We start from the raw sequence: 72,089 nt of genomic DNA, 5'->3' as shown, positions 1-72,089 counted from the left end.
CTTTATTTCCTGGCTCCATGTTCATCTTATATTTTCCCTGCTCCAGCTCTAAAATCAATCATTTCTGCAAGCAGCGCTGGTTCCTTTTTTTTGGAGGATCATTTTTAGAAACCAAGATCTGGGCCATGAGTGTGATCCTTGCTACTGGGGTGTGACTGCTGTGGAAATAAGTAATGACCAACCAAATGAAAAAAAGCAAAGGCTATTTATTCAAAGCTTCCTACAACAAAGAGTTCACCACCACCACTTGTGTTTTGGCAGAATCTGAAAGGCAGGCAGAGGAGAGGGAAAGATCTATAGTGGAAGAATGGAAGGCTTCAGATACTCCCTGTTTGGAGACTATTGGCATGGGAAGCTGTGTGTAGGCTGAATAGAAGCAGGTTACCCTGTGTGATTGGTTAGGGGTGAATATTTGGCTTTGTCTGATGGGTCTTAAGTTTGATTGGAAGTGGGTGCATAAATTAAGAAAGCTGCAAGTTATTAATCAAGTCTTGGCCCTTTGGGGCTGAATGTCATAGGCTTTACTGCTCATCTTCCTGGACCATTTGGCAAAGATAACAGTTTGATTTTATATAAATCTGAGTTGTAGGTAGGTTAACTTCCTGAGGTAGTTACTGCAGATAATGGATTGGTTTCCTTAGCTAGTTGCTGCAGATTGTGTGTCCGTTTTATTTTATAGGCATAATCTGGCCACTGCCAGTCGGATATTCAACTGCTCACTGCTTCTAAGCTCCCTATGATAATAGGTAGGAAATGTATGTATATATGCTAACCCATGTATATACGTATTTACATTTATTTCTGTATCTATCTATCTGTATATAAAATAAATATGAGTCTACACTGATACCTTCAACTCTGATCAAGTCCCAAAGAGCTTATTCTAGTACCTTCTTTGCTTACTTGTAACTACATTCTCCAGCTGTGAGGTAGTTCCATTGACCCTAGCATACATGTAAAACTGTTTCACAACTCCTCATCCACATCCTTGGAAGAAACAAATTTACCAACCAAAGTACAGTGTTTAGGAACAGTTCGTTTCGTTTTGTATTCAACTGTAAAGTATCTAGTCATAACACTGCTTTCAACAGTTACTTAAATCTGCTCCCTTCTTCCCCACCCCCTGCAGTGTTCTAATACGGATAGATTGATTGGTCATAGTTCGCATTACATCCTGGGTTCCTCAGGTGTCTGGCCAATTCTTTTTTGTTAAGGTTAAAAGAGTAAAATTCACTCTTTGTGGTTTATGGTTCTGTAGGTTTAAAAATGGCATTGTGGTACCACAGTAGCACATAAACAATTCTATCACCCCCAACATTCTGTCACACTGTCCCTTTGTAGCCAACCTCTCCCTAAATTTGAACTCCTAAAAGTTAAATCTTTGCTGTATTAATTAATTACGAGTTTAGTGATTTCAGGATATTTTTGCGGGTTTTAGGAGAAACTAATATTCTGTATTATTAGATCAGTCTTGTAGATGTGACTTTGTTTTCATTCTCCTTAATGAGTTTAGTGATCATTACCCTTAGGAGAAGAAGAAAGATCCTCTCTTCTGAGAATTCTTACGTGTGATTTATTCCTTTAGTGACCCTCTTCTCTAACGTCGCTGTAAATTTGAGTTGGCGGGGTTAGAGTGTTCTTTTCCTTATGAATCAAGATGTGGTTGCAGGACCTGCGTTAAAATTTCTAGGCTTTCTTTTTTTGTTTGTTTGTTTAAGGATTAAATATACAACAACTTGACTGTTATTCTAGGCCCATTTACTTTGGTTTGATTAATAGAAATTTCTATTAACTTATTTTTCAAATTAATTGTCTTTGAGTCTTACAGATATAATCTCAGAAACTAAAATATAAATTTAACTTTACCAGGATATATTTCATCAGTTTCCCACAAGTTTATTATAATTTTCAGTTGTGCCCACAAATGAAAGTCTATGTGATTTCATATGGCATGTGCTACCTGTTGCTACCAAATTTAGTTTGGTTTTGATACTGAAAGAGATTTCACTCTTTTAAAGTACTGTCTTCCTATCTAGAACACTCAGTTTTCGGGACCAGAATACAAAGTAAATTTCCAATAATATTTGAGGAAAATATAAAAACTTGGTAGAAGAAGAGTTAAACATTTAACACGAATGTAATTCTGAGATTAGCTGTTTTAATTATTTATTTGTATCTTACATTTCATATCATTATTAATTGAATGTCAATTATACTGATAAATCAAAATCAAGATAAAATACATAAACAAAAATTTGGTCAGTTTTTTAAAAAAATGATTAATGGCCCATTATGGATAATAAATATTTTAACTTAAGCAAGGCTTAAACAGGGATTTTTTTAAAAGTTTCATTTCCTAAAATAATGCTTACTTGGTGCATAGTAGGTATTTAACACATGTGACTAAATTGACGTGTCAAAGAATTTATAATCTTTGTTGTTTCAGCTAAATTATGTGCATAGTAAATAAAAATATTCATTAATAAATTTAAAAAGGAATATTCACAAATTATTTCTCAAAATTATTGTTAGTTTGCTGCACTATTGTAAACAAATGAGTTAAACATTCATCAGTTGAAGTATCAAGGGAAAGACTATTTTAAAAATCCAGAAGCAAATGAGATTACTAAATTTTTTTTCTATTTGCACGTTATTCTTTAGCAGGTTTATATAAAAATGTGGTATCAGTTTACATCATGAATTTATTACTTTAGTCATAATAAAATAAGGTTTAATATATTTAGAGAAATTATTTTAATTAAAACTATTTAAACAGATTTGTTGGGAAATTAGCATTCTTTCCCAAAGTAATTATAAGAATATGATGCTCATGATGTTACACCATTCTTTCTTTACCCCTCCCACACCCTAACCACCCATTTGAATAATTTCAAATCCCATGTGATTCGATGGTAGGATTTTATCACCCTAATACTTGTAGGCAGATGTTAGTTATTTTTTTGATTGTTTAAATGACAAAGCCACTTGAGAAAAACTTGAATCTTTATTCAGTAATAGGTGGGTGGGTCTCCTGTTCAAATTTTTAATCCAGTTCTTTCTGGCTACGTTCCCTTGACTGGGTTACTTAACATCTCTGATTCTTTATTTAACTTGTTTCTATAAAGGAGACTCATAATGTTTACCTTACAAGTCTGTTGTGAGAGTATAATTATCATAATCATAGCATTTTCAAAATCTTGTGGCTATCACAAACATCATAATAGTAACTGATTAAGAAAAGACGTCTTAAGTGTTATGATTCTGTCAGATGAGTTAATGATTTATTTATGATGATGGTGCAGAACTTAAATTTAAAATCAGGATTAAGTGAGGTTCATTTGGATAATCTATCAGAGTTGTTCAAGTAACAGATGGCTTCTCTGAAGGTTTATTGAAATACAGTAAATCGTGGTGGCTATTAACAGTTTTTTATAAAGATCATGAAAGGATTATGTGATTTCCTAGTTCTGAGGCTATATTTTCATTTATTAAAATATCAATGTGTCTTGTTCATATTATGAGTAACTTAATTACCAGTAAGAATACTAATAAAATCATATTGAAAGATTACTGTACATTTTATCATATGGGAGGCAGCTTATTATAATGGAAAATATGTAGGTTTTGAAATTAGAAAGAAATATATTCAAATCCAAACCTCCACTTATTAATAGCTACTTGTCTGATTCTTAGTTTTTTCATCATTGATATGGGATTAACAAAATTACTCTTGCAGGTTTGTTTGGGCAATAACAGATAATATACATGTATAGTTCAGTGTGGCATCTGGTACCTAATACTCCCTCAGTACACATCTATGGTGACTGGGATGAAAACACCTTCTTTATTTGCAAGCATCCCTATCAAAAGTGTAGGCAGAGACTTTGCCATCCATCTATCACTCATTCGTTAAATTTATTCACTCATTTATTTATTCATTCATTCATCATAATATGCTAGGCAGGGAGGACAATTAAATGAGAGAAATTAACACAAATAACTACAGGGCAAAGCAAGAGAGCAGTTCCTGAAGCAGGATGTGAGAGAAGGAAATTGCATTAGCAAAAGTATCACACAGGAGCTGAAATTTAAAATTGATCACGGAAGACAAATTGATCATGGTTCCAAAAATTTGAGAAGATTGTGGAGATGGTTTAAGACTTTCAAAACAACAGGAGTGAGTTCAAGAAGGCATGGGCAGCCTGAATAAATTTCTGAACCTCATGTGACCCAGTCTTCAAGCAAACAGACTCCAGCAACAATAAGAAAGTAATGCCAATTTTTAATTGTGTCTCTCAAAGAACATCAAAGGTACACAGTTTAAAACTATTCCTTTCATTCTGTACTTTTTACCCCCTCCTGCTTTCCCTGAAGCATCTCTTCATGTTTCTTCTTCTCTATACTGCATCAAAATACACTTCATCCCAAGGGGTCTTTCCTTTTCCATTTCTTTTACTGTATTTCTTTTTGCTTTTATCCCTTGTAGGAGTTACTCTTGGCACAATTCAAATTCCCTATTCTGATTTTTCCTCTACTGATTAGCATGATCTGCATAACAAGGCCCAAGAACTAGGGCAGGGATTCTTACCCAAGGGGTTTAAGGATAGGACTGTATTTCAACAGAATTGTTTTCTCTTATAATCCTATGCATTTTATTTCATGCATTTAGAAACACTGTTCTGAGAAGTGATCAATAAGTTTCTCTAGATTGCCAAAAAGGCCCATGGCATAAAACACAATTAAGAACACTTGAAACTAGGGAGAAAGAGGGGTAATTGAAAATGGCAGCCAATATTTATTCATTCAATTTTTTTGTCCCTGGTTCACTTGAAAGTACTTGCAGATGTGTGGGGAGTAGAGAGCAGCCTGTGTGGTCAAAACTTAGCTTGCGGACAAGAAGTGGTGGGAAATGAGACATTGATTTCTATGCAAACAGAAACGAAAATGACACACAGAACAGCCACTATCCTGTGCACACATAGAAACATCCTCTTCATAAAAACATAAAGGGCTCATTGTATTTTTCTTTCTATACTCTCTTGGGTTATTTTGCTACTCTTTTCATTAGTTTTCCAAAAATTATCTATAGCCCAAACCTAGTGAAGAAATATTCAAACTTACTAAAACTTCTGATTTCAAAGCAGATTAGTTCCTACCCCAAATTAAATGGAAATCAGCTGTCATGGTTCAAATATTTCACAGCTGTTACCAAGCCATCTAATTCCCTTCCTGTCACCCCTTGTCCTCTCCCACCTCTTCTAATACGTTCACCAGAAATCTTCAAGGGAGTAGATTTCTGAAAGACATTCCTGCCAGGTTTTAGTATTGCTGAAAATCAACCCACCTGCCACCAGCTGTGTGACAGCTTATATAGTGTTGCCAAGCCCGTAAAGTTTCAGAGTATTTGCGATTATATTATTTTTGACAGATTCCTCTCCCAATTAAGGACCATACAAAACTCTCCATTCACAGTCAAAATTCCCAGCAGTGTTATCCCATGAGTAGCTAAGGAGTTTTACAGGTAGGAAAAAGAAAAGTCTGTAGGTTTGAGAGGAATCTGGGAAGGGACTCAAATCAGCCTGCAGCTCGTTCTTTCACATTAGTGGGTCAGTCTTCAGGGGCAGCACCGACTGCCAATTTGCTGCGTGTTGTCACCTTCTGCCATCCGCTCCCTGACAATGACAAAACTATCCCACAACACCCAAGCTTTCTCTTTTTGTTAAAGCAACAGAAACCCAATTATTTTCATAAATCTAAGACTCAGAAGAGACCACACCACATTTTAACTGTTCACTTGAGGACAGATTGTATATGACAGACGCTTTAAAGTCATGACCATTTATAAGAGCAGGCTATTCGTGAAAATATTGGGATAGCATAAATAAATTTAAATAGATTCTCATGCTATACAGTCACTGGTCAATGAGGACTGATTATCTTTTGTAATTTAACTCCCCTGACAACTTCAAAATTTACGAAGAATAGTACTGACTAGTGATTCTAGTAGCTGATGTATATTCTATTATCAGTAATAATAAAATTCAAAACAGTTATTGAGTGCTTAGTATGTACCAAATACTTCATACATATTAATCCATCAAATTTTTTCCAAAACCCTTTGAGTTGGATACTAAGGTTATTGCCATTTTAAAGAAGTGAAAGCTTTGAAGGTCAAGTTACTTGTTGAAAGTAGTAGGAGGGAGAGCCTGGATTTGAGTCCAAGAGCCTGAATCCAGAGCCCACTCCCAATTTGTGCTCTTGTGTAGGGTCCCACATATAAAATGGTGCTACACTTAGGTAATGCTCCTGCCACGGTCTTGAAGTTATTAATGTTTTTTGGGCAAGGGGCCCTGCATTTCCGTTTTGCACCTGCCTCCATAAATGATGTAGCCAGTCCTGACCCCACACTTAAGCTTCATGCTACGTTGGCCATATTTTCCATCAGCAAGCCCCACTCTCTCCTTAACCACTTACAAATTGTTACTTGGCCCTGCCTTAAGTGAAATCTGGCCCTCACTAGAAGACACCCCTGCTCTGCAGCTCTGTCTAGTGACAGTGTCTTTCTGTCTGTTACCATCACAGACCTCAGGGTTCAAAGGGCTATTGGTGTGCTCCATGCTTCTCATTGCCACTTCCAGACCATTTCTTTTCCCCTCTTGTAAAATAATTCCTGCTTCCTTGAATATCAAACCTTTTGACTAGGCTGCTCCACCGCCCCAACCCCATCCTAATTGCTGTCCTTGTTAATCCTCCTGTTCATTCTCCTTTCATTTACCTGAATCTTTGGAACCATCAGTACCTTAGTGCTTTCAAAGTTCACACAGACAACCCGTCAAGTTACCACCCCATCTCTCAGTTCCTTGACCTCTAAGCCTGGGTATTGTTATAGCCACACACTGCAAATGCTACACTGGGACCTTGTCATTACCAGAAACTGAGCCACCTCCTAAATCATAAATTCACACGTGTTACATTTTTTGCTACTGCCCTCACTCCTTCCAGTTGAATTGTTGATTTACTCTTCCTACCTCAATCCTTGACTCTGTTGGAGCCTCCCATCCTTTCACCCTCTGATTTCTCCTTCTGTCTCAGCCCTTTTCTTTCTCGACACCTTTCCTTACTTATTTAAGATACCATGGGCCACTGTTCCAATATCTATGTCAATACCCACACTCCATTTTACTTCTTTCTTTTCTCATGCCCCTCTAGCAATATTTCACCCTAAATTAATCCTAATCCATGCCTTCTCTGAGCCCACATTTTAAAAGCCTAACAATACTGGACAAGACCCACCTAAACAGCTTTTAATCACTGGAGACTTACGATCTCCAGTATCCAATAGGCTATTAATCCTGCTGGGCAATTCACCAAGATTTTTCCAGTATATTTGTTTTCTGGTGGGGTTCACCAGCAACACTGCCAGAGACAAGGATTCTGAGCAAGTGGTTTATAAGGGAGTAATGGGAGGAAGACAGGAGAGGGGAAGAAGTGAAGCAAATGTCTAGGGTCCATTGAGCTACAAACTCAATCCCACTTCACAAGGGTCCGAAACATAAATGGCACTGCAGAGTTGGGCCACTTGCGGAAAGGGCAAGGACTCTCTTCTTCTCCTCTTCCATCAGCTCTCTGTCCCCTGGGAGTGGGGAGGCAGGAACCTCCTGGGCATTTCTGGAAAAGATGGCTGCATTCAGCCAAGGGCAATACTTAGAGGAGTGTGGCTGTGAGTTGTTCACAACCAACCCTCCCAGCAGCTCGGATATGGGTCCACTGCCCAGTAAGTGGGATCTAAGTGGGGTACCACATCCTCTACTACATTCATCTTCTTGGTCTCTGCTGTGATTACTTTAAAACTTTTCCAATTTCCTCCCATCTACTAACCTGCCACCTCCACACTCAAGCCCTGCTACTATCTAAGTCATTTTTCTTTCTTACGTGCTCTCCTGGAATGGTGTTACATAACCTCAGAGGTATTTTTCATTTTAAGTGTATATGTAGAACATCTGTCTCCTCAACCAAGCTGCATGCTTCTTGAGAACAAAGACAAAATCTTTTTAACCATCAATATTATACCTCTTGAGCTTATTAACAGTAGCACTATAAGTCACTTTAAGAATGAATGTTGTTTTTTTTTCCTCCCTGGGTCCCCGAAAATTGACTGCCATCATGAATGACACAGTAACTATCCAGAGCAGGAAGTTTATGACCAACCAGCTACTTCAGAGAAAACAAATGGTCATGGATGTCCCTGGAAAGGTAACATTACCTAAGACAGAATTTTGGGAAAAGCTAGCTATCATGTAGAAGACCACACCAGTTGTCATCTTTGTATTTGGATTCACAGGCCATTTTGGTGGAAGCAAGACAACTGGTTTGACATGATTTTATGATGCCTTGGATTATGCAAAGAGAAATGAACCCAAACATAGACTTGGATTCCATGAAAGACATGGACTGTACAGGAAGAAAAAGAGCTGAAGAAAATAGCAAAAGGAAAGCAAAAACAGCATAAAGAAAGAGAACTGTAAAGACTATTGGTGCCAGCAAAAAAGCAGGAGTAAAGATTCTGCAATGACTCTATCTGTGGTGATTGTCCAGATTTTTCATGAGAGGATTCATATACTGTAAAAACACCACCAAAAAAAGAGCAAAACAAAAACAAACAAAAAAGGAATGGATGAATTAAAACAGCTCTCACTTCTGTAGAACCTACTGTGTGCCAGGCACTGTTCCAAATGATTTCTGTATATTAAATCTTTAATCTTCATAGCAGTGAGCTAGGTATTATTATTATCCCTATACCACAAATGAGAAGTTAAGAAAGTTACCCTAGTTCATATAGCTAAGAAGGGAACCTGTGATACCAATCTAAGTAGTCTGACTTTACAGTCCCTGCTCTTCTCTAGTGCACTATACTACACTGTACCGCCTCTGAAATGAATGATGGAGTGAGTGAAGGACAGAGAGAGGAAAGGAGGGGAATAGAGGATGTAGAAAGAAAGACAGAATACAGGCAGACTTGCAGACACACATGCTATGTGTGTTGTAGTCAGCAGCTTTTGAGTATCTTGCAGGAAATGTCCCTTTGTTAAACCATTTTCCTTAATCAGACATCAGCTATCACTCAGATTATAGCCACACTTTCCAGCTTCTAATTTGTTGTAAAGACCAAATATATGGAATCGCCATTCTCAGATATTGAGAACTGAGACACTCAGAAAATTCCACCGTGCCTCTGAAATGAATGATGGAGTGAGTGAAGGACAGAGAGAGGAAAGGAGGGGAATAGAGGATGTAGAAAGAAAGACAGAATACAGGCAGACTTGCAGACACACATGCTATGTGTGTTGTAGTCAGCAGCTTTTGAGTATCTTGCAGGAAATGTCCCTTTGTTAAACCATTTTCCTTAATCAGACATCAGCTATCACTCAGATTATAGCCACACTTTCCAGCTTCTAATTTGTTGTAAAGACCAAATATATGGAATCGCCATTCTCAGATATTGAGAACTGAGACACTCAGAAAATTCCCCCGTGCTAGCCCCATCACAAGTCATCCCCCCTTTATCTATGCTTTTTTTTTTTTTTTAGCAGTTGCAATTATGTTGTTGGACCCTCCAACAGGCCAGCTGTGTATACAGCAATAGCAAGGCACTAACTGAAAGGTAGCAGTTTCATGCAGTGAATGCATCAGTATAAACATAACTGAAAGCACAGTGCATCTCAAGGATGGAAGAATAGGATACTAATTGTGTGAAACAATTTGGTCTCCTAGGAATCCAGATGGGAAATTCATAGTCACTGAGATTTGGAAAGGAACTTAAAGGTCATTCTGTTCAAACCTCTCAGTGACATCTGGACCATTCAATAGACTTTATTATTTAAATTTTTCCCTCATAAAGACTCCCATTAATGAATTTATTGCTATTATTTTGAAGGTTAAGACTACAAATCGATAGCAAATGTATTTAATATGTTCTTTCCACTTTAAAGCTAAGCTGGATTAAAGGTTTGTTTCATCAGATATCCTCTTTGACAAATGATCCAAGATGTCTAGTCATCATCAGAATGTGGGTGGAACCTCCATGTGTGTGAGAACATTTCTCTCAATTTATTATAATTTCTGTGATTTATGCACAACAGTGATGGAAACAGCCTGGTGTAGATTTCCAAGACGCAGTGTGGGAGGCACTGTGTGTGCACAAATCCCGTTATTTGTTAATAGGATTTGTCCACATACCTTCTGCCCAATCTGCTCAAAGCTTTGAAATATTGCAGCTGCTTTTCATTTCCTGTTAAATCCTATTGGCAGCAATGTCAACACCACAGTTCAACCCACAAACAGAAGCACAACTCAAAGCAAGAATGCACAGGTGGCAAAAACAGTCATTAATGCCACCACGAAGCAAAAATGTTCACTCAGGATGCCATCTGGGGAATTTAGTTGCCATGCTAGGCCAACTTCTAAAGTAAGATGTTTCATCTTGAACTAAATATTGCTTTATAATATCGGTGACTCTGCATAGTTGTTCTTAATGGGGGGCAATTTTTCTTCCCACAGGACATTTGGCAATGTCTGGAGACATTTTTGATTATGATGGCTGAGGGGTGCTAGCCCTCTGTGGAGGCCAGGGATATTGCTAAACATTCTACAATGCACCAAAAAACTGCCAGAGCAGAATTATCCTGTACAAAATTCCAGTAGTGCTGAGGTTGAAAGCCCTGCTCCAAGGCATTCCAAACCAATCTAACACAGCCATAAATGACAGTAGTCCTTTATCACCAATTAAGATGCAGACTACAATGCCTGTTGGGGAAACAAGTAATTTAAATGCATGGAAACTAATTTGGTACCATATTTCTGTACTGGTGACATTTATGAATACGTGTCTTGCTACGTATTTTGACCAAGATAAAAGGAAGTAGCACCAATAGGAAGAACAATTGTAGGTTGCTCGTAATGTTACTGCTGGAAGGGCCTTTCCTAGCCCAGTGTTTCCAAACTCTATTCCCTGAGGACAGATGGGTATCCCAACACTACAGGATTCCAGGTTAAATGACCTGGTGAAATATTGGCTTAAACTGACAGAAATATGTCTGGATCCTGCAGGGGCATTCTCAGAGACTTGAAATGCTCACAGGCACCATGGCTCTCCCAGAGGTGACTATAGTAAAACAAAGAAAAAATGTTCAAACTCCAGGGACCATGAAATCTTGAACTTCTGTAACATCTATTAATATTGCCTAATGATCTGGTCCAGCCAATATGCTCATAAGGAAAGAAGTATGGGGGGAAGCTGGAGTTATTTGCCCAGGATTGCTCACCAAGTCAGACAAAGCAAGGACCACCTTACTCAGTCTGTTCTTCTACCAAGCAATGTTTCTGGTCACAGCTATACTTTAAAAATGATGAGTTAATTACATTATTGCACCATTGTATACAGTGCTTGAAATAAAACATTACTTCTGACAGTCCATTTTCAAATCCAGTATTATGTTTAACCCTCACAACTCATATGCAGCTAATTTTTCTCCAGTTCCCTTTTCCTCTGCCTCCTCATCATCATGACTTCCCTTTTTATCATTGCTACCACCACATCTTGAACATAAACTCATCCACTAGAATTTACCATGAGGCTAAGGCCTCTGTTACCCCAAAGTTGAAAACAAGCTGTGGCACATTGGAGACACTCAATGTGCATTGAATTAATGAATGCTCCATTTATTAATAAAGAAAGGATATGAGGATAAAGGATACAAAGATAGAGGATACGAAGCATAGAAAGGCTAATTTGAAGGTAGTACACATTTTTTTCAAACACCTACTATGCAACAGGCACTATGCTAGTTATTTTTCATATATTATTTCATTGAATTAATGAGAAGTAGTAGCAACATCAAACGATAAAGCAAAACTTGCAAAGGAAAAAAATAATACATTCTTCAGAAAAGTATCTAACAGAAACTCCAGAATAAGTGAAGGAAAATTGCACTTTTTTTTTTTTAATTCTTGCTTTCTGCACTCTGAGGCAAGCAGTATGCAGAGGCAGGCTGGATGTACTTTACACTTCAGTGTATTGACTCATATCTATTTGGTTTTATGCAAAAGACCAGTAATTTTGCTGGGTAAAATTTCTCAGTGGAGCTACAAGAAAAGCTACAATGATAAGCAATGAACTTTTCACGACGATCCTGTTAGACTAGCCAGAATTAAACACTTCAGTAGTCCAATTTTACTTTTATTTCTTATGGATATGGAACATTGTCTACTTGATGTTTAACTCATAATTCTCAAAAACAGAAGTAGAAAAACTCACTGGAAGAACAAAGTGCTGAAAGATCATTGCTAATAATTAATGCACAAATGTGTCGTTATCTAGTATATTACCTTACTAAGAGCACGTGTCAGTTCTTCTCTACCAATATACAGTCTGGTGATAGTAAAAATGAGCGCAGAATTTATCACAGAGGATTATTTTATGGGAAGACTTCTTCCTAGTGAGGAATACTTAATATTAGGATATGTTACCATTTGAAAGGTAGGCAAACTTAAAGGGACATTATAACGGAAAGCAGATAAAATTAGCATCTAATTAGCTCATTTCTAGATCCAGAATTAATGTTTTTAATGTCCAGCCATTGCCAAGTGTTTACAAAGATTTTATTTGTTTTTATATTTTTATTTTTTTTTATTTTTTGTCTTTTTTTGTGACTGGTAAGGGGATCACAACCCTTGGCTTGGTGTCCCCCGCACCATGCTCTGAGCGCACCGGCCATCCCTATATAGGATCCGAACCCGCAGCGGAAGCGCCACTGCGCTCCCAGTGCTGCACTCTCCCGAGTGCCCCACGGGGCCGGCCAGCCCTACAAAGATTTTAAATGATCTCGAAGTACATGGCAAGCCAGACTGAAAAGATTCATGCTAATGTATAAGTTCATTGACAAGTTCATTTGTCCATAGTTTATTCAAATTCCATTGTACACCAACTATATAGAGATCACCAGACTCAGTGATGTGGAGGATAAAAGACATAGATCTGCTCTTAAAGAGGTCATCGTGTACTAATATGGAGGATCGGATATTTCTAAAAAAGATAAACTCATGCACATGTGCACAAAATAGGGTAACAAGGGTGTCCATTGCAGCATTGTTTGTAAAAATAAAAATATGTAGGGAACATAAATGTTCATCAAAAGAGAAATGGCTAAAATAATATGAATTATTCACAACATAGAATAGCACAGCAGCAGTAAGCAGATCAAAAAACAACCCCAGGGCCGGCCCGGTGGTGCACTGGAGAGTGCGCTGCCACCGCTTGGGAGTGCGGCGGCGCTCCCGCCGAGGGTTCGGATCCCATGTGGAGACTGGTTCCCACTCACTGGCTGAGCGCGGTGCAGGCGCAACACTGAGGGTTGCGATCCCGTTACCGGTCAGTAAAAAAGGCAAAAAAAGAAAAAAAAACAAAAAACAAAAAACAACCCCAATACCCAGAGTTTGAATTAATAACCCAAGTTGCTTAACAAGTATGGCCATATAGATATATTATATTTATGGGCACGTAACATGTATAGAGATGTTTAGAGGAAAGGCTTCGGAAGATGTAAATGAAATAAGAGCAGTCATTCACATTGGGTAAAATACAGGTCATAAAAAACTGTAGTTTTACCTGTAATTTTTAGATTTAAAAATGAGAATATATTAATATATTATTTATCAAATGTATGTATATAGAGAGATGTAGCTATCGATATTATTAATATGATCAATATCACAGGGAGGAGCATATAAAACTGAGAATTTTAAAGGATCAAAATGGTTTCTTCTGAGAGGAATTATGCAACATTTTGTGTAGGAGAAGCCATTCCTGATTAGTAATAAATATTCAGAGAAGGACACAAAGTAGCAGACGGAAATACTTAACTATAATTAACTATAAAGATGCTGTAATACACAAAATTATCTAAACATGGTTGCCAGGAGTATGGGATGGGGAGAGGGATGAATTGGTGGAGTACAGGGGACTTTGAAGACAGTAAAACTATTCTGTATGAACTGTAATGGTGGATACATGGTATGTATTTTGCAAAACCCATAGAATGTACAACACATTGAATCCTAAGGAAACTTATGGATTTTGTTGGTAATAATGTACCAATATTTGTTCACCAATTGTAGCAAATGTACTACACTAACGCAAGATATTAATAATAGGGGAAAAAGTATGTTTGTGGGGGAGATCTGGGAACTCTGTAGTTTCTGTTCGATTGTTCTGTAAACCTAAAACTGCTTTAAGAAATAAAACCTACTTTAATTTTAAAAATGTAATAATAGAAGAATGCATAAAAATAATAAGAGCATAAATAAAAGAATAATTGATGCTTTGGGTGAAAGACTGAGCCAGTGGTTATTTTATATGACATGAGTTAATACATAGAGAGCTCTGTGTGCTTAGAACAGAAGAATAATCAATGTTGTTAGTATTGTCGCATCTATCTATCCATTTATCTAACTATGTTTGTTCTGTTCATAATTTTTTGAATATCTTAAGGAAGTAGGATCATGCCAGAAGGTCAAGGAGTGAAAAAATATTACGAGCAGAGGCAACAGCGAGATGGCTGAGGAGAGCTGGATGTAAGGAGCTTTTGCTGGGACAGGAGCAGAATGCAGCATGGCTGGAGAGCAGACACGTGGCAAACAGGCTGGAGATGAAACCAGAACTCAGCTGAGATTAGGCATCAAGTGTCTTGAACAGTTCGGATATACATTATTGGAATCACAGCGTTTTTGAGTGTGACCTACTCACTTCTGTGATTCAGGGAGATGACTGGAAATGAGAAGAGATTCAAGAGAGATCAGTGAGGGAACAGTGAGAGTGTAACAGGAGTGATGGTTTAGAAATTCAAATAAGTAAGTTCAGATTCTGGTTCTGCTACTTCCCAGCTGTGTATGTAAACCCAGGGAACTCATCTTAATTGTTTTCAACCTTAATTTATGAATAATAATAAATATAATTCTAATACCCTTTAACAGGGTTGTTGGTTGTATTAAGTGAGAAAATATGTACTAAAATGCCTACTTAGTGCTCTAGACATATAAGAGTTTTTGTTACAGTGCTCGACACAACTGTTGTTATGTTAGATACTTAAGAAGAGAGGAGAATAAATAAGGATGCATTCAGGGAAATTAGCAGGACAATACATAGAGAGAAGGTATGGTGAGTGACTTAGTTTGAGTTCCTGGAAGAACGGCGATATTAATTGGCAAATATAGGAATTGAAGAAGGGAAGAAGTTTGGGTAAAGAAGTGTTTGACCACAGACATATCGAATTCAAGATATTCATTCGAAGCCCATGTAGAATTACAGAGGAATAAGCAATGTGAGGGGGGAAAAAAAAAGACTTGGGAATATAGGGACAGGGAGCAATATGTGAAATCAAGGCTTTTTAAATGGATTTGCATTGGAAATGGGTGTCACAAGGGCAGGCAGAACATGCAGGGCAATGTCTATGACAAAGGCAGAGACTGCAGAGGAGCAAAGTAGGAACCACTTGCAACCCAGAGCCAGTGGCAGCAATCGGGAAGCTACAGAGTGGGTTCTATGAAGGCCCTGAAGAGTCGCCTGCAAAGCAGTGTGTTTCCTCTGCCCTGTGTGTCTCTACGTTTATGTTTCATACAGGGCCTCCACACAATACTTAAAGGTGCTCCATGCCACCTCACACAAGTAAATCATCAATAGGACCCATAATTTTCTAAATAATAATGTTCTAACTGCCCCTTCAATTTTAGGATTTCCTGTTAGTAGGAATGAAAGAAAATGAAAGACGATTGAGGTATGTCTGATCTACTGTACTAAACCCATTGTGTAGACATGACACACACACACGAGTACAGTTTCTAAACAATTGCTCTAAATATATTTCATAGAGGAAATTTACCTTGTTTAAAATCAATTATTCTTATAACCTTAAAACTTTGTCCTTTGTGAGCTATCTTTAAATGAACATTTATCCCTAGAGTCAACACATTTGTTAGAAAATACCTTATTTTATACACAAGAGTTACTTCATATTAGGAATAAAAATATATATTTTAATGTGCTAGATTAGAAAGGTTCTGAAGGGTTGTAAGAAGGCTGGAATAACATACTGGGAAAAATAATATAATGATGCTAAAAAATAATTATTTCTATATTTTGATAATTCCTCCCCCTCAATATAAAAAATTTGGCCTTTTAAATATTAATTATTATTTTTTTACACCATTGTTCTAATTACTAAATCAATGGGCAATTGCCTAAAAAATTTTTTCTAATCATTCTAAAACAATCATCTCCACATTAATTTGCTAACTGGCATAATGCACCACTCATTCTTTTATCCAATGCACAATGTTCACAGCTATAGAAGGACCAAACTAAATTATAGACATATAAACTTTATCTTGCTATTGTCCAATTACTAGATGTTCCATTCTTCTCCTAATTATAAAAGCTACCATGTTTATGGCAAGGGTAAGTGTTACCAAGGCAGAAATACTAGTTTCTGAGAACTTAAAGTTAACTTTAAAGTTAAGTCAGATTTTTCCCCCAAACAATCTCATTTCTTCTCCATTAGACTCAAATTGTGTCATATGGTTTTATTTAGTGACTAATTAATGCCATTTTCCAGAGCAAATCTCAGACACTGCTGAGAATAAGAGCCTAATTTAGAATACGAAAACAATGAACACAGTGGTCACGGCCAGTGACTTTTACACAAAAGTCAATGCCACCTATTTATAACGCCTGGAAAGTTGCTCCAGGGATCAATGGCAACTTATTCTGTTCAAGTCCTTCCCATTAGCAACCCAAATGTCCACCACTATGACTGACATTCTCCTACGAAAAGACTTTGGGAAGCAGAAAGAGATGAAAGTAGGAACGATCGTGAAGTGCATACCACAGTGCCGGGCACAGAATAAGTTCAATAAATGTTGGCTAATGATAATAGGAGCATTATACTACCAACTTTAGTAAGCACCCTGGTGAAAAGTTCAGAGAATACAGAATATCAAAAATTAGAGGGGTGGGGGGTAGGTTAATGAGAAATTAATGAGAGATTGTCTAACAGACACAAAGAATTATTCGTGTGTGATGATAAGCTAACTTTCCTGATTTGACCATCACATATTGTACACCACCTGATAGACAACTTTGTACCTCACAAATATGTATAATTGTTTATGCTTCAATAAAAAATACAGAAAAGAAAAGGATTCTGACCTGGGATAAATCTGATATGTAAATATCTATGTATGCTGCAGAAAATTCCTTAGCTCAGTTCCTAGAAACTGTAGGTGTCAATAATTATTTATTGAATAAGCACATGAACATAAAACTGTGCAAGTCAGCCAAGGAGGAGGCATAGGAGGTGACTCTGCAGGAACTGTCCTTTTCATGGTCCTTTGAGTAATGACCATTCTGGGCTGCTTTAGTTTGCGTAAGGTAAGTTCAAATAATTATCACAGGGATCAAACCTAATCTGCACCATGCTAGGTTTGCAGCCTGATGAAATTCAGGGCAGCTCCTTAAGAGTCAGAAAACAATAATTACTAAATAACTGCGAAAATGCAAAACTGTGACTTAGTTTCTTTCTGTTTTTCAAAATAGGATAGATTTTTTAAGTCAAACTTAATGGAGAGTGAGTGTAGTATTTTTCTAGTAAAATCCTGATACTCTGTTTTAAATTCCTCCAACATATTAAATACTATTTATACTCCATAGATTTCTTGACATTTATGTAATTTTAGAGTCAGTTTTAGCAACATTATAATGGGGAACAGAGAGAACATTCCCTAAATTACATCTTTAAAAAGATTGTTTTCTTTGTCTTCTCCATCACTGGATTTGCACTGGCTATTTAAAGTGTTTTATCCTTCTCTATACATAACTATTTTAGCTTCCTGTTTTCTAAGAATTGTTAATAGTGAGCTTTCACATATCCTGAGGGAAATTTTGTTTTAATTGTATTTTTAAAAATATTACACTTGTGTATGCCCAGTGGCACTTTTAGTTAATGTCTCTGCCTATTAGGTAATTTTACCTTAAAGTTTGAAACAATTTGTTATTATACATTGTTTAAATAATCCCATGACAACATTATAGCCATTAATATGTCTAGCTATGATTATTTATTCATACATAATGTCTACCACATATGAGTTAATGCTACAATAAGCCAGTCACTAGCTCAATGTTAAATCGTAGATCCAATTCTGCTGCTACTATCTTCACTTTAAAATGTTTTTTTGTAATTTCTTTTAATTCAGCATTATGTGAATAAAACCAGTTGGAGACTATATTTTCTCAGTTATATACAAAATGATGTTAAACCTAATTGGAGTTTATGGGCCTTCAGTCTCAATATGTGTTATTAAGCTATATATATAAAACTTCATAGGTACCAAGGCCAATAATTTTCTAACCTCTTTAGCAGCAGAACCCTCCCCTCCATTTCTTTTTTATATAAAATCTTACAGAGTTTTGACGAAGATGCTAAGAGCACACAATGGGGAAAGGACAATCTGTTCAATAAATGGTGTTGGGAAAATTGGATATCCACATGCACAACTATAAAATTAGATCCTTACCTCACACTATACACAAAAATCAACTCAAAATGAACTAAAAACTTAAACGTAAGACCTGAGACTATAATACTACTAGGAAAGAAAATAGGGGAAACGCTTTTTGACATTGGTCTAGGCAATGATTTTTTGGCTGTGACCCCAAAAGCAAAGGCAACAAAAGCAAAAATAGACAAATGAGATTCCTTCAAACTAAAAAGCTCTGCACAGCAAAGGACACAATCAACAGAGTGAATCAACCCACAGAATGGGAGAAAACACGTGCAAACCATATATCTGGTAAGGAGTTAACATCCAAAATATATAAGGAATTCAAACAACTCAATAGCAAGAAAATAAATAACTCAATTTAAAAAATAACAGAGTTTCAGGGGCCGGCCGGTGGCGCACTGCTACAGTGCGCCGCTTGGGAGCACGGCGGCACTCCCGCCGAGGGTTTGGATCCCACATACAGACCGGTTCCCGCTCACTGGCTGAGCGAGGTGTGGGAGCAACACCGAGGGTTGCGATCCCGTTGCCGGTCCCTGTCCAGTATGGGCGCGACACTGAGGGTTGCGATCCATTGCCGGACACAAAAAAAGACAAAAAGGAAAAAAAAAAAAAAAAAAAAAAACAGAGTTTTAAGACAAAAGAACAGATAAGACTGGTGCTGTATTTGGTTGAAGTCAATGGGAAGACCTTCCTACTATCCATCTCTCTTGAGCTTTACCTGAAAAAAAAAAAAAAAAGAAAAAAAAAAAAAAAAAAAAAAAACAGAGTTTTAAGACAAAAGAACAGATAAGACTGGTGCTGTATTTGGTTGAAGTCAATGGGAAGACCTTCCTACTATCCATCTCTCTTGAGCTTTACCTGGGGCACCCACATATTCCCCTCTGTGTAACACAGGGCTCCACAAAACAGCTAAAAATATATATTTTTATAACTTCCAACATGGTAGTTAACTACAAACTAATGAAAATGTTGGAGAGTTTCTTGTGCAATATCTCCTGTGGTCAACAAGTATATCTGGATAAAGAAGTACAGGAGAAAACTCCAAAGTGCTCCTTAATAATTTTTACTGGAAGTTATGGTAAAAGTAAATTCCTACAAGAGTTTGTGGCCTTCTGTTGGATTAATAGGAGATTCCAAAAAATTATACAGAATATAAGTTTTATACATGTGATACTAATTTTGATCAATTCAACTGATTATTCAGATATTTCCCCACTGTAAAACTTTGCCACTTTTGAAGTTTTTGAAAATCAAATGTACCAGGTATTTTTATATTTATTAGTATACTATTTCTTTTTAAAAATAAACTGAACCTGACTTTACTCACATAATTTTCAAAATCATTTTGTTTATTCTAGTCTTTTCATCTTTCCATAGAATCATCTTGTAAATATCAACAATGAAAAAATCTGCTGAGATTTTTATTGAAATTGTATTGAATCTATCTTCAAATTAGGAAGAAATGATATCCCAGTACATGAAGATGACATACCTTTGCATTTATTTCAGTCTTTTAAAATTTATTTTATTAATGTTCTGTGGTTTTACCATACAGATCCTGCACATATTTTGTTAGATGCCTACTTAATTATTTCATTTTTTGTGCTTTTAAAAAGATATTAATTTTTAAATTTTGTATCTTATTAGTTCATTGCATTGCTAGTATATAGAAATACAAGCTGTATTTGTATGTTTTCTTGTTAAAAACTTGCTAAACTCACCTATTAATGTTGGGGGCTTTTTTGTAGATCTTTGGGATGTTTCACCACTAAGTGTGATGTTAGCTTAGGTTTTCTGATGTGACAAAGATAAACATATCATCTGTGAATAAAGACTATTTTATTTCTTCTTTTCCAAACTGTATTATGATTTTTATTTATCTTGTAATGGCTAGAAAACAAATAAATGATTTTCCACGGGCCCAGAGTGCACAGGCTCAGGGACCGTGAGCATCTTCTCCTTGGTTCCAGGTGGGTCACCATCCAGGACCAAAACAAATACAGGAGGCCATGTTGTTCTAAACAGGGTGAATCAGTCACTGTCAGCAGGATATTTGGACAGAAAGTTTCCCTTAGGGTAGTGGGCATGGCAAGTATCTGGTACAGTAGCTTTACATATTTTATGTAATTTAATCTTCACAGAAACTAAAAATGAAATTATTTTGAGTAGAATTTATGAGACAAAATAGCCTTGCTGTTTGTCAGATCTTAAGGTAAAAAATGCAGTCTTTTCCTAGTATGTATGATGTTAGCTTAGGTTTTTGAAGTGGTTAATTTCAGCTGGTAAATTGATGTTTTCTTTTATCCTTTTATTTCTTAGTTTGTTAAGAGTTTTTATTTTGAGTAAATATTGAATTTTCTCATCTGCTTTTTTAGTATCTATTGGCATTTTCCCCCTTAAATTTGTTAATATAATGAATTACATTGATCTTTTTTAATGTTGAGCCAGGTTTACATTTCTGGATAAAACCCACTTAGACATGATGTATTTTCCTTTTTATATATTGCTGGTTTTGATTTGCTGACATTTTGTTGACAATTTTTATAGCTATATTTATGATGAAAATTGGTCTGTAGTGGGTTTTTTTTTGTTGTTGTTTTTTTTTTTTTTTGGTTGCTGGCCAGTACAGGGATCAAACCCTGGACCTTGGTGTTTTCAACATCATGCTCTAACCAACTGAGCTAACTGGCCAGCCCCCAGTCTGTAGGTTTTTTTTTTTTTTTTTTTTTTCCTAGTAATACCTTCACCTGGTTTTGGGAAATGCTGTTTTCATCAAAATGAATTGGGAAGTTTTTCCTTCCTCTACTTCTCAAAAGAGATTGTGTAGAATCGTATTATTTGTTCCTGAAATGATAAAATTTGCCATTAAAAACATCTGGGCCCTAAAGCTTTCTTTTTTGGACATTCATAATTAAGAATTCAATTTCAATCATATACAAGATTATTCAATCATAATAACACTATTATGGTAATAGGACTGTATAGGGTTATGCAACCATAATAGGACAATTTCCATAATCTGCTGTTCTTGAGTGAGTTTTGATAGTGTCTTTCAAAAATGTGTTCATTTCATCCCAGTTGCCAAATTAATGAGTAAAGAGTTTGCATAGTATTTCCTTATTTTTTATGTTTATGAAGTCTATGGTGACATGTCCTCTTTCCTTCATGACACTGGTAATTTGTATCTTCTTTCTGAGAAAAAATGTATTCTGTTTCCTCCCCAGGTCTGCCCCAGAACACTTCTGCGGGCTCTTTCCAATCTTTTGTATGTGAGCCTGGTGAGGTTTGTGAAGGAAGATCTTGCAAGAAGCTCTATATTCCATCGTTTTTGCAATCCACGCAGGTTCCACACAGTTCTGCATTTCCATATCTAGTCTTCAGCAATTTTTTAACTCCTCTTGTTGACTTCTTCTCACCAGTGTTGGGTGGGCCCACCTGAGGTGAGCAAGTGCACAAATCTGTTTCCCTTATCTCTCCTTAGACTTTAGCTCAGTTAGGTGCTCTGCCAATTGACTTATTAAAAATCATAAATTTAAAGTTAATCTGACTTTTTTTTGGTTTTGAGTGTGGGAGTGATGGCCCCTCCTATTCTCTACATCCCCTGTAGAAAGCCTTGTGATTAATTTAAGCTTATTGTCTAAAATGAAGAATAAGTCCTTTACTGCCTACCCCTATGATATAATTGGCTATTGAGAATCTTTTATAAAACAAAAGCCACATGATTCCCAGTGAGTATGAAGACATGAGATACTACCAATTTGTGTATAGCTGAAATTTTAAATTTGTGCATAAGTTTTACAAAATAAAATCAAATTATAATCCCAAGGGAAGCAATAAGAATAGAACGCAAAAATTATACATCTCATTAATAGTTAAAGCCAGTTGATGATTTGTTATGTTTTTGATAACCAAAATTATATTAAATGATGAAAGTTACAATAAAATAAATGAACACACCTTGTAGTAAAATGCAGTTGTTGAATCTTGAAGAAATAAAGCTATGGATTCTGAACCTAAATAAAAAGCAAAACAAATAAGTGCCTGCCTTTATTTACCATTTGACATCTGGCAGAAACAAGCCTCATGGAGAATCTCATGTCATAGTCTCACAACAGTGACTCACACAATTTGGCTTTACAATTCAGATATTTAACTGCAAGGCATTATAACATGGTTATTAGAAGAAAACAAATTTTTGGAATTGAACAGAGTGGGCTCCAATAACTACTTTGAACTCCATCAGTCAAACAAAGGTGACTTTGAGGATACCGAAAGCCTTCTCAAGAAAGTAGACTTATATTAAAATATTTCATGATTGTTTCCAGATAACATGGAAATTAATAACCTGATTAGTTCAAACCGATAATGGATACCCAGAGCAAAGAAACATCCATCGTGATCATGTGCTTGCAATTAATTGTGGTTAAACTTGACTCTAACAACATCTTTCTTCGGCATGACATACTTGCAAGGGAAAAAAAAAAAAAGGAAAGAAAAGAAAGAAAAAGAAAACCATTGACTTTGTAAACCAGACACAATTGGGTTCTAATCCCAACCATGCACTTATTAGAAGAGCAAACTTTTATAGATCACTGAACCAATATTACCTACATTTCTGAACTACATAATAGGAATTTAAAATATCTGTCTCTAAGGACTATCATATATAATGCAAGAAAAATGCCAAAATCATTGCTATTAATTCTATATTCTCTATCATCATCTTCACTTTTAAGATCATAAAGCTTGAGAATATCATACTCAATATTCAATCCTAAATTTAGTTCAAATCCTTGCCCCTGCCAAGATTAGAAATACTACTACTCCGTAATGTATTTCCATATTTAAACTCCACAACGGGAGTAAGGATACTCAAAATAAAAGCTTTATAATTGCGATAACACAATAGTGCCCTAAAGTTTTTAAAAAAATGACTTCTAAACTCAATTTAATTACCAGTTTCAGTTTTCCAAACTAATTAAGTAAACAGAAACAAATTTGATTTCAGGTACACTGATGTTGTTATTATCAAGTATTAAATTAAGCAATAACATAGCAGCCTAGATGTCATATGATATTCCATATTTATATGGTCTTAGTTACTTATACAGTTTTAAACTTTCAGTGATTTTCGTGATTTATTACCTGCTGCTGTCTTATTGATTTGCCCTTATAGGATCCCCATGAAAAGTTTAGGGATTTCTTCTAAAAACTAAATACTGAATTTCCTTAATAAGCTGGAAAACAATTCACCCTGGTTTAAATTCATTCTATCTAAGTTGAAGGGTGAATCCTATGTAATCCATTCACTCTGACTTTCGTAAACAACATCATGAAGGTAAGGAATATTTATTGGAAAGATACTTCACCTGTATTTATATGCTACTGTCTGCCATGATGCTTTCTAACATAAAACCAACTGACAGTTGAGATATTTTTTTAAAAAACTGTTGATGATAAAGGGAAAAAAGTATATATTTTTTCAAATTCTGTGTTATTATATGGGAAAAAAATTATAAAATACCAGATGTTGATTTAAATACAAATATAGTGCCACTTACAACCAAAATAAGGTGCCAAAAAAAAAAAAAATCCTCAGTAGATGTTTCATTACCTTTGGTTCTAGCACAGGCTTGAGCCAACTCAATCGTATGTTTCTTATTTTGTTTTGTAATAATCGCAAAATATCTACATCTCTAATTCTATCTGTCACTGGCCACTAAATGGGCTCTTTGCAGGCCTCTTGGTTCCTGCAGGCAGGCTTTCTGTGTAGCCTACAGTTTAAATGTCAAAGAACTGTGTGATAAGTGTTGGGGAAAACTCTTGCTAGATTACAGGTGAGTTCTGGTCTCTAGCTTTCATAAAATGTCTCACCCTCTAGAGTATCTCATGTTCTTCATGCTTACTGTGTTTCATCTTTTCTATGGTTGATGAGGTTTGTGTTTTCCATGTAGGACGCTGGTATATCTGGTATATAACATAAACTCAGTAAGTTGTGGGTCCCATCACTTCTAATAGACTTTCCTTTTTTTTTTAATAAGTAGAAACATTTCTTCTATCAACACTGTAATTTTAGTATACATGGAGCATCTCACATTTGTTTCCTAAAGTAATTTCCATCAGAAATATTGCAACATAATCATAAAAGATAATAGTTCTTTTAAAAAGTCTTACTAATTTAAGCCAAATTCAAGCCATCCCCAAGTTCTGGTTCCAGTTCTAATCAACCTCACTTCAGCCAAGAAACCAGTCCACATGCTGCAATGCATGAGTTTGATCAGAAGCTTCCTTTTTATTGCTATTTACTTAATAATAGAGCAATGACAAAGTTAGATGATTTTCAAGTCAACACTTCTTTTTGCACATTTATATAAAAATTCTTACTTCATATATTTTTACTTAAATCTTTCTATGAGAAAGAATGTCATCTGACCCTTGGCTAAACTGTACACAGGAAATCAAGAAAAACATCATACAGAAGGAAAAATAAAGGGTTAGGTGAAACTTGGAAGATGTGTTACAATGTTAAATTATAGTATATTATCTTTCCAATAAACTTATCCTTCATCAGTCATTGTTATAGTCTAAGGTTTCACTCCTCCTGTTATCTTCTAACCAGCTAAACACACGCATTGACCATTTCATCTGGACAATTGACAATCAATTCATCTGCTCATCCTCCCATTCATCAATCTATTCATTCACCTTTACTGATTATCAGCTTTTCATAGTTCCTATGCTAAAGCTGAGGGGGAATCAAAGATGTCTAAAGTAGAACTGATAGCTTTACATTCAAGTTTAGTAAAGGTATCTACTTTCTTGCTTAGTGGTATAGACTTTGAGTCACAAAGATCTGAATTCAGATGCCCTCGCTGCTGCCTAATAGCTATGGATTATTTGCACTGAACTTTACTGCCCCTTGCCTAAACTACTTATTTATAAATGAAGGTTATAAAATCTACATTTGATGGTTGTAAAATGCTTAAAGAGATTATCATGTAACCCCTGTTTACTGAAATAGTAACTATCATTATTATTCAGGAGATAGGAAGAAAAATCATCCAAGTAAACACCAAGGAAATCATCAAATATGATTGAAAAAACATGTTCAGGGACATTGGTAGAATACAGTGACATAAAAAGAAAACAAGAAAAGAGGTTTAATTTTTTCTTAAAGTGTCAAATACTAGAAAAAATTTGAGGAAGATCAATATTTCTGTATATTGCTTCTTCAAAAATCTAAATGTATGAAAACGTATGACCAGGTTGAGTTCTTCACTTTATTTAATATGCCATGGAAGTAGGAGATTATTATCTATCTCTCTCTCTCTCTCTCTCTCTCTCTATCTATCTATCTATCTATCTATCTATCTATCTATCTATGTCTACATAGATATTCACTTGTGCTATGACACACACACATTAATTTGGAAAATTCAATATATTTGAATGTTAATTTAGAAAAGTTTGAGAACCTTCAAGTGAACTGTAAACCTTTTGCTGGTAATCTTGTTCCTTTGGAAAGAAAATATATGATTACTTCTTTTCCTTTCTGGGTAGCAAATTGTGGCATTTATTTCTCGAGGATTCTCATGAAGGAACTAGAAAATAACGTAAGAACAAAAATGTCAAGGAGGTAGAGAAATCAGTTGGGATGAGATCTTAGAAGGTCCTCATAGGTTTCCTACTGCAAAGCATTCAGCTCATGCTATATTTTAAAATGTACGAGCATCAAGAAAGATATATTTTTAAAATTTATTATATAATTTTCTTGAACCTTTGTTGAAAGTGGAAAATTCAAAACTAAGGAAGATGTTGGTCTTTATTTGTAATGGAAAATGTGTTGAATCTATAGTCAAAGAAATCTGAGGATTCAAATTATAGCTGGTCTGAGTTGCTGTGGATAAATTACTTCATCACTTTCAGTCCCTGAGAGGCATGGTAAAGGGATTGAGAAAAGCACAGAATTACTGGGTTCATATCCGGTTCTACTACATATTAGGTGAGTGGCCTTGGACACATAATTTAACCTTTCTGAGTAACTGTTTCCTGATACAACATGAATATCTTCTAAATAATTACTAAATTTGTCAATGTGATGCTAGCAGCTGTAACAAATAAACCTCAACATTTCAATGCCTAATGCAATTAAAGTTTCCTTCTCTCTCATGTACCCATCCCTCAGGTGATTCTGGTGGGCAGGCAGCTTTTCTACATGTGGCAATTCATGCATCCAGGCTCCTTTGATATTGTGGCTCCACTAATACCCAGGGGCTCCGCATCCAGTCACCAGGAGGAGAAAGAAAATGTGAAGAAGGCACACTTGGTTCTTAGAACTTAGGCCCAGAAGTGGCATGTGCTATTTCTACTCTCATTCTGTTTGTGACATGTTGTCACATCACATGGTCACACCTGGAAGCAAGGGAGCCTGGCCTGGATAGACAGTCATCCTGTACACACAATTCTCTCCTGTGGATTTGGTAACAGAGAGAGTGTCAGACAGCTACCCATCTTTCAATTTGTCCAGTTCATGGTTGATGAGGGGGTCAGGGATCCCTCATGTAAGTCACCTACCCCAACACATGCCAGACTGTGAACAATCAGTCAATAATAGCTGCTGATTATGGAGTCTAACACCTCCAAATTTGCCTGAGATTCTCTTTGACTTTAGCACTGATGATCTCGTGTTCCAGGAACCCCCAGACTTCCAGGCAAACTAGGACAATTTGTCTAGGACAGTCTTAGTTTTAAAACAAAAAGTCCAATACTCTGGGAGCCCCTTCAGTTCAAGTCCAACTCAGACAGTTGACTGTCCTGCTAACTGTGGACTGAAATTAAGGCTGTTGAGGCAAAAATAATTTTACGAAGTTTTATTGCAACCAGATGTGAGGATTGACCCAAGAAACACAAATCAACAAAGTTGGGAAAAGTTCCAAAGTCTATTACAAGCTGAAGGATTTTACGGAGAAGGTTACAGAAGGGAGGGGACCACCTTAGACTGGAGTTATTCCGTTCTCATTGGTGGGCCAAATACAGAAGTTACAGTCATTGGTTATAAGTTACTTCAGAAAGTTGAAAAGGTCTATGTGCAGTTTTAAGCAAATATCTTCATACTTCTGCTACTTAAAATAGTTGTGTGACTCTTTCAAGACAGCAAATTTTACATTAATTGGTGTGTTCCAGCCCTTGCCACATTCTACCCTTATTTTAAGAACAAGATGTTGACAGTGATATCATGAGACTCAGCTCAAGGCAGAGATTGATTGGGAATCTGCTTCAATTCCCCCAACAACAAAAATGTCAGTGTGCAGGACGAGTGTCTACATGTAAGACAATGCTTCAGTTAATCTTAAAAATAACTTGGCAGCTTACTCAGAGTTAGTAGGCTATACATTGATTGTACGCCAACAATTTTAGGAACTAACATGAATTCTTTGTTTAAGAACAGAATGTCTATCTCAAGTCATGAGGTCCCCCCTTCAAGGCAATTGATATTTTTTTGAGAATTTATGTAGATGAGTCAGCTGCAAGTCATCACTGCTAATGTTAACATTTTTATTGACAGTCTTGAATAAAAGGGAGCACTTTTTATTTGTGTGCTCAACAAATATGTGTATGTGTGTAGAGTAATAGCTGCTTTGTTGATATGAATAAAATATAGTACAGAAAAAATACTCTACAAAATTTCCAAACATTTAAAAATAATTTGCTACAGATGACCCAAGAAGACATTTGAGATGTTTGTGAGAGAGATAGCTGTCTTCAGATGCACAAATACAGGCGTGAGCAAGTGTTTAGATCTATTTTGAGTAGTTCCAGAAGGCTGAACTGAGACCTACGGGTAGAAGACATGACAGGTAGCTGACAGCTCAACATAAAGGAGTTTTTTTTAAAATAGCCTGTTCGGAAAACAGATTAATGTAGCAGTCCCCAAGGCAGATTTGAAAAGCAAAGCACACATTGTGTCCACACCGCAAAATTCCTACATTACTACTTAACATGCTTTAAATCTGACATCATTCTGGCACCTTTGCATGAAAGAATTGGCCTTTTTTTTTTTTTTTTTTTTTTTTTTTAACAGATCCTGGTTCTCAGGCAACGTAGATAGTGAGGAGATATTTTAGCTATAAATGTGGAATGGGAACTCATTTTTTCCCTTACTTCTCTGATCTCTGTGAGCTTTATATTTTAATCTCAATTCCCTGTTAACACCTATTTCTCTGTTTCTAATGTCAAGCAATGCTGCCCTCTGTGAGCAGAGCCAATCCCAGAACTCCCTGCTACTTAAACCAATCTATAGGTGATTTCTCTGTCTTCTCTATGCATATTCCTAGTTGGAAGAGCAATAGAATTATGGTTGGGCTGAAAAATGAGTACCAGCCAGAGCCCTTAGAAATGGTGAACTTCTGGTTCTGCAGACTCTATAAAACTGACCACCCTAAAGAACATAATTAGAATATTATTTTACCAAAAGAGTCCTTCGAGCTTCCTTTTAGAATGACATTTTTTTCTTGGATGCCAACATAGAATATGATACAACTAAAGGAGATGTTCTCTGTGAGATCCTGATAACGCATCGAGCTCTCTGCAACTAGAACCCTAGTTCCTTGACAGGATCAGTATGCTGGTTAACAAATACCAATAATATTTTAAAGTGGCAAGTGATTGAGATTGTCACCTTTGCTTTTGGCAAATCCAAAGAGGAAGAGATAACCATAAAATCTGGAAAAGAGGGAATGAGTCAAATACTAAAGACTAATCTGTTTGTAATCCTGTGCAATTGGGATGCAGAGGCCTGTACTTTTGAAATGAGACTCTGTCTTAGCTCAGGCTGCAGTAACAAGATACCATAGCCTGGATGGCTTAAACAACATTTATTGTTTACAGTTCTGGAGAATGGAAAGCCTGAGATCAATGTGCTGGCAGATTCAGTTTCTGGTGAAGGACTTCTGGGCTTACAGAGGCCACTCTGTGTCTCCATATAGTAGAAAGAGAGGGCACCAAGCTCTGATTTCTCTTATTATAGAAACACTAATCCCACCATGGCACCCCACCCTCATGACTGCATCTAAACCTGATTACCTCCCAAAGGTCCCACCTTTAAATGAACTTGGACAGACACAAACATTCAGTCCACAACAGACTCCTTTTTAGGGGCCAAAAAAGGATACATCTAATTTGTAAAGTGATAAATTTCCATCATTTATTCAACTTGTACATATGGTGCATCTTCTTCGTGAAAGGTAATGTGCTTTCTATGCTAAGCGTACTCAAAAAGAAATCATGGAGGACTCTGTCAAAAGGTAGTTTAGAAGATTCTTTCATAGGGTAAGACATCCTCCAATTCTAAGATCTTATGATTCTCTACATGTGTTTTTTCCCTCTTGCTATTGCTATCTCATTGGAATCAACATTTTCCCATCAACACACTAAATGCCTTCCCATGTTCCCAAGAGGACAGTACACAATACACTTTTTGATAAATGAATGAATGCTGATTGGATGAATGATAAAACCTCTAAGGAAGAAAGATAAAGAATTAGCATCCAAATTGACTAAATTTGGTAATTGTGCAGATCACTTTCAAAAAATCAATGAGCCATTAAATTCTACTTGGCTCACAAAATCTTAATTCATCTTAGGACACCAGAGTTTTCATTTTCTAATTTTCTCTTTATCCGCTCTACTTCCCCATATGACTTTTCAGAGCACAAAGACAGCACAGTATCATTCCTTTAGTCTGTTCAATTTGGATAGTGATAAAAATTGGAGGAGACTGGATTGAACTAGTTACTTTTAGAAGGACAAAAATGATGATTTTTTTACAACAAGATACATGTAGTTTTATTGGGGAAATAGTTTAGATCCCTGGAAGAATGTGACATAAGAATTCTAACACTGGCCATAGAGGCTTAAACTCCCTGAGCTATTTTATTTTATCTGTAAAATGGGGTGAATATTATGCCTAAATTCTTTATATCCCTTTATATTATGGTCCTTTATTTGTGTGTTTCCCCTTATCAGACACTGAGTCATATCTTATTCATCTATTCATATTCACATCAATGAAAGTGAAAAGGGAATTCATTGGTATAGAATGAAAAGTCTAGAGAAGCACAGCTGTATCCAGGAACTCAAACAATGTTACCAAGACTGTCTTTTTCTTGTCTCAATTTTTGGCTTTATTTTTAGGCTGTCTTTCTCTGTGTGTGGAACTCTAAGTGCTTTAGGCTTGTCTTATCTTTTCAGCCAGCAATTCTAGTGGCTGAAAGTTAAAGATAAACCAATTATCTTTAACTAGTACCATCAAAACTTCTGGAATAAGTCCCATTAGCTTGGTTTGGGTCACATACATGTGCCTTAATCAATCCCTGTGGTTCATAAAATTGGATATGCTCATTGGCTAGATATGGTTTATTTTCTTACCCCTAGGGATTAAGAGTCAGGGTAGGGTAGATTCAGCCCTGCCCAAAATAATCAGAGCCATTTGGCCTAAGTAAAGCAGAGTACTAGTACACTAGTACTAGAAATATTAGTGCTAGTATTTTCTAAAAAATAAATAGGAAAAAGAAGTAATAAATTCTGGACAGATATTCACCACACACTCACACACACATTAAATATACGTGCCATTTTAATCTGGCCTGCATGTTTGAGACTAACTGTATTTTAGAGGCACGTATCAAAATTAACATCAGACAATCCCCATGGGTTATTACAAATCCACAGAGTTTGATTTTTAACCTACCATCATTAGTAGCATAATGGTAAGGGTACTTGTCAGAAAATGTTTAGTCTACATATATGTAATATAAGATAACTAGATGAATTTTAAAAAATGAAAGCAAATGACAGCCAACATCCTGTGTAATTATTTTTTCCTGCTGAATTTCACATTGTATTGAATTTTTCCTCCTTAAGATCTTTATGCTTCAAATATTAGATTAACACAGGTTTCACACAATTTATTTTTAGCCCCAGAGTCCATACATTTTCTTTTCTCAAATAAGAACCCTTTAAAAAATGAGCTTTCTGCTAAATTATAAATTCTACTAAATTATAACTTTAAAACTAGACAGACTTTACCTAAATCTAAGTAGGAATAGATTTTTTCTATCTTTTGAATATTATGCTAAAAATATGATTATTAAAGAAACACAATCAAGATAAGGAGCACAAAATAATAAATCACCCTGCAAAAATTAAAGTACGGGTTGAAGTGTTTTATGACTCTCTGTGTGGGATTCCCTACTTATTGTATTCTCTTTATACTTAAATGAACTTTAAGAAAATAAGAATACAGTTAAAACTGACAATATTTAGAAATGTTATTTTAAATCATAATTATTTTAGAGATCCATATATTAGTTAGAACCATAAGAAATTGCCTTCATTATAGGCAAAATGCCACCAAATATTAGACATCTAATTAGCTAAAACAATAGTTTGGTAAAGCAACTGCCATATAAATCTTAATATCATTGTCTGTGATGACATTCAGAAAATAATTCTACGCATTAAATTCACTGTTCATTACAAAGATACTTTGTTGCAGCCTAAACATCACTGTGAGAAAGTGTGAGTATTTTCTGCTACATCTCTTTGTGATGTGCTTATTGTCAATCACCAGTACTATTAGAAAATCTAATAATTTGGTTTTTCTTTAAAGTACTCAACTGGGGGAAGAATAAGGAGCTGACAGCAAGTTATGCCTACCCTGCCTATTTTACTTCATTTTATTTTATTCCTAAGTCAGCCCTGTCTTATTGTAAGAACTGAGACAATTCCCATTCATAATTGCGAGTATCCATTCATAATTGAATAGAGATATTCTGTTCTTTCTTTTTCTTCTTCATTCTCCTTTTATGCCTTATGACAATATCCAGATATTTCTGAGACAGTGTTTTAAATATTTTTAAGTCTGTTATTGCCATACCGACATTACAATGTAATGCCTGTACATTCCAGAGAAGAATGGCCTTACTTTTTAATCTTTGCACATAGTTTCTGACACACATGCAGGTTAATTGAGTTACATACCTTAAATCAAACTCTGAGACAAAAGCAACATAAAAACATTGTAAGAGTTTTAAAACATTTTATGTTCAGTCAGAAACAGAAATTCGTGGATGCCTATGTTTCTGCTTGCAGAAATATTTTTATAGGAATATGACTCTATTTACACACAAATAAAGGAGAACATAAAATATCACTTACCAAAACTAGTTTGCTGTGGATTATCTCTCAGATAAATTCAGTAAGAATTTAAATTTGAATGGTTTGTAACATATATGAAAAAAGAGATTATCTTTGTTTGTGAGCTGCTGGTATTATTTTTTGTTGTTATTTCTCACAAACTTATGAATGCTTATGGTTAAAAATATCCAACATTGCAGAAGGGCTCCTAATGAAAATAGTCTCTTGCCATATTTCTCCCTGCCTTCAACATTCTCCTTTAGATTCTAATACAAACTTTTTGACTCTTACTGGCTTTAGGTTAGTCTTGTATTTGCCTGGGAAAACATAAATTGTATGATTATATGTTTACACCTACATATACACACAAGGTGTCATTTACAGTCTTTCTGCTGTGGTAGTTGAAATTTTCGCTCACATGTTCCAACACATCTTCATCTTCCTTCTCAATATATTTACACATCATACTTTAGTTCCTGCCTGGAACTTTAAACAACATTCTTAAAACTCAATTTTTTATTCCATCAACCTAGAGAGAGTATCCTTTGGCTCCACCATTTTGCAACATAAGAACCCATGACTCTGGCCCGAGCCCCCCACCTCACCTCGGCTCATCACCTATCTCTCAGCTTTTATCTGTATCTTTCATTTTATATTATCTGGATTTAAATGCCAACCTCTTTTCTGTAAATGAGTTCCATGTTTGACATTTGTCCATATTTATTGATTCCAGAAGATGAAAAGCATTAAAATGGCTTGTATCACTATGTTTAGGAAAATACCACACATAAACAGCCAATTAGGATGCCAGGACTACATTTCTTTCTCTGTTGGTATAATGTCCTAATTTTTTATTATTATTGTTTATTATTAGCATATTTATCACACTCCCATATTCATTGCAACTCTACTTACAATAGCCGAAATATATTTTTATTTTTAAATTGTTTTTATAAATAGACTTTATTTTTTAGAGCAGTTTAAGGTTGACAGCAAAATTGAGCAAACAGAGATTTCCCATATAGCCCCTCCCCCACACGCGCACAACTTCTCCCATTATTAACATCCTGCACCAGAGTGGTACATTTGTCACAATTAATGCTCCTACGTTGACACATCATATCATCAAAAGTTCATAGTTTACATTAGAGTTCACTCTCATTTTAGGTTTTATGGATTTGGACAAATATGTAATGACATGTGTACATTATTGTAGCATCATACAGAGTAGTTTCACTGCCCTAAAAATCTTCTGTGCTCGGCCTATTCATCCCTGCCTTGCCCCAACCCCTGGATACCACTGATCTTTTTTACTGTCTCCATCGTTTTATCTCTTACAGAATATCATATAGTCAGAATCATACAGTGTGTAACATTTTCAGATTGGCTTCTTTTACTTTGAAATAAGCATTTAATTTTCCTCCATGTTTTTTTCTGGTTTGATAAAGATCATTTCTTTTCAGTGCTGTACCATTGTCTAGGTATATTTGTCCATTCACCTACTGAAGAACATCTTGGTTGCTATGTCCTAATTTTTAAATGTCCTAATGTTCTAATTTTTAAATGACTTAATAGAGTGAAGTTTAAATTTATTCAACGTTTTTACATTCCACCAATTACTGATTACATTTTCAAGGTTATCCCAGTTCTCTTTCACACTATTGATTCTTTTGATTTTCCTTTTTCATGCGGGCCTCTGTCTTGGATATCTTTGTGCTTCGCTGTCATCTTGATTGTTTCTCCATAGTGATGTAACATTCTTTACCAAAGTTCCCCTTGCTGCTTTTCTGTTCTTTCTGAATTCCAAAGTTTCTTGGTTCTTGAGTTATTGTTTATCATGCTGAAGCACATCGACAAAATCTTTCAAAGGAAGAGTTTGTGATAACGTACTGAGTCTGCATATAAGAAATGCCTTTTAATTTTGTCCCCACATTTGAATGACAGTTTGGCTGGGTATAGAATTCAAGTTTGAAAGTAATATCCCTTTTATATTTTAAAGTAGTGGGCCTGGTAACTTCTATTTTTTTGATATTTTATTTTCAACATACTTGGAGACATGATGTTTCCCCAAAATATGTCAGAAACAAACAAGGTGAAGAGTATTCAGTGAGTGAGATCACACAAGAGAAAAAAAAGGAGAAAAAAAAAAAAGAAGTAAAACCCTTAGGAAAACTGGATGCTTCATTTACTATACAATTATAAACATCACTTGGCAATCATGAGAAACATGGTGTCAGGGAAAGAGGCCCGGCATGCACGCCCAGATAACTTGGACTTGATTTCCCTAATTCCTGCTCCCAGCATCTATGTCAAATTCACAACCAGAACTTAATATCCTCATTTATAATTTATGTTCAAATGCTCCAACAACTTGACTATTCTAGAATCATTTATCCATAAATTAAAAGCTTGCTTTGGTAGCATGTTTGATAGAATATGCAAATTGGAAATCTATTTTGATATATCTTAAAAATCTCATCTGGTGTGATTCTAAGTGAGATTTCTTAATATAACTTCATTTATATAAAACCTACCTAGTACTCTCTTCTTCATCAAGTTCTCTAAGATGAAGTTTTAAAATCAGTCTTAGAAGAGGGTGATAAATGCCTTCCTACATGCACTTCCAGGAGAGACTGGGAAGTTGCTCTTACAGTTTTTTAAATTAGTGTAGAAATGATTTTATTAATCCAACTAATCTATGGTAAGTTTAAGATTATCCTTTTTTCATTTTAACAAAATGTGTCTTCCAGAATTCTGTTCAATTCAGTCTCACTAGAGTTAAATATGCTTTAAGGAATATTAACTATGATGATATTCAAGTTAATCATGAATAACTAAAAAGATTTATCTTGCTGTCAGTCTCAGCCTAGTTGAATACATTGCACGTGGTAAATTTAAGGAGGTTAAAAAGAGTAAACTATGCTAATTAGAAAAATAGTTTTAGGTGTCAACCATTTTCAAGTCCTATGGTGTTTATGTATAGATAGAAATTCCCATTGACATGATATTATTTAAAAAGGCAATAGTGCCATGTCAATTGACAATTAAAGGATTATTAAATGCAGTTTTGGAGTTTAGTCAAGGGTCGATTGGTTGAACGGATTGGAGCAGTTTCTTACAATATGGTGTTGACTTTGTGATTTCATACTTCTAGAAAGCCTTGTCCTGGTTCTACTGTCTGCTTCTTTCTAGCCTCTGTTTCAATCTCACTTTCTCAAGAGATCTTCCTGGCCACAATGTCATTTCCTATCACTTTACCCCTTTTATTTCCTTCAAAGTGTTATAGTGATCAAGTATTATTTCTTTATTTCTTTACTATCTCCCACATGTATTCCACAATTTAGGGGATCTTTGTCAGTATTATTCTCTAGCTTGTCTTCAGCATTTAACACAATGCCTGGCATGTAGTATAGGCATAATACATACTGTTAAATAAATAAAGACCAAGTCACAAATTTAACTTATTTGGGGTCTATTTTTTACTCTTCTCTCTCCTAAAGGAGCTTGGAAGATTCTATCAGTTTCTGTATATAACTTCTATTATAACAGAGATTGTATTAGTTCAAAGAATGCAATCCCAGAATCTCAACAGCTTAACAGATAGAAGTTTATTCGTTGCTCATATAAAGTCCTGATAGATGTCTGGCTCTGGTCCAAGCAGAGTTTTAGGGACTCAGGATTCTTCCATCTTGTGACTCTGCCATCTTCAATACTTGACACCCAAGATCATCCCCAAAGAGGAAAGAACAAGAAAAATGGAACATGGGAGGTACACAGCACCAACAGCAACCTTCCACTGATCATGTAACTGAATTCTGTAGGAATCCATAACTTTAAGAGGCTGGAAAGAGAGGCTATCCCTAATTGTAAGAGAGGCTGGGAAATATAGTATAGTTTGTGCCCTGGATGAAGAGGAAATCAATGGGCTAAAAGGTAGCCAGTCTCTGCCACAGGGATTATATGAATATATATATATATATAGTTTAAAAACTTGGGCTTTACCCATAACTGTCTAACACAGTGCCTGAAACATAGTTGGCCTGTAATAAATATGAATTGAATAATTTATGCTGAAATAGATATGCTAGATTTGTATATTATGGATAGTTTATAAACCCCTAACTGTATATCAGATCTACTATGTTTCAGCTTACTTTGTCTTATAGCATCAAGTAAAAATGTAATATTGTTTTTTACATTAAGGAAGATGCAAACACTGATGACAGTCTCTGGTGCTGATAACTCATCACCAACTCCGCACATAGTCAAAACCCCTTCAAGTATTACTTGTTTACAAGTATTTGACAAAACAGGACCTTGCATAATGATATATTTTTACATGCTTGTTTAGATTTCATAATCTAATAGTTCTTGACAGATGAAAAATTTGACTCAAAATGAAAATCACATGATAAGAAAAAAATATCTTTTTTTAGTTCTCTAAACCCCTGTCTTCTATTAGCTTTCACTGGTCCACTGTGCTAGTTTTCAAAATTGGTTTTATAAAGTCAAGTGAACAATTCAGTATAGCAAAATATATACAGATCTTGGAGTCAGAGTTAGCTCTGAAATCTCAGCTGTGTGATCCTGAAAATCTACATAACCTTTCTGAGTTTTAGTTTCCTCACCTGTAAAATGATAATCATACCAACTGCTCAAATAAGCCATGTTTTGTGGAATCACTATTCAAATGTGAATTATTGTCCAGGAGCTAGATATTATTATTCTTGGTGTTTTTGCTGGTACTTTCCCTCTTTTTTTCCATAGCAACTCTCTCTCAATAAAGTTGTAGGTGAAGAACTTTAACTGGCTAAATCTCATTCTTCACGAGATCATATTTTCTGAGTTCCAAAAAGGAATCTTTAAAGGGGCTTATTTGCAAGACAGCTTTAAAAATCTCACTAGAAACAGGTAAACATTCTTAAGGTTGAAGATGTAGAAATAAAAAATGATAAAAATATTATGGGATTATGGATATAAAAGATCTTATGCTCTCATGCTAAGACCTTCAAGAGGCAACAAGGGATTGGAATCAAATTGAAATCAAGATTGATTTAACCCACTATGAAATAAGTTAATACGGCTTTTATATGTTTTTTGAGATATTTGTAATAAGGGAGAAACCATGAGATTTTCCAAATAAATAGGGCAGGTTTTGAGATCAGATTATTTGGGGTTTGAGTCCTTGCTCTTCCATGAGTATATATTAGTTATGAGTGTACACTTAGTCTACTTGGACTTTAACTTTCTCATCTACCAATGTTGATAAATAATTCTTACTATATACAGCTCAACAGCTAGAAAAGATGATATGCTTAAAGTACCTAGCTCAGTGTCCAATACACAGTAGATCTTAAAAAACAGTAACATTGACATATGGCATCAGGAAGACAGTTCCCCAATCTTTCTCCACCAACACCACATTTCAGTCTTATCATTTGCACTTGTGACTTTGTTTTGTCAGAAGAATTTAGCACCCTAATTTAACATTATAACTATCTTGTCAGTATCAAACCCTGGCTAATCACTGTTATTAAATTTATCCAGTCTCATCGAGTAACATCACAGTTATTCTCAACCTATTAAAATTACAGTGCTTTCACTATGTCAAGAATCTCCTCTTGCCCCCAACATACACACAGTTATTATTGTTGTTTTGGTTTTATGTAAACATTTTTTGATTCTCAACAATGTTTTTTATCCCAAACCTAAACTCTACTTTCCCAAACACATCTTCCAAACTGTAACTTCCTCACTTGTCCCTGATCCCCTCAGAGAGAAATAATCTTAATCTCTCTCATTTTTGTCTTTGCATGCGTGTGTGTGTGCACGTGTGCTCACAAATGTTTAATGCTGATATTCTTGGGTGTATATTTGTGTGTACATGTTATGTTAGTGGGTATATATTTGCCTGTAAGTTTGTGTGGTACTTTTTCTGTGTGTTCATGTGTGTGTACATGTGTGTGTGCTTTTATCTCCCATACCATCTCACCAGTCCCTAAAGTGAGAGTCCTTGCTTTTCTTATTTTTTTTTTCTGAGTGTGCAACCCCATCACAGGGCAAATTTTATGGATGTTCAGTAAACATTTGAATAAATGATGGTGTATTATATCCTAAATACACTCCTCTACATATTTTTATATCACATAAATCCCAGTCCATAAGTACATTGTCAGAAAACGTAATCGTACTGGACTGAATATTTTAATATGCCTTATTTTAGGATGGAATTGGTATAACTAGGTCTGGAAATCAATCTCATTTACATATTTTTCAACCTCATTAATCCAGGCCAGAAATAATGAGACCATATTTTTTTAACTTGTGAATTAGAGCATGAATATATTATTTTTCAAAATAATGACAGCGATTCATGATACACATTACTGGTTTCTCAAATGCACATTGACAAATTGTTGTATAGTATAATATTTTTTATAGATAAAAAATGAACTTTATATATAAATGTACATGCAATAATTTCTAAAATAAAAGATGCTTTCTTGATGACAATACTACTTACTAATAGCATGATCAAACATTCAGGGTAACATCACCAACAAAACTCTTTAGTGGGAATAGAAATATTTGCTAAATGATCAAATGATAATTATCTGGGTTTTATTGCTTAAGGATGGTTGATCATTTTTTAAAAATTATATTTAAAACCTTCTTTTAAAAAATGTAACAGCTTTTTTGAGATATAAATCACAACATATAATTTTCTCTCTTAACATGTACAATTAATTTGTTTCTAGTATATTTATCATGTTGTACAACCATCACCACAATCTAATTTTAAACATTTTCATTACCCTAAAAAGAAACCCTATACCCGTTTCTTCCTACTGTCACCCTCCAGCCCTAGGAAACCACTAATCTATTTTCTGTCTTTATGGAGTTGCCTATTTTGGACATTACATAAAAATACTATAGTACAATATGTGGTTTTTATAACTGGCTACTGTCACTTAACCTACTGTTCTCAAGATTTATCCACGTTGTAATATGTATCAATACTTCATTTATTTTATTTATTGCTGAATAATATTTCATTATATGGCTATACCACATTTTGTTCATCTAATTATTAGCTGATGAACATTTCAGTTGTTTTACTTTCTAGCTACTATGAATAATTCTTCTATGAACATTCATGTACAATTTCTTGTGTGGATATGTTTTTAATTTTTCTGGGTATATACCTATGAATGGAATTTCTGAATCATATATACAATCTGCTTTAATGATGCCTCTTCTCAGAAATTATATGTACAATATTTTTATTACATATATCACAATTTTTTAATTGGATGTTTTGGGGTCATTTTATTTAGAACCATTGAAATATAATCACATTTTTTCCAACATGCTAAAGACGGATAATTTAGAAGACTGAGCTAGACTTTACTTAGAGGAAGAGTATTATTCATTAATAAAACTGGAGTTTCTACCAATATCTAAAATTTGATTTAAAAATTTTATATATGTAAGTTATAAATTATTCAAATAAAATTCTAAAGAAATGAATGCACTGCAATATAAGTCATATCAAATCCTAATTTCCACAGGCTTATGTTAGAGAATGCTCTGATATCCAAACTAAATAACCTGCCGTGGATAAGTCCCAAATGGATCCCAGGTTAGGGATGGACATTGTTATATTTCCCCACTGCAGTGGAACTGGCAGCCTTATCTCTGACCAACTCACCAACCACCATGGTTGTATAGTATTATCTTCACTATTACTGTCTGTATTGCCTGTCAGGAAGACCTCATAGTAAGATGGAGATTAGAAAAGAGAAAAGTGTACATGTGTTTCATTTTTTTTCTCAGAATTTGAAAAATTCTGGGAAATATGCAATTCTCAGGCACAGCTATGAAATAACAGAGGAAATAGAGACCAAAATAACTCTCAACAGCCAGAAGCTGTCCTCAGATTCCAGAAAACACTTGAAAAGCTGAACAAAGTTGTAAAGTTTAAGTACAACAGAATTGCTTTTCTCCTTTTCTAAATTTTCACAGTAGAATGGCCTCATTTAATCAGTTTCTACAGCTGTTATTTTTAGTCTCCTCCACATTATACTTGACGGTTCATCAGATACAGGAAAAGATATTGGCTTTCAGGGAAAACCTGGTGTATCAAGAGGACACATTCAAGACTGTCAAGCTAATCTATATCCTATGAAGGTAATATAGCACAAGGTAATTTCTTCCTCAATCATTTTATAATATAAGGTCTTACATTTAGAATGGGCTTATTTGTAATAATGTATCTTCTCAAATTTTGTTGTTGGGCTGGAGATAAGATAAACTATGATGAAGAAGAAACGGATGAAATAAATAGTCAAAAGGAGGCGGGTAAACTATACTTCTTTCATAGAGTAGATACGTCATTGCCTTTCTGATTAGAAAAGAAGATGGTTTTAATAAAAGGCTGGTTAATAGAGTATTCATGCCTCTGATGTTTAACTGAAGAGAAATCACAGGGCGGAAGGGAACTTCTGATTAGTGCGAACAGCTAACCTCTACAGAGAGAAAGAACACTTAAATATGACATCATCCCTGAAGGACTTCAATACTAGCTCAGGGAATCCAGAGGTGAAGCAGGACTGTTGGGTTTAAACTGCAAATGCAAAATGGAGAGTGAATGGAGTTTAAGCAACCTTAAATTGCGTAAGTCTCAATGGCTGGTAAGAGGAGTATAGAGAAAGCTATACAGGAGCATACTTAAATATCAAAGACTTTTTTTTTTTACTATATTCAATTTATTATTATTATTTACTATAGGCATATTATTATTACAAATCATGATTTTTCTTTATGCCCTTTACCAAACCTATCCCTTCCCAAACCATACCCCACACAACCTCCCTACCTTCTCCAGTATCCTTAGATTTGTTTTCCCCTTTTGAAAGTTCAACGTATTGTTTTGGTCTTTTCTTTCTTGTTTTCTTTCTTTCTTAGTACCCACTTATAGATGAGAACATGTGGGTATTTCTCTTTCCTTGTGAGAAATGCACATCAAAACCACATTGAGATATCATCTCACCCCACTTAGCCTGGCCATTATTAAAAAGACAAAAAACAATAAATGCTGGTGAAGATGTAGGAAAGGAGAACTCTTCTACACTGTTGGTGGGACTGTAAATTAGTGCAGCCATTATGGAAAACAGTATGGAGGATTCTCAAACAACTACAGATAGAACCACCATATATATGATCCAGCAATCCCACTACTGGGCATATATCCAAAGGAATGGAAATCATCATGTCGAAGGGACACTTGTACTTCATCAGCTAAATAGGTAATAATTACATCAGCTAAAAACTTTCTCATACAAGAAATATACCAAACACTTATTTTGCTCAAATTCTTTAAGACCAAGTGTTTAAATCAATATTCTGACAAAGTGCTGCCAAAATTGAATACTGCTGTAATAGAATGAACTCCTAGAATAACCATGACTTTTAAAAAATTAGTTACTATTGCTATTATGCTGTTTAAACATTTAAACATTTGGCTTTACATTGGAGGGGCCCTTTTTTTGTCATTATTTAGTGCTAGATTGCTCCTGTAGTTACTATAACGCATAGTAGCAATGCTAAGTAGTTGCTTGTTTGCAGCCTAGGACCTTGTAGGGATAAGGCATTTCAGGTTAGCTCTGCTACTAGAGGTATCGATAATGTGGCAATATTGATTATCTTCCTCAATAATCATAAATGATTAATGTAGATTCATCTACACATCATCTTCTGCACTTCAACATCATTGGAGAAGAGGTGATTTTATTAAAGCAAGTTCTAAACTTAAGTTCTATAAACTTAAGAAGATGCTTTCTAAAGCATATTTTTGTTAATGAATACAAAGTTACAGTTAGGTAGAAAAAATAAGTTCTGGTGGTCTACAGTAGTGCTAGGCATCCATAATTAACAATAATGGCAATTAAACAGTAAATAAATTTTAAAAAATATTTTTCCCTGACTTTTATTTTTAAAATCTTTAAAGTATTTTTATAAATATTTGCTGCTTTATACAACCAGTTGAGGAAAAAATCATCCTTAAACCTTGGATCTCAGAACATAGCACTAGCCCCAAATCATTGGCTTTCAAGACAAGTAAATTGTTTCTGAATTTTGGTTGGCATTGAAAATTTCATTGCATGTGTATGAATTTCAGCATCTTTCCTGGAGTAGAATGCTGGAAGATTCTTTACAAACAAATAACATACAAGAAATACTTGTACTCTTAAAACTCATGAGTTTGATACCAGTGAATAAACTCATGCTTTTTGCTAAGCAAATTTTGATTGTTAATAAATCTTCTCTTGCCCAAAGCCAAATTTGGTCCATGTCTATCACATTTAAAATATTACGGTGACAATTAAGTATTAAACTCTTTAGAACAGATGTTCTCAAAGTCAAGATTTGAGAGGGTTTTTTTTAATACAAAAAATTTAATGAGACCATTTCTTTGTGTTTAATTATACATGAAAAATCCATATGTAGACCAAGAACTAAGTTTGCTTACCTGAAACTCATTGGGGAATCCACAGTTTTCCAGTCCCTGCTATGAAAGACACACTTCCACGCAATTCTCAATTTCTGACATATTTATCCAAAAGTATTAATTGAGCACCCACAATGGGCCAGGCACTGTTCAAGGCACTGAGAATACCACAGGAAATAAAACAAACAAAATCCCTGCCTTCAGAGGCTTGCAGTCTAGTATGGAGAGAGACAAAACACCCCTGATAAGTGCTGTAGAGAGAATAAAGCGGTGAAGAGAAACAGGGGAGTGGACAAGAAAACTCTTTTCTGTAAATCAAACAAACCATCAGCATTTCTCTATGTTTCTGGGAAACTTTTCTTAGAAAGATTTCTTTCTAAACTGTGATTGCATTTTGACTGCTTTTCAGAGTGCCAAGTAGATCTATTTTGGTCATTTTCTTGCCATAAAAATTGTGCAGAACAAATCAAAAAACTGTAATGTCTCTGAGGCTTGAGACAATATTTTCTTTTGAAAGCATCACAACTCATGACATAACGACTATCCGTTTTAACACTGGACAGCATGCTAAAAATATTTAGGACAAAATGGCATGAAATACCTTTAGTAACATCCGTTTAGGTCTCTCCTTCTACTTTGAATAACTGTAATAATACTCTGTAAGAACATTACATTTTTTGAAAATACTTTACATGCAACCCAAAGTTTATGACATGATCATCTGAATTAGATTAGAAGAATTAGAAGAATTTTATGTCACCAAATTAATCATATGTGACAACGTATGTCTAAAAGCAATAATCAAGAACAAGAGACACCTGGAATTTCATCCAAGTGCAGATGCCAATAACAACACATTTCTTTTTTTTTTTTTTTTTTCCTTTTTGTCTTTTTTTTTCGTGTCCGGCAACGGGATCGCAACCCTTGGCGTCGCGCCCACACCTCGCTCAACCAGTGAGCGGGAACCGGTCTGTATGTGGGATCCGAACCCTCGGCGGGAGCGCCACCACACTCCCAAGCGGCGCACTGCAGCAGTGCGCCACCGGGCCGGCCCAATAACAACAATTTCTAAACAAACTAAGCCTTTGCATAATTTTTTTACCAGTTTGTGTCAATGTCAAATCATCATTCTAACCTAAATGACTGTGGACTGTGGACTTCCCCAGAGAATCCACTGCTTTTTATATATTAAGAAGGACCATTTAACTCAATTTTAGTCAATAAAGGTCTCAATTTATTTTTTTAAAAATAGCTGTTGTTTCTTTTGAATCCCTTTTAAACCACAAATCAAAATATTTCACTTTGCTTTAGATGGAATTCCCACTTCTACTGAAATCTTTTACTTGTTCAATTTTAAGGTTGGAAATATGGCAAGTAATTGTCATAATAATGTTCAGCTATTGCATGCTATCTTGGAATTCTCTATTTTGAAATCAGAACTATTATTTTAAAATTTCCTTAGGGATATTAGGAATAAACTGTGAAATGGCATATTTTAAAGTGTTGCCTAAAAAGAACCTCAAGTGAAATCATCATTCTGAGAATGGTTTTTAATAGCAGATATATCTAATAGCATGACTTCTCTCTTTCTCAACTCCATCTTTTGCGATATTGTTTTATACTCATATTGCCATGCCAAGGCTTAAAGAAGGAGAATTTTAAAACACCATGAGAACTCTGAACAGTAGACAGACAGAAATCACTATCATTTAGAGCAGCTTTAGATGAAATTCACATCACATACAATGAGAAAGGAAGCATAAATTCTCAGGTTTTGACTACAAAAGTGTGTTTACAAGCATCATTATACCTGCTGAATAGCTTGCTATTCTGTTCATACACTATGTGTGTGGGTTGCAAATATATAAGTGAAAACCAATATATTACTTCTGGATATGCTGAGTGCATAATAACCTTCAGAGCAAGATTTGGACTGGTCATGAGTGAATTATTGTGCAAACCAGATCTAACTGATTGGCTATTATAATGATTATAAGATAATTATCATAAAAAGAGCGGCTACTATTCAGTGCTAACTCTGGGTCAAGGGCTTTGCTAAGCATTGTATGGGCATATCTCATGGTCTAAAGCTCAAATAATCCTCAGCAGTTGGCAGTCGTTCAACTAACTCTCACAACTTTATGAAGTTGATTCTATTATCTCCATTGTGCAGGTGAGGACATTGAGGCTTAGAAATATTAAGTACCTTGTGTAAGTTATGAACTTCAGATTTAATAAATGGTAATGCTAGAAATTGGATCCAAACCTATCTGAAACTTAAGTTTGTATTCTCATCCCCTATGTATACTGTTTCCCACTAATTATTTTCCTCTCTACCATTGAGCAACTTCAGTCTGAAACTTTTGTCATCTTAGATCTTGATTTCCATCTTGTCACTGGAACATAAATAGGGGTTATTTTCTTTGCTTGACAGTTTGGTTGTGCTGTGTTCCTGCACTATCCCCCAGCTTTCATGTGCCATGACCTCATAGTTTAATGATCTTCTTCCTGAATACCTGCTCTAATGGTATTTTGGGCATGAAACTGAAGTTTGAAACTGTATGACCATTTGACTTTTCAAAGGGATACAGGATATCAGCTTCAACTCATACTGATTTTTGGACATTTTTATATATTTTAAGTACTTGGATGAAATTTAATCGTTATATTCATATTTTTAAAATGAAAAATAGTATGAGCCATGAAATGACCTCCATTTTTCATTTTTACTTATCCAAATAGATTCTGAAATCTGAAGATTAATGATTTTAAATATGGCTATATAAATCAATTAATATATATTGAAGTTCATGTTCTCCTTCAAGCTTACAGAGTCAAAAGCAATCTTCCATTTAGGTATTTCCTTTCCATTTAGAATTTCATTGCATTTCTACTTGGAGAGGAAAATCCACTGATTTTTTTTCCAAGACAGGTTTCTTGCCAAGACAAGTTGGATAGATTCCCCTGGTATGTAATCATACTTCTTCCCCAGTAGCTGAGTGTCTTGGTCAGAACTCTTGTTTGTAAATGACAGAAATCCAAATTAAATTGGCTTAAGCAAAAAAAGAGTCTTGGCTTCTATTAATGAAAAGTTCTAAGCAATATCTTGTTCTAGGCATTGCGGATTTAGAGGTTCAAATGATGACATTCTCCCTTAAATTTTCTCTTTCTCTTTTATGGTTTTGTCATGTTTTCCCTCTCAGCTTTATTCTAGAATTTACATGGCAGTTACCAGCATGTCCAAATGTACTAATTCATATTACTAACAGATCAAAATATTTTTTAAAAGCTTCTTTTCCCAGAAGTTTCCCCAAATTCTCCAGGGGCTCATTTACATGGCTTGGGTCACATGACTATCCCTAAACTAATCATGTGGCCAACAGAAGAAATACTTATCTTTCTGAAGCCTGTGTCATGTGGCTACCAAGATTGAGCCAAGGATTGGATCAAGTCCCTCCCAAAGTTCAAGGACTGAGGGTGGAGAAGAGGCAATTCTGCAGAAGACAACTTGAAAGCTGTTTCTAAATAAAGGTAAACTAAATGCTTGATAGGCAAAACTACCAACACAGTTTCGGCTAACCTGCAGGCAGGGGAATCTATGACTAGGCCACTGGTATAATAGAATCATGTGCAAAGTTTTGTGTGCATGTGTACATATGAGTGTTTGGGGAAAGTAATTCATACAGTTTATCAGATCCTCGGTTGAAATATTAGTCCTCAGGAGCATCTGGATCCATGTTTGATAGGGCCTGTCGGAGTTCCAGTTGGATGTTGGGCTGAGGAGGAGGAACAGTACGGATGGGTTCAAGAGATATATGAGAGTTGTTTTACTTTGTTTTATATGATTCACTGTGGGAGACAAAGATATTCACTAAGGTTTACAACATAGAGTGCCAAGTTTACCGTTACCCTGACTTATTCTCCCTTTACATCATGCATCCCAGGGAAGAAATGGGTTGTTTGGTTTCTATATCTTTACCATGTTACTCTATTATTTAAAAGAATTCAGCCACCTTAAAAATTTCGCATCGTGTTAGCAACTATGAAAAGTTAGTTCAAATGACAGTCCCACTAGGAGTTTGCATGCTAAGCAGGCATTCCTTCACCTACAGATGCTGCTACAAAGAGAAAGAAAACAAAAAATCCAGAACTACATGCTCATAAATAAATATGGTTGTCAAAATGGTTGCTTTGTAATGCAACTGCTGTTTGGGAGAGCTGGACTGGGTGAGATGGAAATGTTGCCTTTCTTCGAGTTGTTTGTGGAAGTCTGAATAAACTTAATTATCATCTGTTCATACTAGCACCAAAGCAAGAAAAAAAAAAGGGAAAGAAAAGAAAAATAATTTTAGAATAACAACCATGGGGTTACATTGTTATTTTATAACAATATGTCTCACAAAAGTAACAAAGATTATTGAAGCTATAGAATTTGCAACATGCTTAACATAATGTATTTCAGTATATAATTTCCAATTATTAATAAAAGGTTAAATACACCATTGTGTGCATAAATTAGATTCATCCAAAATATAATTGACACCCCCATGACACCGAATGAAAGGTGATTAAAAACATGAGAACCTATGGATGTTTTCCAGCAGAAAATAATATCCTGATTTTATTTTGACACCTTATTCAGCATCAAACCAATATCTCATTTCCATAAGAGAAAAGTGGAATTCTAACCAGCTTATTTCTTAGATATGCCAATATTTCTAGAATATCACAATCTCACATTCAAGCTGAATTAAAAGTCTATACAGATATATCAAGTTTGCAGCCAACAGTTTTGAGTCTATGAAGACTGTGATACCATTTAGTTAGGGTGCTGGAAGGAAAACTTGCCAAAGCAATGAGCTATCAAAGAGGATGCCAGAGGAAAGTTCCAAATCTACATTAAGTTAAATTTACCATAGTCTCAACTGCCTACCATATTTATTTAAAGACACCCATTTTGAAGGTTTTTGTTCTTTTTTATATAACACTTGCCACCATTAACAAACATTATGAATATGATTAGACTATAAAATAGCAGAAGGCCCTGGATACCTTCGTAAAACAGAACACCACTTTGAGAGCAGCAAAGCCTCAAGAGTCAGTGTGAGATCTCGCCCTCCCAGTCAGAAGGGCAGAGAAAACTTACCAGGCATCTGAGATAAAGCCAGATGGCAAGAAAGGAGGCCACTGACAATAGCACTTCCAGTCTGGGTTGGGGTCTACAGATGGAGATAAGCACACACCAGATAAACGATTAAAAAGAAATATAACTGCAGTGGATGAAACTCCCAATAATTGTAAATGAGAAATAAAACTGGGATTGTATGTTTAAGCCCAGTGGCTATCTGAAGGACCAAGGGGGAGGAAGTGCAAACTCTGAAGGGTGTTTCTTTCTTTATTGGTCCTAATTATAAAAAGGCTATTTTTAATAGTATATTTAGAGAATACAACACAAAAGAAAAAATACATGATTGATATTCTACCACACTAAAATGACTGCTACAATCTCTTGTGTCTTTTTCTCTTTTTTCTTTTTCTAATATGAGGTTTTCCTTTAGCTCTTATATTATTACAAATACAACTTTGTGAAAATACCTTGAAATCTTTGTCCATGAGAAAGAAATAGCCAACTATGCTTAAGAAGAAACATAGCTCTGCCCAATGAACGAAGGTTTTGGGTATGTATGGAACGAGAGAGGTGTATGTAGCACAGATTACCTAAGGAGAGGAAAAGATGTCTTAGGATGAATTTTAGGAATTTCTCATGTACTGAGAGATGTAAAACCTTGGCGTTTCATCCTCAAGAACACTTCTATAATGATACACATTTTTTCTTTATTTTTAAATTAAATTTTATTTTCACCAAATAAGTAGATGCAAATAGTTTAAATATTAATATTTTAAATAGTTTCTTCTGAATTTTATCTTCATATTCTTACTATGCATATACTGCAAATTTATAATTTATCAATTTCTGACATATTTACTGATAAAAACCATCATCCTTAAGTAATTTTATCACAGATTTATGTTAGTATGACTAATTGTGTTCCCTTTAATAAATGTTCCCCTTTTGTATTGATTTTAGTAGCTCCTAAGGTTAGTAATTTTCCCTCACATATTCCAAATGACTATCAGTAGTATTTTTCTTTTATTTTCTTTTTTAAAGAACTTCTGAAATACATTGAAAAATAAATCACCTTGTTTTTTTTTTTTTTCTCCTCCACAGGTTCCTCCTTCTTCTGCTTCAGTTTGAATAAATTATTCTTCATCAAAATCTAAATTTTCAGGGAAAATATACACATATCATTGGAAATTCATATATAACTAAGTGAATTTTGGCAGAACCAATCTTATATGAGAATAGATATTATATTCTCTCTTAATCTTATACACCTGACAACCCCACCAACGAACGTATACACACTATCATATCCACAGATAAAAATGAGTTTTGGATCATAGATTTTTAATATTTTGGCTGATTCAAATTTAATTATGTTAAAACATAGTTTTAACGTATTTTCTCTGGTAATACCCACTCATGTCTTCAAACTACCTAGCAAATGTTAGTTACATATTTATTTTCTTGGGGTTAATGTCTGTGTTCTTAGCTGCTGAGTCTCCCTTATTTTAATCATTTGAACACAGCAGGTAGTACATGGTACATTCTCACTTAAGATTTGCAGAACTTACCTATAGACTTTGAGAACTTTTAAATATATATACAACCATGTAATCATAATCACCCTCCTGATCAAGGTGTAGAACATTTCCTCCACCCCAGAAAGTACCCTCCTGCTGCTTTGTAGTCAATCCTCACGAGCAGAACAGGTAGTTACATATTGTAAAATATCTGTATGCCATTTTAATTTACGTAATTACTACACACAACATCACTGAACCCTTTCTGCAATATTTCAACAAAAGGTAATTTTAAATGATCACTCTTTTTTGAATCACCTTTTCAAAGAAAAAAAATATAAATATCATTGGACATCCATATGCAATTGAGTGAATTTTGGTAAAATATAATGTAAAACAAAATTGGTTTCAAAAACTTTTCCATTTTTGTTAGGAGTGAGAGTTGGTGAGCAGACAGTGGGAGCTTAGAAAACATTCATTATTGTTCAATATGCAGAGCAGCAGGGGAGGGAAATTAAAGCTGAGTAGTGGAGAAGAACAGCAGCATACCGTTAAAATCAGCAACACTCCTTGGTGGAAGTGGAAGCACCCAAGGGGAAGAAAATCTTAGAGTGTCCCATCTTCTTGATCTTGATGCACTCTGTGAGTAAATATAAAATGGCAATGCAAATATGATGCGAGAAACTGGAGGAAAAATAGGTAAATAACGGATGGAAATAGAGCCTCCTTGCTGCATCCATAAAGGAGGCTGTTTTCAACATCACTGCGGCTTTAAGCCTATTTTATATAATAATTTCCTCACATACCACGATAAATATCTTTAGTCAAAAGACAATGAGATTTCCCAAAGAATGCCAAATAGTTTAATAAGCAAAAAAAGAATAGAAATTGAATGAAAGAAGGAGCAATTGCTTGTCAGCTAATACTAGGTAGGCTTTGCACAAAATCCCACTTCTTCAGCAATGAATATTTAAAACTGGCAACCGTATCACAGGAAAACAACAAAACAATCTGACAATTTGGCAAGCTACCCCACCTAAAGATTTAGGAAAACAGTGAATATGTAGAATAGGACATTTGGTGATTGCAGTTTCTGGACCAAACTGTTATTATTTCCAAAGCAAGTAATTTCTCAGAAAGCAAAACAAAACAGGCAAACAAACAAAAAAAGTATAGTGATGAACCTGTAAACATGAGATTGTGTTTGAACTGAAATGTAAGGGCCACCCTGCATGTTGGGAGACAAATGTAGGCTGAATAAGATAAAAACCAACTCAAGCCATTATTCCAAATCAATCTGGAGCAAAGGAAACTTAAAAATTCATTATTTATTTTTGAACAAACATGAAATTCTTAGTTCCAGCTGGGACTAGAAGTTGAATTGCCAAATCAGAAAAACAGAGGAAAGACAGATTTTGTGATCTGCATACCTCATTTGGAAGTTGGAAGTAGTAATATTTTATGGCAGTGTATTTAGTAAACATTTCAGTCTAGTCTGATCAACCTTAAGATATTTAAAACCACTAATTAGAAAGATACTATCTGTTTTGTTTTTTTTTCCTTTTTGTCTTTTTTACTGACCGGTAACGGGATCGCAACCCTCAGTGTCGCGCCCATACCGGGGACCAGCAACGGGATCGCAACCCTCGGTGTTGCACCCGCACCGTGCTCAGCCAGTGAGCGGGAACCAGTCTCCACATGGGATCTGAACCCTCGGCAGGAGTGCCGCCGCGCTCCCAAGCGGCGCACTCTCCAGTGAGCCACCAGGCCGGCCTGATACTATCTGTTTTTAAGAAACCAAAGTTACACTCAGAATCAATTACATATTATTTTAGACAAGTGTGACACCAAGAAGTAGCATGGCTCCTCTGTGCATTAGAACTGAATATTTTCTCTGCATCACTGAATTCCCAGTGTCTAGTACCAAGCCTGGCACATGGAAGGTGATCAATAAGCTCTTATTGAATAAGTGAATATAAATACATTTGCCCATATTATTTTCCCTTATGTTATTTGCAAGTTTTAATGATTCAATGGTGGGGGGGGGGAGCAAAAAAAAACAAACAAAAAAGAGGCATGTTTTCCTTAGAAAAATTCTGCTATAACAACAGAAGTAGAAAAAGTGGTAGAAAAAATGTGCTAAAAAATTACAGTCATACAACACACATTGCAGTTATTTATTCTAAAGAGAGGGAGCATGGATTTTTTTTTTATTATTTTCACAAGTATTCATTGAGTAATCTACAGTGTGATGGTCAGTTTATTGAAGTCTACTCTACAAAAATGTGCAAGATATCACCACTGTTCCTGAGAAATCTACAGTCCAGTAGGAAAGACAATGCATAATTGTGATTCAGTCTGAAAAGTTCCTTGTTAGAACCACCCAAAATAGTGTAGCATAGAGGAGTGAGAATCTTGTGTAGATAACAGAAAAAAACCCTACATCTAAGCAAACATTCTGACTAGAAAAAATATCTTAGATGGTTTTCAGTTTGAAATATAAGGTAAAAGAATAGAAAAAAATTTTTGAATGACAGAAGTTTAAAAATGTTTCTTTATGTTGATCCTGATAAGGGAAAGAGACTTTGCAGTCGTCTTAGAGATACATCTCATTTCTGAAAAGATATCTAGGGCTTCAAAGACTGTAATAACTCCAAATTAGCAGCAATGAAATCATGAGCTATCAAATAGGTATAATCAAGTTTTATATACCACACTCATATGTGAGATGTTCAAAAGTTACGAATATACTCAATGCAAAGAGAAATAAAGGATAAACCAATTGAGCTAATCATTTATTATTTATTTGATTTCCTATAGAAGGCCCTCAATCTATGCCTAGGCATTGAAATCTCTTACATCTTCCTCCAAAACAAATATTCTTTTAAGTTTAGTATGCAAATATAGATATTCAGTAAAATTTATGTTTGTGTGTACTTAAGTTTGTTTTGAGTATGTTAGCAAGACATCCGCCTAAGATTTTAAAAATACAAGAAAGATTTTCACTTTAAAGATAAATGTAAGAATGCAACAGTTCTTATCTGTACTTCTCAACTAGTTTTATTCATCACCACTCTACTGTTTCCGAATGTTTCTCACCAACATTTTCCAGTAAAAACATATTATGACAGTGCTGAGAAACTTTATTGGGGAAAAAAATCTTTAAAACATCCTTAAAACTACTGTGAGAATTTGTGTCACAATCATTATGTAAATAACTTTGAAATCTTCTATTTCAAAACAGAAGACACTGAAAGATGCAATAAATATTTTCCGAATGCACTTTAAGAATTAATAAGAATTTCATTTCACTTATAAAGGAGTAAAAGGAAGACTGTGATATAGGAAAATCTGCTTTAAGTTACCGTCATTAACATAAATTCTAGAAAGGGAATCTCTTTTTATTGAAACAATTAATTATACATATTTGAGTGATTCAGAGCTATCAATACTAGTGTACAAAGTGTAATGATCAAATAAGGATAATTAGCATATTCATCATTACAAAACATAAACATTCCTTGTGTCCATTTACCAGTTTCTCACTAACCCCTCTTCCCTTCTCCTTTCTCACTTCTAGTAACCACAGTTCTGTTCTCTCCTTTTGAAAGTTCAATGTATTATAGTGTCTTCCTTCCTTCCTTCCTTCCTTCCTTCCTTCCTTCCTTCCTTCCTTCCTTCCTTCCAAGATCCCACTTATAAAAGGAGATATGTGGTATTTCTCTTTCTGTGCCTGGTTTATTTCACTTAACATAATTTTCCTCAAGCACACCTATGCTGCTGCAAACGGCAGAATTTCATTCTTTTTTATGACTGAGTAGTATTCCATTGTGTACATATACCACATTTTCCTTATCCAGTCATCCACTGATGGACATTTAGGTTGATTCTCTACCTTTGGTACTGTAAATGAGCTACTATAAACATGGGAGTGCAGGTATCCTTTTGACATGATGATTTCCATTCCTTTGAGTATATACCCAGCAAAGGGATTGCAGGATCGTATGGTAGTTCTATCTGTGGTTGTTTGAGAAACCTTCATACTGTTTTCCATAAAGACAGTAGTAATTTACAGTTTCACCAGCCGTATAGAAGGGTTCCCATTTCTCTGCATCCTCACCAGCATTTGTCATTCTCTGTCTTTTGGTAATAGCCAGTCTAACTGGGGTGAGATGATATCTCAGTGAGGTTTTGATGTACATTTCCCTGATGATTAATGATGTTGAGCATTTTTTCATATATCTGTTGGATATTTGTTTGTCTTCCTTTGAGAAATATTTATTCAGCTCCTTTCCCCATTTTTAATTGGCTTATTCTTTTTTTTTTACTATTAAGTTGATTGAGTTTCTTGTACATTAATCCCTTGTCAAATGCATAGTGTGCAAAGATTTTATGCCATTCTGTAAGTTGTATTTCACAGTATTGTTTGTTTCCTTTGCTGTGCAAAGATTTTAATTTGATAAATTACATTTGTTTATTTTTTCTTTTGTTGCCTATGTTTTTGAGGCTGTATTCATAAAGTCTTGCCCAGTCCTACATCCTGAAGTGTTTCCTCTATGTATTTTTCCAGGTGTTTTATAGTTTCAGGTCTTACATTTAAATCTTCAATTCATTTTGAGTTGATTTCAGTATATGGTGAGAAGTATAGGTCTAGTTTCATTCTTCTACATATGATATCCACTTTTCCCAGCACCATTTATTGAAGAGGCTGTCTTTTCATAAATGTATGTTCTTGGTGCCTTTATCAAAGATCAGTTGACTGTAGGTACATAGATTGATATCTAGGTTCTCTATTCTGTTCCATTGGTCTGTATGCCTGTTTTTATGTTTTTATGCCACTACAATGCTGTTTTGTTTACTATAGCTTTGTGGTATAATTTGAAGTCAGGTAGTGCAATGACTCTGGCTTTATTGTTTTCTTTTTATTTTTTGCTCAGGATTGCTTTGGCTCTTTGAAGTCCTTGGTTGTTCTATATGAATGTTAGGATTTTTTTTTTCCTATTTCTATGAAGAAAGTTATTGGTGTTTTGACGGGAATCACATTGGATCTGTAGGTCACTATGGGTAGTACAGACATTTTCACAATGTTAATTCTTCCAATCCATAAACATGGAATGTCTATCCATCTTTTTTCATCCTCTAATTTCTTTCAATAGTGGCTTGTAGTTTTCATTATAGGGATCTTTCACCTCGTTGGTTAAATTGATTCCTAGGGTGTTTGTTTTGTTTTGTTTTGGTAGCTATTGTAAATGTGCTTGCTTTTTTGATTTCTTCTTCTGCTAGTTTGTTGTTGGAGTATTAAAACACTACTGATTTTTGCATATTGATTTTGTATCCTGCAACTTTACTGAATTCATTCATTAGCCCTAAAGGTTTTTTGGTGGAGTCTTTAGGTTTTTCATCATATAGGTTCGTGCTGTCTGCAGAGACAATTTGATCTCATATTTTTCAACTTGGATGCCCTTGATTTCTTTCTTTTGCCTGATTGCTCTGGCTAGTATTTCCAATATTATGTTAAATAGGAGTGGTGAAAGTGGACATCCTTGTATCATTCCTGTTCTTATGGCTTTTATTATGTTCAGATACTTTCCTTCTATACCTAATTTGTTGAAAGTCTTTATTGTAAAGGGGTATTGAATCTTGTCAAATGCTTTTCCTCATCTATTGAGATGATCATATGCTTTTTGTCCTTGATTTTGTTGATGTCATGTAGCACATTTATTGATTTGTATATCTTGAACCATCCTTGCATCCACAGGATGAATCCTACTTGATAATGATGTATAATCTGTTTGATGTGCTGTTATACGTGTTTGCTAATATTTTGTTGAGGATTTTTGAGTCTATATTCATTGAGGATATTGGCATGTAGTTTTCTTTTTTTGTTATATCTTTGTTTGATTTTGGTATCAGGATGATGTTGGCCTCATAGAATGAGTTTGGGAGAATGGCCTCGATTTCAATTTTTTTTTAGAAGGATTGGTATTATTTTTTCTTTGAAGGTAAGGTAGAATTCAGCAGTGAAGTCATCCAGTCCTGGGCTTTTCTTTATTGGGAGACTGCTGATTACTACTTGAATCTTGTTTCTCATTATCAGTCTGTTCAGATTTTCTGTTTCTTCTTGGTTCAATCTTGGTAGGTTGTATATGTCAGAAATGTACCCATTTCCTCCAAATTTTCAAATTTGTTGGCATATAGTTGTTCATAACTGTCTCTAATGATTCTTTGTATTTCTGTGGTATTGGTTGCAATGTCTACTTTTCTTTACCATTTTTTTGTTTTGTTTTGTTTTAGTTTGGTTTGGTTTTGGTGTCTATTTCTTTTGGTCCGCTCTGATCTTAATGACTTTTTTCTGTCTACTAATTTGGGGACTGGATTGTTCTTGTTTTTCTAGTTCTTTCAGGTGTAATATTAGAATGTTTATTTGAAACCTTTGTATTCTTTTGATGTAAGCATTTATTGCAATAACTTTCACTGTTAGTACTGCTTTTCCAGTATCCCATAGGTTTTGGTATGATGTATTTTTATTAAAAATAGAATCATAGAAAGAAATATCTATAATATTTCAAATTTTAAAATGCTTAAGTATTTTACCAGATTTTGCATAAAATGAATATTCTACTAGACAATTTTGAATTCTTTTTTTCTTTGTTATTCTTTTTTAGTTATGTAATATTTCAAACATATAAAAATGATATAAAATTTAAGAGAAAAATTGCCATAATTGCTCTAATTTTCTTCAAGAAATAAAACATTAAATATTGCATAAATAGTTGAAGTCAAAGTAATCTAATTTGCCAAATATGACCACTGTTCTAAATCTGTTATGCACATATCAAGATTGCTTTTTACATTATTATTTTTGTTTTAGAATTTATTGAAACAAGTTGGTATTATATAATTCAAAACTTTGAGTAAATAAAATCAGGTTGTATGTATAATTTTGCAACTTTTTAAAACTCAGTATTGGGTTTTCAGATGTATTCATGCTATCATATGTTGATTTAGTTTATTTATTTAAACTGCAGTATAAATTTTTCTCATATAAATATACATAATCTATTAGGTCATTCTTTCACAGAGGGATACTTAGATTGTTTTGAGGGTTTATTATTGTTATTATTATTATTAGCAATGCTGCAGTGAAAATCTTTTTAAATAACTTTGTGACAACAGTGATAACCAAAATAGTTAATATTCAGAATTTGGACACTCTTTAATCAGAATAGATTCCCTATAACTCAAAATTAGCAATCCATAAAGAAATAGTCTTATAGCAGCACATACTGGCTCACTATTAGTCTTACTTTATGGACACAGACAAATATTTTTCTAGAATAGATAAACTAGAAGTTAAATTGCATAATCAAAATTTTTCATTTTTGGCATACTGCAAAATTGTTATTTTAATTTCCATGTCCTTGGCAATTAGTAAGGTTAAACATTTTTAGCATGCTACTGTCCAATTATATTTCTTCTTTAAACTGGTAACTCATAAGTTTTGTTCATTTTGCTCTTTATTGGTATTTGTCAGTTGGTGTGTGAGATCTCTTTATATATTTCCAATATTAATCTTTTATAGATATTTTCTCACAGATCATTATTTTTCTTTAAATTTTGTCCTTGTATCTTTTGCTCTCTAGAGGTTGTGGTACACTTTTTTGTACATGTTATTAAAATGAAATATTGATTTTTCCTATTTAATTTGTTCTTCATGAATGTTCTTATATAGCTTCTCTTCTAAGATACACACTTAAATTTTTAACATGCATATAAACAACTTGTCTTTATTAAAAAAGTATGTGTTCCAAATTTTTCTTGAATCTGTTCAAACTATCAAATATTATTCCTTCTCATAACCTCTGGGCATGTTTTCCAAAAATCTTGTCAATTTAGTCTTATCTAATTTCTCTCTTTAATAAATTTCTCACAATTTTCAGTCTTTTCTTTTTCCCCCCAGACTCATTCTGTACTTGTTCTATTTCCTCTGAATTTTAAATATTTTGACTGGGGTTAGGTAATTCTGTGCTTAGTTGGACATCTTGATCTCTAAATATTTCAAAAATATTTTAAATACAAAAAAGCTAACTGTCAGAAATATTAACTATCCACACCTGGGAGCTATCTGAATAGAGCAACTTTAAGGATTAGAATTAAGAAGTGTGATTTTATTGGTCCAGGTTCTCCATAAGACACATACCAGGAGGGGATTAAACTTGCAAGGATTAAGGGAAATATTTAAGACAAAAAATACAGAGAAATCATCTGTCATCTTATTCCTGTATCACTCAATCATTAGCTGGGAGCAGCTCAGATAATCTGCAGCCTCAGCACAAACATGGTAATGGATTTCCAAGGTGCTCAAGTCTTTGGCTAAATAAAATCTGTGTAGTTGGAGGTGAGAGGCACATTCTTATAGCCACCAGGGTGATGTATACATTGTTCCTATTTCATTGAGATTTATGCTGTTTGAACTTCATTAAGTTTCATTTAGAATGTTTTCACTTATTAAGCATGTAATCTTCAGAATGGCAAGCACTGTGACTTCAATATATTTCGAATAGTTTCCTGCAGAATTTTGGTCATTGATTTTATTGTAAAAATATTGATTATTACTAATTTAAAATAACAATAATTTTACTCCTAACATTTTACTCAGTCAGAATAATGATAGTAAAAAAGCAACAATTATATTTGCTATTTTAAATATTAAGAAAACCAAAGGGCATTTTTATTTCTTTCCATTAATGTGCTGAACAGATATAATCTTTTCACCAAATTTAGTTCAATGTAAGTATGTTGAAAATCAATAAATAAGCAAATTACAAATGGAAAACAGTATATTGGCCAATCAAACTTATGATCAATAGCTTTTCTAAAATTTTTAAACACTATTTTTGTAATTGATATAGATTGTTCTCTAAACATCATCAGATTTTCTGTACCCCAAAATTTCCTTTTCTTCTTTTGATTCATGATTTGTAGCTCTTTTTCTTTCTCCAATGACCATATTATTAATTTATTATGCATAATTAATTTATTAAGTTTTCTGTTCACACACAAGGCTTCACTTTCTCTTACATTTTTCTGCTATTTCCTGAAACTACTATTTCAGGTTTTGGTATTATGGTTTTCTGATATAAATATGATATTCCAGATAGTCTGCTCAACAATGGAGAGAGGCAGACAATTACTTCTCCTCACGGTTCGTGACTTGATGCCTTTTTAACCCCAAATAGCACGACAATTTTTTTATTAGCAGCACAGACTGCAAATCCTTATCTAATTTGTCATCCACAGTCCCTTTTCCCTTCACTCCTGTCTAGTTTGGATGTCTACACAATGTAGAAAAATCTAACGTCCTTTTACATTTCCCATTGAGTATATGTCATTTAACAAATGTCACTCTTCATAAACATACAACAGTTAGCAACATGTGTGTTGAATCTATTTGTCTTCTTTCCCCTCACCCTTGTTTATAATACAAAAAAATATAATGTATTTATGAAAATATTGTGACCGAGTACATAGTAGACTCTGCTATTATTTGATAAATCCATGTTGAATTAAAAATATTACATGGATTTCTTGTCATCTTGATTTTTCTTATCATTTCCTATAGATTTAGGCATATGGATCTCTGAAAAGATATAAACTAATATAGCCTGAGCATTCATATCTAACTCCTGACTGGCCTTGTGAAATGCTCAATAACATTTCAGTATATTGTTCTGTCAGTTTAAAGAATGCCAAATAGAAAGAATTAAGGGTCTACACTTTTTGCCCAAGAACCTGCATAATTCTGGTTAACGTCCAAAAGGAATTAACATGTACAGAACAATTGCAATATGAAACTTCATTAATTTTTTTCCTGGAAGTGTTAAAACAATGATCTGCTCACTAAGCTGAAGGAAAGCTTGACAGAGAATCATTAAAATATCACTTATAATGTAGGCCAAAACTTAAAAGAGACTATCATGCTTCCAAAAAGCCTCAACCTAGAACATTAGGCATCTCCGAGTGATCATATTCAAGTGGTAGGAGGAATCTCAGATATCAACTAGTTAAACCGTTTATTTGATCACGGATGAACCCAACACTGCATTAGAGAATGTTAAAGGCTATTGTTGAAATTACACGACTGGAATAGCACTGAGAGCATAACTGTTGACCTTCAGTCGGGACTCTTCGTTCGCTAGTGGTCACAAACTAGAGACACTTTTCTGTATGCAGAAAGGTTTATTTGGCTAACACTGTTTTATTTTTCTTAAAATGTTGAATTGTTTGATAAGATTTAAGTATTTAAAGGTAAAAATCTGGAAAAAAATAATACTAGCAACAATGGACCCAAAATTCTAAAAATTGCTTTGAGTTGAGTAATGGCTACAAAGACACACCCTTCTGAGTGCACAGCTGTCCCCACCTGGCCCACTTGACTCAGCCATTGCAGACATCTGTGTTTGTGATCATGTGCTACTGCAAGTGGCTTCTCTGTCGTAGTATGTTAAAGTGGACATAATCTTAGGAAGGAAAGGGAGTTTACTATAACATGACTCAAGCCTTCCTCAGGATGCTAGACCATCCGCTCATTCCTCAAATGTCTTCATAGCAGTAGGATTCTTGTAAGTGCAGAGAAGTGGGGTATTGCTTATAATAAATACTTGATACGAACACAGCTTCAGAACTGGGTGTTGAGGAGAGGATGGAGGAATTTGAAGGAATAGGCTAGAAAAAGCCTAGATGCTAGTCAAAGTTTAGAATACAAGAAAACCAGGGAAAGTTGTAGAAACTGGTTAAATGGTGGTGACCAGAATGCCAATAGAAATATGGACTGTAAAGACCATTCTAAGAATGTCTAAGATAGAGATAAGAAGGAGTTTACTGGAAAAATGGGGCAAAGATCACTCTTGCTGTGAACTGGCAAAGAATTTGGCTGCATTCTGCCCATGCCCTAGGACTTTGTGGAAGTTGGGACTTAGGAGTTGTGAGCCAGAGTATTCAGTGGAAGAAATTTCTAAGTTGCAAAGCATTAAGGAAGCTGCATGGCTACCTGCAACAGCCGCCGCTAAGTTATGGTGGCAAAGGCATAACATAAACCCAGAATTTAAAAGGGAAGCTGAGAGTAAAGATTTGGAAAATTGGCAGCCTGGTCATGTGGTAGAGAAGCAGAGAGCATTTTCAGAAGAAAAATTCCATGGTACTAAGAAGATAAACACAAAAGAATGGGATTAACAAGAGAAGGGTGAAAAGGCCCTGAAGGCATTGCAGAAATCTCTGGGGCCAACCCTTCCATTTCAGGCCCAAAGGCCTAGGGAGAAAAAATGGTCTTGGGGAACAGGCCTGAGGCATCCTCCACAGGCTTGCTGCTCAGGGCCACCTCAGGAAGCTGCTCCCAGCACCAGAACTCCAGCTGCTTTGGCTGCTCCAGCCATGGCTAAATTTGCCCCAGGTGTGGCTGGACCTGCAGCTTTGGAAAATACAAACTGGAAGTCTTGGTGGAATCCACATTGTGTTAGGCCTTTAGGCTTGCAGAATCCCAGAGCTCTGAAGGCTTGGGAGCCTTCAGCCCAATTTCAAAGGATGTATGGAAAAGCCTGGGGACCCAGGAAGAGATCTGCCACAGAGGCGGATTCACCACATAGATTGTTCACTACAGCAATGCTGAGTGGAAATGTGGGGTCAGAGTTGTATCAGGGAAATCCAATCAGCCCCATGCCTAGTGGAGTTGTGGGAGCAGGACCACCATGGAGACCCCAGAATTATAGAGCTACCAGCATGCAACACCAGCTTGCAGGAGCTAAAGCATTACCTGAGACCAGGAAAGTCATAGAAGCAGACCTGCCAAAGGACTTGGGGACTCGACCCCCACACAAGCATCCAGAGGTGGTTGAACATGGAGTCAAGACACATGATTCCTTATCTTTGAATGTAATGCCTCCCTTGCTGGGTTTCAGACTTGCTTGGGACCTGTTACACATTTCTTTTGGCCTATTTCTTCCTTTTTGAATGGGAATATGTACCTCATGCCTGTCTCATCATTGTATCTTGGAAGTAGATAACTTGTTTTTAATTCACAGTTGGAACTGTGAATTTTAGACTGTTGAGTTGAAACAAGTTAAGATTTGTGGGATAAAAGAAATGTATTTTTGTGTGAAAAGGACATGAGTTTGGGGGGCTAGGGGTGGAATATAGTGGATTGATTTATATCATCCCCAAACTCACTGAAGCTTGAATTGTGTCCCCTAACTTTTATGTATTAGAAACTTAGCCCCCACTGTGAATTTTAAGAAGGTGAAATCCTATTATGGTAATTGAAAGATGGGCCTTGGAGAGGTGATTGAATTGTAGGACCACACAGTAGTGAATGGATTAACAATGGTGCTCAGGGGTGGTTCTGAGGGCTTTAAAAGGAGAATGCGTGAGGAGATTAGCTCTCTCTGCTCTGCTCTTAGTTTGATTCCACCATCTTGCAATGTGAGACCCCTGGATAACTGTCACTGCCACCAATACCCTCACTAGATGTGTTCTCTAGACTGTGGATTTCCCAGCCTCCAAAACTGTAAACAATAAATTTTGTTTTATTTTAAATTATCCAGTTTTGTGTATTTTGTTATAAGCAACAGAAATGGAGTAATATACCAGACATCTGTTGATGGACATTTAGGTTGGGTCCATACGTTGGGTATTGTAAATAGAGTTGCAATAAGCATGGGAGTGCAGCTATCCCTTTGACATGATGATTTCCATTCCTTAGGGTATATACCCACTAGTGGACTGCTGGATTATATGGTAGTTCTATCGGTAGTTCTTTGAGAAATCTCCATACTGTTTTCCATAAAGACTGTACGAATTTACTGTCCCACCAGCAGTGTAGAAGGGTTCTCCTTTCTCTGCATCCTTGCCAGCATTTGTCACTCTCTGTCTTTTTAATAATAGCCAGTCTAACTGGGGTGAAATCTCTTGATGTGGTTTTGATTTGCATTTCCATGATGATTACTGATGTTGAGTATATTTTCATGTATCTCTTGGCCATCTGTATGTATTCCTTTGAGAAAAGTCTGTTCAGCTCTTTTGTCCATTTTTAACTGGATTATCATTATTATTATTATTATATTTACCATTAAGTGGTTTCAGTTCCTTGTATATTCTGGATATTAATCCCTTGTCAGATGCATAGTTTACTAATATTTTCTTCTATTCTGTAGCTTGTCTTTTCTCTGTGTTGATTATTTCCTTTCATGTACAAAGGATTTTTAGTTTGATGTAATCCCATTTGTTTATTTTTTCTTTTGTTGCCTGTGCTTTTGGGGTCTTATTCACAAAGTCTTTGCCCAGTCTACATCCTGAAGTGTTTCCCCTGTAATTTCTTCTAGGAGTTTTATAGTTTCAGGTCTTACATTTAAATATTCAATCCATTTTGAGTTGATTTCAGTATATGGTAAGAGGTACGGGTCTAGTTTCATTCTTCTGCATGTGATATCTATTTTTCCCAGCACCATTTATTGAAGAGGCTATCATTTCGCCAATGTATGTTCTTGGTGCCTTTATGAAAGATCAGTTGACTGTACGTATGTGGATTGATTTCTATGTTCTCTATTCTGTTCCATTGGTCCATGTGTCTGTTTTTATGTTTTTATGCCACTACAATGCTGTTTTGTTTACTATAACTTTGTAGTATAATTTGAAGACAGGTAGTGTAATGACTCTGGCTTTATTTTATTTTATTTTTTGCTCAGGATTGCTTTGGTTATCTGGGGTCTTTTGTTGTTCCATATGAATGTTAGAGTTACTTTTTCTACTTCTGTGAAGAATGTCATTGGTATTTTGATGGGGGGTCTCACTGAATCTGTAGACCACTTTGGGTAGTATGGACATTTTCACAATGTTAATTTCCAATCCATGAACATGGAATGTCTTTCCATCTTTTTTCATCATCCTTAATTTCTTTCAGCAGTGTTTTGTAGTTCTCATTATAGAGATCTTTCACTTCCTTAGCTAAATTTATTCCTAGGTCTTTTATTTTTTTGGTAGCTATTGCGAATGTGCTTGCTTTCTTGATTTTTTTTTTCTCCTAGTTCATTGTTGGAGTACAAAAATACAACTGATTTTTGCATACTGATTTTCTATCTTTCAATATTACTGAATTTATTAATCAGCTGTAAGAGTTTTTTGGTGGAATCTTAGGTTTTTCTATAAATAGGATCATGTCACTTGCAAACAGGGACAATTTAAATTCTTCTTTCCCAATTTGGATGCCCTTGTTTTCTTTCTCTTGCCTGACTGCTCTGGTTGGTACTTCCAATACTGTGTTGAACAGGAGTGATGAGAGTGGGCATCTTTGTCTTGTTCCTGATCTTAAAGGAAAAGCTTAATATTTTCCCCATTCAGGATAATATTGGCAGTGAGTTTGTCATATATGGCTTTTACTTTGTTGAGATACTTTCTTCCTTTATATATTTTGTTGAGAGTCTTTATCATAAAGGGATGCTGAATTTTGTCAAATGTTTTTTCTGTATCTATTGAGATGATCACCAGGCTTTTGTCCTTGATTTTGTTGATATGGTGCAGCACATTTATTGACTTATGTATATTGAACCATCCTTGCATTCCTGGGATGAATCCTACCTGACCATGATGTATAATCTTTTCGATGTGCTGTTTTTGATGTTCTGTTTGCTAATATTTTGTTGAGGATTTTGAGTCTGTGTCTCATTGAGGATATTGGCCTACAGTTTTGTTTTTTTTTTTTTTTTCTTTCTTTCTTTCTTTCTTTTTTTTTTTGTAACTTTGGTTTTGGTATCAGAGTGATAATAGCCAGAATGAATTTGGGAGAATGGCTTCTATTTCAATTTTTATAATAGTTTGAGGAGGATTGGGGTTAATTTTCTTTGAAGGTTTGGTAGAATTCGGCAGTGAAGCCATTTGGTCCTGGGCTTCTCTTTGTTGAGAGAATATTGGTTACTGCTTCAATCTCCTTGCTCATAATTTGTCTGTTGAAGTTTTCTATGACTTCTTGGTTCAGTTTTGGTAGATTGTATCTATCCAGAATCTATTTCCTCCAGGTTTTCAAATTTTTTGGCATAAAGTTGTTCATAATAGTTCTAATGATTCTTTTTATTTCTCTGGTATCGGTTGCAGTGTCTCCTTTTTCATTTCAATATTTGGGTCTTCTTTCTTCTTTTTCTTTTTTTTTTTTTTTTGGTTAGAATAGCTAACAGTTTGTCTATCTTGTTTATATTCTCAAAATACCAACTTTTTATTTCATTGATCTTTTGCACCTTTTTTTTTTTCTGTCTCTATTTCATTTAGTTCCACTCTGATCTTATTTTTTTCTATCTACTAATTTTGGGGTTAGATTTTTCTTGTGTTTCTAGTTCTTTGAGGTGTAATACTAGGTTGTTTATTTGGAGTCTTTTTATTAATTTGATGTAAGCATTTATTGCAATGAATTTCCCTCTTAGTACTGCTTTTACAATGTCCCATAGGTTTGCTGTTTCTTTATTTTAATTTGTTCCAAGAAATTTTTTTAGTTCCTGTTTACTTTCTTCTGTAACCCATAGATTGTCTCTGAGCATGTTGTTTAATTTCCATATATTTCCATTTCCATGTTAATTTCTATGTATTCCAAACTTTTGTATATTACTGATTTCTAGTTTTAATTCATTGTGATCTGAAAAGAAACATGAAATGATTTCAGTATTTTTAAATTTGTTGAAACTTACTTTGTGGCCTAAGATGTGGTCTCTCCTGGAGAATGTTTCATGTACTGATGAGAAGAATATATATTCTGTAGTTATTGGGCAAAGTGTTCCATAGATGTATGACAAGTCCAATTGGTCCAAAGTGTAGTTTAAATCCTGTGTTTCTCTGTTGATTATTTGCTTAGATGATCTGTCCATTGTCAAGAGATGGGTTTTGAGGTTCTCAACTATTATTGTGTCAGGGTCTATCTCTCACTTTAGGTCTAATAATATTTGCTTTATATATCTGTGTGCTAGATATTGGGTCCACAAATACTTATGATTGTTATATCCTCTTGCTGGATAGATCCCTATATCATTATATAATTACCTTCTTTGTGTCTTTCTATAGTTTTTGTCTTAAAGTCTACTTTATCTGATATAAGAATAGCTACTCCCAGGAACCACAGGACCCCAGTCCAGGCCAGTCCCTGCTGCCCAGAAAGGCCCAAGAGCTGCCAGTCCCACGAGCCCTAACACAGCCATGCCAGAACAAGCAGGTGCCATGGGATCCTCAGCTCAGGACAGTACCTGAAATCCAGAGAGGCCCAAGAGCTGCTGGGCCTAAATGCCGCAAGCCAGCCATATTGGAATAGGCAGGCACTGTGGGACCCCAAGCACAGGCTAGTCACTGCTGCCCAGAATCGGCAGTACTTTCAGAATCCAGGCCAGACATCAGGGTGGAACAAGTGGACTGTGATGCCCCCTGCCACAATGACTAAACATCAAAGGAAAGATACCAGAAATATGAAAAATCAAAGAAAGTACATCACCACCAAAGGAAAATAATAACTCCCAAGCTCTAGATCCTATAGAACTGGAAGTCCTTGAAATGAATGAGAAGGAATTTCAAGCAACAATTCTAAGGAAACTAAATGATATACAAGAAATGCCAGTCAAACAACACAACAAAATGAGATAAAACATACAGGACCTGAAAGAAGAAATGTACAAAGAAATAAATGCCCTGAAAAAGAATGTAGCAGAGCTTGTGAAGCTGAAAGATTCATTCAATGAAATACAAAACACAACAGAGAGTCTACCCAACAGGCTAGAACAAGCAGAAGAGAGAGTTTCTGACCTTGAAGACAGGCTGTTTGAATTAACATAAGTGGACAGAAAAAAGAATTTAAAAAACTGAAGAAAATCTAAGAGAGATACCAGACAACGTTAAGTGCTCAAATATCTGAATCATGGGTATTCCAGAAGGGAAGGAAAAAGGAAATGGTATTGAAGACATATTCAAAGAAATAATAGAAGAAAATTTCCCAGGTATAGGGAAAGTCACAGATTTTCAGATTCAGGAGGCCTGAAGATCCCCAAACATATTCAACCCAAAAAGATCCTCTCCAAGACATGTTCGAGTCAAACTGGCAAAACTCAGAGACAAAGACAGAATCTTGAAAGCTGCAAGAGAGAAGCAGCAAGTCATCTATAAGGGAGCCCCAATCAGACTAACATCAGGCTTTTCATCAGAAACCCTAAAATTCAGAAAGGAATGGGATGATGTATTCAAAATACTAAAGGACTGTATTAGTCCATTTTGTGTTGCTATAACAGAAATACCTGAAACTGGGTAATTTATAAAGAACAGTGGTTTATTTGGCTCACAATTCTCAGACAGCTGCATCTGGCAGGAGCCTCAGTCTGCTTCAACTCATGACAGAAAGTGGAAGGCAGCCAGTAGGTACAAACAGATCACATGGTGAGAGGAAGCAAGAGACAGAAGGAGGAGGTGCCAGGGTCTTCTTAAACAACCAGTTCTCATGGGAACTAATAGAGCAAGAACTCACTCATTAATTCCCCCTCCCCCAGGGACAGCATTAATCCACTCATGAGGGATCTACCCCCATGACTCAATCAGTTTCCAATACTGCCACACTGGGGATCAGATTTCCATATGAGTTTTGGAGGGGACTACACATCCAAACTCTACCAAGGACAAAAACTGTAAGCCAAGAATACTTTACTCAGCAAGGCTATCCTTCTGAAATGAAGGACAAATAGTATATTTCTCAGACAAACAAAAACTGCTGTAGTTCCCTACCACATGACCACCCTTACAAGAAATTCTCAAGGGTATACCAGGTTTGATACCACAAAAACAACCATCACTGCCATGAATACTCAAGAAAGAACAAAACCTACCACTAAAACAAAAATGCTAACAATAAAGAGAAAAAATAGTTGATCTATCACCCCAAAAAACCAACAAACACAGAAGACAACAGGAAATCAGAAAGAAAGGAACAAAAGATACTTAGGACATCTGAACAAAAATCAGTAAAATGCTAGGAGTAAACCAACACCTTTCAATAATAATTCTAAATGTAAAAGGATTAAATTCCCCACTCCAAAGACACAGACTGACTGGATTAAAAAGATGGAACCAACAATATACTGCTTTCAACAGACTCATCTCATCTGTAAAGACACACATAGACTTAGAGTGAAAGGATGGAGAAAGACATACCATGGAAATAGAAATGAAAAATGAGCTAGAGTAGCTATTCTTATATCAGATAAAATAGACTTTAAAACAAAAACCATAAAAAGAGATGAAGAAGGCTACTATATAATGATAAAAGGATTTATCCATCAAGAAGACATAAAAATCATGAATATATATATACACTCAAGATTGGAGCAGCTAGATTTATAAAGCAAACAGTGTTAGATCTAAAGAATGAGATAGACACTAACACCATAACAACAGGGGACTTGAGCACCCCATTCTCAAAATTGGACAGATAATCTAGGCAAAAAATCAATAGAGAAACACAAGATCTACAACAATTTAGACCAATTGGACTTGGCAGATATCTACAAAACATTCCATCCAACAACTTCAGAATTATTGAGAATTCTTCTCATCAGCACATGGAACATCTCCATAATAGACAACATGTTAGGTCACAAAGCAAGTATCAACAAATTTTTAAAAAATTGGAATTATTCCATATATTTTTTCAGATCACAATGGATTAAAATTAGAAATCAATAACAAGGGCCGGCCCGGTGGTGCATGCTACAGTGCGCCACTTGGGAGCGCAGTGGCGCTCCCGCCGAGGGTTCGGATCCCACATACAGACCAGTTCCCGCTCACTGGCTGGGCGAGGTGCGGGTACGACACTGAGGGTTGCGATCCCGTTGCCGGTCCCGGTCCAGTATGGGCGCGACACTGAGGGTTGCGATCCGTTGCCAGACACGAAAAAAGACAAAAAAAAAAAAAAAAAAAAAGAAAGAAATCAATAACAAATGAAACTCTGGAAACTATACAAACACATGGAAATTAAACAACATTCTACTTAATGACATATGGGTCCAAGAAGAAATTAAACAAGAAATCAAAAAATTCCTTGAAACTAATTAAAATAATGATACATCATACCAAAACCTGTGGGATACTGCAAAAGGAGTACTAAGGGGCAAATTAATCACATTGAATGTTTACTTCAGAAGAATGGAAAGATGGCAGATAAACAACTTAACACTTCACCTTAAAGAATTAGAAAAACAAGAACAAACCCAAAGTTAGTACATGAAAAGAAATAATTAAGATCAGAGCAGAACTAAATGAAAAAGGAACCCCCAAAATGATACAAAAGATCAATGAAACAAAAAGTTGTGTTTGTTTGAAAAGGTAAATAAAATTGACAAACCTTTAGCAAGTCTAACTAAGAAAAGAAGAGAGAAGATCCAAATAATAAAAATCAGAAATGAAAAAGGTAATATTACAACTGATACCTCAGAAATACAAGGAATCATTAGAGACTACTATAAAAAACTATATGTCAACAAATTTGAAAATCTGGAGAAAATGGATGAATTTCTGGAAACATGCAAACTACCAAAACTGAGCCAAGAAGATATAGAAAATCTGAACAAACCAATAACAATAATAGAGTTTGAAGCTGTTATCAGAAGGCTCCTAACCTAGAAAAGCCCAGGACCGGACAGGTTCACAGCAGAGTTCTACTAAACCTTCCAGGAGGAACTGATACCAACTCTGTACAAAATATTCCAAAAGATCGAAACAGAGGCCATTCTCTCAAACTCATTCTATGAAGCAAACATCACCCTGATACCAAAACCAGACAAAGATACATCAAAAATAGAAAACTACAGGCCAATATCCTTGATGAATATAGATGCAAAAATCCTCAATAAAATACTAGCTAACAGAATACAGCAACACATGCACAAAATTATACAACATGTTCAAGTAGAATTCATCCCAGGGATGCAAGGTTGGTTCCACATACACAAATCAATAACTGTGATACACTACATCAATAAAAGCAAAGACAAAAACCATATGATCATCTCTATAGATGGTGAAAAAGCATTTGAAAAAATTCAACATTCATTCATGATAAAGACTCTACAAGTTAGGTATAGATGGAAAGTATCTCAACACAATTAAAGCCATGTATGATAAACCCACTGCCAATATCATCCTGAATGACAGGAACTAGACAAGGATGCCTACTCTCACCACTCCTATTCAACACAGTGTTGGAAGTATTAGCCAGAGCAATCAGAGAAGAAAAGGAAATAAAGGGCATCCAGGTTGGAAAAGACGAAGTCAAACTGTCCTTGTTTGCAGATGATATGATCCTATATATTGAACAGCCTAAAGCCTCTACAAAAAAAACTCTTAAAGTTGACAAATGATTTCAGCAAAGTTGCAGTATACAAAATCAACACACCAAAACCAGTAGCATTTCTATATTCCAACAGTGAACATGCAGAAAAAGAAATTAAGAAAGGTAGCCCATTTTACAATAGCCACCAAAAAAATAAGATACTTAAGAATAAAGTTAACCAAGGATGTGAAAAATCTCTACAAAGAGAACTACAAACCACCTTTGAGAAAAATTAAAGAGTATACACGAAGATGGAAAGATATCCCATGCTTGGATTAGAAGAATGAGCATTGTGAAAATGTCCATACTACCCAAAGTGATCTATAGATTAAATGCAATCTCCATCAAAATTCCAATGACATTTTTCTCAGAAATGGAAAAAACTATCAATTGCCAAAGCAATCCTGAGCAAAAAATAAATAAAACTGGAGGCATAACACTATCTGACTTTATACTACAAAGCTATAATAACTAAAACAGCATGTTTTTGACATAAAAATAGACACACAGATCAATGGAATAGAATAGAGAACCCAGAAATCAACCCATACACCTACAGCCATCTGATCTTTGACAAAGGCACCAAGTCTACACACTGGGGAAGAGACTTCCTCTTCAACAAATGGTGCTGGGAAAACTGGATATTCCTATGTAGGACAATGAAACTAGACCCATACCTCTCACCATATACCAAAATCAACTCAAAATGGATTAAAGAATTAAATATACATCCTGAAACAATAAAACTCCTTAATGAAAACATAGGGGAAACACTCCAGGAAGTAGGAGCGGGTACAGACTTCATAAATATGATCCCCAAAGCACAGGCAACTAAAGGAAAAATAAACAAATGGGATTACATCAAACTAAATAGCTTCTGCACAGCAAAAGAAACAATTAACAGAGTGAAAAGACACCTAACAGGGTGGGAGAAAATATTTGCAAAATATATATCTGACAAAGGATTAATATCCAGAATATACAAGGAACTCAAACAACTTTATAGCAAAAAAAATAATAATAATAATAAATAAATAAAATAAACCAATTAAAAAATGGGCAAAGAAGCTGAATAGGCATTTCTCAAAGGAAGATATACTAAAGTCCAACAGGCACATTAGAAAATGCTCAACATCACTCCACATCTGGGAAATGCAAATCAAGACCACTTTGAGAGACCATCTCATTTCAGTCGGGGTGGCTAATATCCAAAAGACTGTGAATGATAAGTTCTGTAGAGGTTGCGGAGAGAAAGGAGCTCTCATACACTGTTGATGGGTCTGCAAAATGGATCAGGCTTTATGGAAAATGGTATGGAGGTTCCTCAAACAATTCCAGATAGATCAACCATATGACCCAGCTATTCCGGTTCTTGGAATATACCCAGAGGAATGGAAATCATCATGCCAGAGGGATACGTGTCCTCCAATGTTTATTGCAGCACTATTTACAATAGCTAAGAGTTGGAACCAGCCCAAATGTCCATCATCAGATGAGTGGATAAGGAAACTGTGGTATATCTACACAATGGAATACTACTTTGCTATAAAAAAAGAATGAAATACTACCATTTGCAACAACACGGATGTACTTAGAGAATATTATATTAAGTGGAACAAGTCAGGCGCAGAAAGAGAAATATCACATGTTCTCACTTATTTGTGGGAGCTAAAAATAAATAAATATACAAACAAATAAAGGGTAGGTGGGGAAGAAGACACTACAATCACAGTTCCT

Source organism: Galeopterus variegatus, unplaced genomic scaffold (genome assembly GCF_000696425.1).
Source record: "Galeopterus variegatus unplaced genomic scaffold, G_variegatus-3.0.2 Scaffold1785, whole genome shotgun sequence".
Classification (NCBI taxonomy): Eukaryota; Metazoa; Chordata; class Mammalia; order Dermoptera; family Cynocephalidae; genus Galeopterus; species Galeopterus variegatus.
Note: the sequence above shows the minus strand (reverse complement) of the source record.